Raw genomic sequence first — 71491 nt, 5'->3', positions numbered from 1 at the left:
TCGGTCAGCTCCAGGGGTCCAGACATTTGTCTGTGGCAGAGGCATCCATTTTGTGGATCTTAAGGCCTTTGGAGAAATCAACCGCATTAAAGTGAAGTAACATGTCTTACCCCTCTAGAGGGGTGGAATGCCATCCCCGTCGCCAGAACTGGCGAGGGGATGGTATTCCAAAGCGTATGACACCTTACACGACATGTTTTGATAAAGCCAAACCAGAGTTGCTAAATAACCGCGAGGATTATAAGGCACTTAATAGTATATGGTATGGCATTATCCTGAAACAGCTTAGGGATTTGTTCCCGACGGCTGCAGACAGGCTCAGCTCATGCTAGAGCTCCATCTCACATAAAAACCATGCACCCAGCCTCCAGGATTGGTGAGGCCTGTCTATAGGAGTGGCTCACAGGTTTACATGTGTCCAGATATAGGTTTAGACATAGGTATACTATATCTAAGCAAGGGGTGGGTACACCACCTTACCCCAGCTGAGTGATCAGCCAGTTGTGTCAATTTAAGAACCAGCCAGGGGTGGCAAAAGATATGCTGCAGCCCCTGGTAGGCCTTAGTGGCTCCTGTGCCCTGTGCACCTATAGTGCATTCTACAGGGGCTGACAAGGAGTCCATTTCCAATTGGTATGTACCTAGGGTACATGGAATCCATTTTACAGAGAGAGCAGATGGCCTGGGGCCCTGATTAGCAGGGAACCAGGTCAACTAAGTCAAAAAACCAGCTAAACACAGGCAAAAAATCTGGGGTAACCATAGTCAGGTAGCCACCTTCCTACATAACCCCCCCCCAAACGAAAGGAGATAAGGCTATCCTTGGCCAGGTAAGCCTATATTGCCTGAGTGGCCATATAAGGAAGTACCTGCACTAGCATGGGTACCCCCTGTCTCATGGTCCACTAAGCAGTCCCTCACCCTTTGGGTATTAGAGGGTCTCCACCATAGGGAATCACTACCTTGGGTGTGTTTATGCAAAGTTAAAGGCTGGTTTGGATATGGAGTATTGAAGTGAGGCTCTACTAATTTAGGGCTTAGCTTCCTCCAATTATCTTCCACCATGTGTGCCTTTCTCTCTTTAACTGAGTTGCACTGTGCTCTCAGGGTCAACCTCTGGCTACCTAAAGCTGGAGGCTGGGTCCCTCTGTTTGGCTTGCTGGAGGGACAGTTCAGGTTTGGGCCCCTTGGGTCCCAGGTTTGGCTGTGCCCAACAGAATCCATCTGTGGGAGGTCCCTAACTGTTTTTAAGGGGGCTCCCTCAGGAGTTTTTAAAGTTTTCACCTTACTAGGGCTACTAGTTTTGGTGCACCTAATCTTTTGATGGGGGTGTTTTATTTGACAGGGGGCCCTCTGGGTCTCACTGTCCTTCTTGTCCTCTGCAGCCCTGGGCTGGCTAAGGCAAGGTAGAGAGGGGCAGGTTACCTGCTCCAGACTGGGTTCCGCCTGAGAAGGGTCCCCCGCCATCAGAGGCTCTGTCAGGCCAGGCCTAACAACCTCTGGGGCAGTTCCTTCATCAGGGGTAAGATCAGTTCCCTGAGGAGGCTGATCCTGTCCTAAAGTCTGGTGAGGGGGAGATTTCTCTTCCTCCTCCATGCTCTCAGTTTGTGTGGAGTTATCCATCATTTCAGGTTTCACAACACACATGTCAGTTTGAGTTTGGACTGTGGCCATCACAGCCCCACCAACCTTTTCAGGAGGAGACTCAGTTTGGGTTTCTGCTGTTATCATAACAGCTTTGCTATTCTGTTCAGGAAGAGCTTTTGCTAAAGATGGGGCAGGGAGTATCTCCGCCCTACCAACCTTTTCAGGAAGGACATCTTGAATTGGGGCTGTAGCCATTACAGCCCCACTAACCTTTCCATTGGAATTTACCATCCTAGAATGGATTTCCTGTTCAACCCCAGCCCAGGCTGAGATTTCTAAATCATTACCCAGTAGACAGTCTACAGGCAAGTTTGGGGACACTGCCACTCTCTTTGGGCCAGTGACACCTCCCCAGCTGAGACTTACTACTGCCATGGGATGATTTGTTTGAATGCCATCAATGTTTATTACCTGGTATGTGGCACCAGGTAAAAGTTGCTTAGAGGGGACTATGCCATCAGCCACCATGGTGATGCTAGCCCCTGTGTCTCTAAAAGCTTCAACTCTTAAACCATTGATGATGGGTTCTTGTCTATACTTGCTCAAAGTATTTGGGCAAGCAGAGAAGTTGGCAAACCCCATGCCAGCCTCATAAACAAGATCATTGGGTGATGGGGACCTGGATAGGCCAGGGTCCACCTGATTTCCAAAAGTAAACCCACCCAGATTCCTGGGTGTGCTCCCACTTCCTGGGGGATTACTGCTGACAGTAACAGGAGGTGTTGAAGCTGGCTTTGGAGGTATATTTTCTTTATTGTTATTCTTGGGACAACAGCTGTCTGTTTTGTAATGCCCCACCTGTTTACAGGGATAACAATAGGGTTTTTTCTCAGTTGAAGAAGTGTCTTGGGACCCACCCCCATCCTTGGAGTTTTGGGGCCCTGGGGAAGTCTTTTCTTTACTTTTATCCCCACCCTTATCTTGAGGCTTGGTAGACTCCTTCTTCTGGTTACTGTCCTGATTCTTAGGCCTAATCCTGGTTCTGACCCATTTGTCTGCCTTCTTTCCCAATTCTTGGGGAGAGGTCAGATCAGAGTCTACCAGGTGCTGGTGTAAGAGCTGGTTCTGACAATTACTTAGGATCTGCTCCCTCATAATCAAATTATACAATCCTGTAAAGTCATGTACTTTGCTGCCATGTAGCCAACCCTCCAGAGCCTTAGTTGCACAATCAACAAAATCAGTCCAGTCCTGAGTCTGTGTCTTCTGGGTATCTCTGAACTTCAACCTGTACTGTTCAGTGGTTAAGCCAAACCCATCTATCAGAACACTCTTCAGGACTTTGTATTTGTTTGCATCCTCATGTCTGACAGTGAGGAGCTTGTCCCTCCCTTTCTCTGAAAAGGAGTACCATAAGATTGCTGCCCACTGTTCCTCAGGAACCTGCTGTACCATGCAGGCTCTCTCAAGAGCAGTCATCCATTTGTGGATGTCATCCCCTTCTTTGAAGGGGGGCACAATCTTTGTCAGGTTTCTACTATCATAGGACCTGGGTTTCTCTTTAGGAATATTGCTGCCACCAGTGGCATCTAAGCCACACAATTTTTGCTCTCTTGCCAAGGCAAGTTTAGCTTGAGCTAAGGTGAGTCTAGCTTGACTCAGGGCTACCTCCTCTCTCTCTATCTGGAGTTTGACAGCCCTCATTCTAGCCCTATGCTCAGCTTTCTGAGAAGCACTCATGCCTCTCTCTGATTCTCTGGAGGCACTAGAAAGATGAGAGTCCCCTGAGGGAGATCTCACTCTTCTGTTGCCTGGGAGAATCCCATGTTGGGTTCTGGGGAGGTGCTGGCCCTCTCCATTCCCCAGTAGGTCCAAGTTGGCCTGGCTAAGCCTACCAACTGGAACCTGGCTACCCTGATCCTGTACTTCTAAGTCCCCAGCATCTGAGTCCTCATCCAAGTCATCATCATCCTCCTCTTCAGGGGGATCAACTGCAGGGGGGTTCCCTCCAGTTCCTGTATCTAGGGAAGCTGCTTTTGCCTTCTCTAAGTCATCCTGTTCTAGGAGTTCTACCAGGATTAGGCAGGTGGGGCTTCTGCCCCTTTTTAACCCTCTTGCTTTGCACAAGACAATCAAGTCTCTGCGGGTTAGTTTGTCATATCCAGAAGTTGCCTGGGTAGGGTCAACTGTCACAGGACTAGACCCTGAGGCCTTTCCTGTGTCGGACATGGTTACTAGTGAGGTGTAAGTGGTGCACTTACCTACACTAAGTGTTTTCCTACTGGACCTTGCTAGTGAGTTGTAGTCAGGGGTGTGCTACTCCCTTCAACCTACAACTACTAAGTTCAGTAGAACTTAATATGCTAAGCTTTTGATTTTATATGTACCTAGAGGTACTTGATGTGATCTTTCAATTTGATATAAAGATTGCAATGGTAAAACAACAGCAAGCTCAAATCCGCACCGCTGCTCACCAATGTGAGAAGTTGGCCTGGTAGGGGATGTTTCCAATTCTGGAACCACCTACTACCTGACCAAACAATCCCCTTATGGTGTCTGGTTGTAAGTCAACCTTATTAGACAAGCTATCCTAGGGGTAGCATGGACTAAGCAGCCTAAAGGCTTAACTTAAGAGGTCGTGTTAAGCGAGCTGTTTTACCACATACAATCCTGTAATACCAAATGAAAGGACACCACACAAGTATATATTATAAAAATATATGTGTTTATTACTAAAACAATCCCCAGTATTCTTTATGAATAAAGGGGCACAAGCGTTAAATCAAAAGCACTGTTTAAACATACAAAGTTGCACAATTATGGATGAGGGCAGGGGGCCACTCAAACCATATACTAAACAAGTGGTATAAGAGAGGCCACTCGAACAGTGGTTAGGCCTAGGGCCTAGGGAATCGCTGGGAGCAGTCAGGACAAGCAATGCTGAAGTCGGGAATGGCCCTCGGGATTCGGGAGATGTGCGGAAAGCGCACGCATGCACCAATGTTAACCAATGGTGCGTAAAAGTCAAATAGTTAAAGTTTAAGGACACTTCCGCTGAACCTAGAGGAACAAAACTTAACACACAGACCCTAGAGGTGTGCACCAGTGTGGGAACACCGGCGGAGCAAAGTTACCTCACCCACAGGAAGTGGGTGCACAGGGTCGAAGTGGCGTCGGGTTTTGACACGCAGGCTCTTGGTGCTTGAAGCTGAAAGGGCTGCAGGCAGGGTGAAGACGAAGTGTCCGGTGGAGTCCAAGGGTGGACTCAAGTTGTAGAGTACCTGAAAGCAGAGGGGACAGAGTCTGGGTCACTCAGCAGTGACCAGGGTGGAACCAGGACGGAACCAGGCAATGTCGGGCGCAATCAGGTGGTCGTCGAGGCGCTTCTCTTCGCTGTCACGTGGGCTCTGGGGCATCTGCGACGTCCAGGAGCAGGTCACGATCTGTCCCACGCAGGCTCTCACCGTCGGTGCAGTCGGCTTCCGGTTTGGAGCAAACAAGCCTTGGTAAGAGCAATCCACGCGGGATTGGAAGATGGCGTCTTACTCGGACCAGGAAGGTCAGAGTCGGGGCTCCTTTTCAGGGGAGCTGGTGTGGATCTGGAGCAACCAGATTCACGAGTCTTCTTTGGTAGTTCGTCGGCACAGGGACCACAAGCCAGCTGGCAAGTGACCGGGCCAACGCGTTGAGCCAAATCGTGCCAAAGGGCCCCACGCAGCACTCGTCGAGTGTGGAGGGCTGAACTTCGGCTCAGGAGTAGCTCAGGGTGGGGGCTTCTCAAACCCCGGTGTACAGCTTCGAGGGTCACTCGTGGGCTGCACGGTCAGCGTCTCGTGGTCACTTCAAGATGGCGTGCCCCACGCTTCCGGTCGCCTCCACGGGTCTCAGCTTTGCAGGGACTGTGGATCGGGCTGTTAGAAGCTGGGCAGGCTTGATCTCGTCGGTCTCAGTCGCTCGAGTTCCGGCGGGAACTGCAACCAAGTAGACGTCGAGGGCTGGATGGTGCCTGCTGCTGCAGGGTGGTCACTCCTTGACCACAAGGGAGATTCTTCGGGCTTCCACGTTGAGATGGAGGGCGAAGGGTCCAGAATATCGTTTCAAATGTTTCTTCCAGGAAATCTGATGTGCATTGGCACTGCTCCCACTCTTATTCGAATCTGGTGGGCGTGATTACCTGCTAGGTCCCCTCCTATGGGTGGGACCCAGGAAGTGGGTGGATACACCCCCTTCCTTTGATCCAGGCCGCCCTGGCACGAGGGCTGGAGTGCCCCAGAACCGGTTTGGCCGGATTATGCAAGGGGCAGCCTTGTGCGCCCCAGGCAGTGTCTGGTTTCTTTCAAACCTCCCTGCTACAATACACTATCTCCTGTCCGGAGGGCGGTGACACCCTCCTGTGACAGGAAACCCTTTGTCCAGGACCCCCTTGACTGGGTTTCGGTCAGCTCCAGGGGTCCAGACATTTGTCTGTGGCAGAGGCATCCATTTTGTGGATCTTAAGGCCTTTGGAGAAATCAACCGCATTAAAGTGAAGTAACATGTCTTACCCCTCTAGAGGGGTGGAATGCCATCCCCGTCGCCAGAACTGGCGAGGGGATGGTATTCCAAAGCGTATGACACCTTACACGACATGTTTTGATAAAGCCAAACCAGAGTTGCTAAATAACCGCGAGGATTATAAGGCACTTAATAGTATATGGTATGGCATTATCCTGAAACAGCTTAGGGATTTGTTCCCGACGGCTGCAGACAGGCTCAGCTCATGCTAGAGCTCCATCTCACATAAAAACCATGCACCCAGCCTCCAGGATTGGTGAGGCCTGTCTATAGGAGTGGCTCACAGGTTTACATGTGTCCAGATATAGGTTTAGACATAGGTATACTATATCTAAGCAAGGGGTGGGTACACCACCTTACCCCAGCTGAGTGATCAGCCAGTTGTGTCAATTTAAGAACCAGCCAGGGGTGGCAAAAGATATGCTGCAGCCCCTGGTAGGCCTTAGTGGCTCCTGTGCCCTGTGCACCTATAGTGCATTCTACAGGGGCTGACAAGGAGTCCATTTCCAATTGGTATGTACCTAGGGTACATGGAATCCATTTTACAGAGAGAGCAGATGGCCTGGGGCCCTGATTAGCAGGGAACCAGGTCAACTAAGTCAAAAAACCAGCTAAACACAGGCAAAAAATCTGGGGTAACCATAGTCAGGTAGCCACCTTCCTACAGTGCATTATACAGGGGCTGACAAGGAGTCCATTTCCAATTGTGGTATGTACCTAGGGTACATGGAATCCATTTTACAGAGAGAGCAGATGGCCTGGGGCCCTGATTAGCAGGGAACCAGGTCAACTAAGTCAAAAAACCAGCTAAACACAGGCAAAAAATCTGGGGTAACCATAGTCAGGTAGCCACCTTCCTACAGTCCCCCAGGCTGTGCTTGGTCCCCCAGGCTGTGCTTGGTCCCCCTGGTTGCTCTTGGTCCCCCAGGCTGTGCTTGGTCCCCCAGGCTGTGCTTGGTCCCCCTGGTTGCTCTTGGTCCCCCTGGCTGTGCTTGGTACCCCTGGCTGTGCTTGGTCCCCCAGGCTGCTTGGTCCCCCAGGCTGTGCTTGGTCCCCCTGGTTGCTCTTGGTCCCCAAGCTGTGCTTGGTCCCCCAGGCTGTGCTTGCTCCCCCTGGTTGCTCTTGGTCCCCCAGGCTGTGTTTGGTCCCCCAGGCTGTGCTTGGTCCCCCAGGCTGTGCTTGGTCCCCCTGGTTGCTCTTGGTCCCCCAGGCTGTGCTTGGTCCCCCAGGCTGTGCTTGGTCCACCTGGTTGCTCTTGGTCCCCCAGGCTGTGCTTGGTACCCCTGGCTGTGCTTGGTCCCCCTGGTTGCTCTTGGTCCCCCAGGCTGTGCTTGGTCCCCCAGGCTGTGCTTGGTCCCCCTGGATGCTCTTGGTCCCCCTGGCTATGCTTGGTCTCCCTGGTTCCTCTTGGTCCCCCTGGCTGTGCTTGGTCCCCCAGGCTGTGCTTGGTCTCCCTGGTTGCTCTTGGTCCCCCTGGCTGTGCTTGGTACACCTGGCTGTGCTTGGTCCCCAGGCTGTGCTTGGTCCCCCAGGCTGTGCTTGGTCCCCCTGGTTGCTCTTGGTCCCCCAGGCTGTGCTTGGTCCCCCTGGTGCTCTTGGTCCCCCTGGCTGTGCTTGGTCCCCCTGGTTGCTCTTGGTCCCCCTGGCTGTGCTTGGTCCCCCTGGTTGCTCTTGGTCCCCCAGGCTGTGCTTGGTCCCCCAGGCTGTGCTTGGTCCCCCTGGTTGCTCTTGGTCCCCCAGGCTGTGCTTGGTCCCCCAGGCTGTGCTTGGTCCCCCTGGTTGCTCTTGGTCCCCCAGGCTGTGCTTGGTCCCCCAGGCTGTGCTTGGACCCCCTGGTTGCTCTTGGTCCTCCAGGCTGTGCTTGGTCCCCCAGACTGTGCTTGGTCCCCCAGGCTGTGCTTGGTCCCCCTGGTTGCTCTTGGTCCCCCTGGCTGTGCTTGGTACCCCTGGCTGTGCTTGGTCCCCCTGGTTGCTCTTGGTCCCCCAGGCTGTGCTTGGTCCCTCTGGTTGCTCTTGGTCCCCCAGGCTGTGCTTGGTCCCCCAGGCTGTGCTTGTTCCCCCTGGTTGCTCTTGGTCCCCCAGGCTGTGCTTGGTCCCCCAGGCTGTGCTTGGCCCCCCTGGTTGCTCTTGGTCCCCCAGGCTGTGCTTGGTCCCCCAGGCTGTGCTTGGTCCCCCAGGCTGTGCTTGGTCCCCCTGGTTGCTCTTGGTCCCCCTGGCTGTGCTTGGTACCCCTGGCTGTGCTTGGTCCCCCTGGTTGCTCTTGGTCCCCCAGGCTGTGCTTGGTCCCTCTGGTTGCTCTTGGTCCCCCAGGCTGTGCTTGGTCCCCCAGGCTGTGCTTGGACCCCCTGGTTGCTCTTGGTCCCCCCAGGCTGTGCTTGGTCCCCCAGGCTGTGCTTGGTCCCACAGGCTGTGCTTGGTCCCCCTGGTTGCTCCTGGTCCCCCTGGCTGTGCTTGGTCCCCCTGGCTGTGCTTGGTCCCCCTGGTTGCTCTTGGTCCCCCAGGCTGTGCTTGGTCCCCCAGGCTGTGCTTGGTCCCCCTGGTTGCTCTTGGTCCCCCAGGCTGTGCTTGGTCCCCCAGGCTGTGCTTGGTCCCCCTGGTTGCTCTTGGTCCCCCAGGCTGTGCTTGGTCCCCCAGGCTGTGCTTGGTCCCCCAGGCTGTGCTTGGTCCCCCTGGTTGCTCTTGGTCCCCCAGGCCGTGCTTGGTCCCCCAGGCTGTGCTTGGTCCCCCTGGTTGCTCTTGGTCCCCAAGGCTGTGCTTGGTCCCCCAGGCTGTGCTTGGTCCCCAGGCTGTGCTTGGTCCCCCTGGTTGCTCTTGGTCCCCCTGGCTGTGCTTGGTACCCCTGGCTGTGCTTGGCCCCCCTGGTTGCTCTTGGTCCCCAAGGCTGTGCTTGGTCCCCCAGGCTGTGCTTGGTCCCCCTAGTTGCTCTTAGTCCCCCAGGCTGTGCTTGGTACCCCAGGCTGTGCTTGGTCCCCCAGGCTCTGCTTGGTCCCCCTGGTTGCTCTTGGTCCCCCAGACTGTGCTTGGTCCCCCAGACTGTACTTGGTCCCCCAGGCTGTGCTTGGTCCCCCTGGTTGCTCTTGGTCCCCCAGGCTGTGCTTGGTCCCCCAGGCTGTGCTTGGTCCCCCTGGTTGCTCTTGGTCCCCCTGGCTGTGCGTGATACCCCTGGCTGTGCTTGGTCCCCCTGGTTGCTCTTGGTCCCCCAGGCTGTGCTTGGCCCCCCAGGCTGTGCTTGGTCCCCCTGGTTGCTCTTGGTCCCCCAGGCTGTGCTTGGTCCCCCAGGCTGTGCTTGGTCCCCCTGGTTGCTCTTGGTCCCCCTGGCTGTGCTTGGTCCCCCTGGTTGCTCTTGGTCCCCCAGGCTGTGCTTGGTCCCCCAGGCTGTGCTTGGTCCCCCAGGCTGTGCTTGGTCCCCCAGGCTCTGCTTGGTCCCCCAGGCTCTGCTTGGTCCCCCTGGTTGCTCTTGGTCCTTCAGGCTGTGCTTGGTCCCCCAGGCTCTGCTTGGTCCCCCTGGTTGCTCTTGGTCCCCCAGGCTGTGCTTTGTCCCCCAGGCTGTGCTTGGTCCCTGTTAGAAAGTAGTCTGCAGGCTGAAGTAGTGAGAAGTTGTATTTATTATAACAGCCCCACACGGTGGTGGTGCGTGGGTAACGGCACATCAATAATGACAGTTGGGGTAAACGTTATCAGCTGGGGAAGGAATGGAATGTGGGGGAACCAATGGGAAGGGGAGAAGCTGGAAAGGTTCACGCGCAGGGGAAAGGAAGGTACCATGCGCAGGGGTGCAGGGGGGGGGTGGCATGGGTAAGATACAACACATCTTCCTCTCTATAGAGTTTTGGCAACGGCGCCACGGAATGCGGTGGCAAAATTACAGGAGGGTGCATGAACAGTAGGGTAGTTAGTCACACTCATAATCATCTAAACGTTTAGGTCTTCGGATGGTCCTACCAAACCTTCCGGAGGCCGCTGGTAAGTGTGGTGCACATTCGGTGTCCGAATGAGAGTCAAAGTCAGATCTGCCGAACCTACTACTGAGTCTGTGACCTTCAAACACCGCTTCAGAATCCGAATGAGGGTCATCCTGACAACTCCGATTACAAGTCGAAGTGCTGGGATGGACACCTGCAGACCGATCTGTCGATTGACCATCATCAGAGTCAGAGTCAGGTTGGAGGTTGCGTGTGCTGTTGTTTCTGGAACTATTATTCTCATCAACACAAGATCTATCGACATCTACCCACACATCATTGTTAACGGTAACATGCTGCTGATGACCCTGGGCCTTGTCACTGGGATGATAGTTCGCCAGTCTGCTCATGTGCCAGACCTTCCCATCACTGAGTCTTGCCGCATTGTTAAACAGTTCGTCAATGTGAAGTGGGGCGGTAAATCTGCTTTCTCCTTTCTTTACTTTTTTCTCCAAACGAACTTTCACAAGGTCGCCAACCTTGAATGAATGATCTTTCGCGCTGTGTTTAGAATCATACCATTCTTTGTAGTACTTCTGTGCCTTGATGATGTTTTTTCTTATGTTTTCAGGTGACCATTCAATTTGTTTTGATTCAGACATCCATCCTAGATCAACGCTCATGGGCTGTCTGCTTCTCATGAGAATGAATGGTGCTGTGCGAGTGCTTGCACAAGGAGCAATCCTGAATGCCCAGATGAGTTTGTATATTTCCTCTTCCCAGTTTAAGTTTGCATTTCTGGATAGTTGAATGTGTCCTTTCAAGACACGGTTGAAGCGTTCAGTGAGGCCGTTTCCTTCTGGGTGATAAATTGAAGTGGTGTGGTGGGTGATGCAGTTTCTGGCAAGAAATGACTTGAATGCTTCAGAACAGAATTGCCGGCCATTATCGGTGAGGATGGATTTTGGTAAACCTTCACTGAGAAATAGCTTGCCCAAGAAGTCTATACATTTGGAGCTGTCAATTTCCTCTACGATCTTAATTTCTGGCCACTTGGAGAAGTGATCTATTGCCACCAAGATGTACTTGATTGCTCCATCGTGTCCTTCTACGGGCCCCACTATGTCCAAACCTAATTTCTCCCATGCCATTTGCGGGGGTTGAATCGGGGAGAGACTGACCTTTGACGTTTTGAGAGTTTTGTCTGAGTCACAGCATTCCATACAGTTCCTGACCTGGACCTCGATTTGCTTGTCGATACCCGGCCACCAATAACTTGCTGTGAGAAGTTGGCCTGGTAGGGGATGTTTCCAATTCTGGAACCACCTACTACCTGACCAAACAATCCCCTTATGGTGTCTGGTTGTAAGTCAACCTTATTAGACAAGCTATCCTAGTGGTAGCATGGACTAAGCAGCCTAAAGGCTTAACTTAAGAGGTCGTGTTAAGCGAGCTGTTTTACCACATACAATCCTGTAATACCAAATGAAAGGACACCACACAAGTATATATTATAAAAATATATGTGTTTATTACTAAAAACAATCCCCAGTATTCTTTATGAATAAAGGGGCACAAGCGTTAAATCAAAAGCACTGTTTAAACATACAAAGTTGCACAATTATGGATGAGGGCAGGGGGCCACTCAAACCATATACTAAACAAGTGGTATAAGAGAGGCCACTCGAACAGTGGTTAGGCCTAGGGCCTAGGGAATCGCTGGGAGCAGTCAGGACAAGCAATGCTGAAGTCGGGAATGGCCCTCGGGATTCGGGAGATGTGCGGAAAGCGCACGCATGCACCAATGTTAACCAATGGTGCGTAAAAGTCAAATAGTTAAAGTTTAAGGACACTTCCGCTGAACCTAGAGGAACAAAACTTAACACACAGACCCTAGAGGTGTGCACCAGTGTGGGAACACCGGCGGAGCAAAGTTACCTCACCCACAGGAAGCGGGTGCACAGGGTCGAAGTGGCGTCGGGTTTTGACACGCAGGCTCTTGGTGCTTGAAGCTGAAAGGGCTGCAGGCAGGGTGAAGACGAAGTGTCCGGTGGAGTCCAAGGGTGGACTCAAGTTGTAGAGTACCTGAAAGCAGAGGGGACAGAGTCTGGGTCACTCAGCAGTGACCAGGGTGGAACCAGGACGGAACCAGGCAATGTCGGGCGCAATCAGGTGGTCGTCGAGGCGCTTCTCTTCGCTGTCACGTGGGCTCTGGGGCATCTGCGACGTCCAGGAGCAGGTCACGATCTGTCCCACGCAGGCTCTCACCGTCGGTGCAGTCGGCTTCCGGTTTGGAGCAAACAAGCCTTGGTAAGAGCAATCCACGCGGGATTGGAAGATGGCGTCTTACTCGGACCAGGAAGGTCAGAGTCGGGGCTCCCTTTCAGGGGAGCTGGTGTGGATCTGGAGCAACCAGAATCACGAGTCTTCTTTTGTAGTTCGTCGGCACAGGGACCACAAGCCAGCTGGCAAGTGACCGGGCCAACGCGTTGAGCCAAATCGTGCCAAAGGGCCCCACGCAGCACTCGTCGAGTGTGGAGGGCTGAACTTCGGCTCAGGAGTAGCTCAGGGTGGGGGCTTCTCAAACCCCGGTGTACAGCTTCGAGGGTCACTCGTGGGCTGCACGGTCAGCGTCTCGTGGTCACTTCAAGATGGCGTGCCCCACGCTTCCGGTCGCCTCCACAGGTCTCAGCTTTGCAGGGACTGTGGATCGGGCTGTTAGAAGCTGGGCAGGCTTGATCTCGTCGATCTCAGTCGCTCGAGTTCTGGCGGGAACTGCAACCAAGTAGACGTCGAGGGCTGGATGGTGCCTGCTGCTGCAGGGTGGTCACTCCTTGACCACAAGGGAGATTCTTCGGGCTTCCACGTTGAGATGGAGGGCGAAGGGTCCAGAATATCGTTTCAAATGTTTCTTCCAGGAAATCTGATGTGCATTGGCACTGCTCCCACTCTTATTCGAATCTGGTGGGCGTGATTACCTGCTAGGTCCCCTCCTATGGGTGGGACCCAGGAAGTGGGTGGATACACCCCCTTCCTTTGATCCAGGCCGCCCTGGCACGAGGGCTGGAGTGCCCCAGAACCGGTTTGGCCGGATTATGCAAGGGGCAGCCTTGTGCGCCCCAGGCAGTGTCTGGTTTCTTTCAAACCTCCCTGCTACAATACACTATCTCCTGTCTGGAGGGCGGTGACACCCTCCTGTGACAGGAAACCCTTTGTCCAGGACCCCCTTGACTGGGTTTCGGTCAGCTCCAGGGGTCCAGACATTTGTCTGTGGCAGAGGCATCCATTTTGTGGATCTTAAGGCCTTTGGAGAAATCAACCGCATTAAAGTGAAGTAACATGTCTTACCCCTCTAGAGGGGTGGAATGCCATCCCCGTCGCCAGAACTGGCGAGGGGATGGTATTCCAAAGCGTATGACACCTTACACGACATGTTTTGATAAAGCCAAACCAGAGTTGCTAAATAACCGCGAGGATTATAAGGCACTTAATAGTATATGGTATGGCATTATCCTGAAACAGCTTAGGGATTTGTTCCCGACGGCTGCAGACAGGCTCAGCTCATGCTAGAGCTCCATCTCACATACAAACCAAGCACCCAGCCTCCAGGATTGGTGAGGCCTGTCTATAGGAGTGGCTCACAGGTTTACATGTGTCCAGATATAGGTTTAGACATAGGTATACTATATCTAAGCAAGGGGTGTGTACACCACCTTACCCCAGCTGAGTGATCAGCCAGTTGTGTCAATTTAAGAACCAGCCAGGGGTGGCAAAAGATATGCTGCAGCCCCTGGTAGGCCTTAGTGGCTCCTGGGCCCTGTGCACCTATAGTGCATTCTACAGGGGCTGACAAGGAGTCCATTTCCAATTGGTATGTGCCTATAGCACATGTGTCATTAATTTAGTGAGAGAACAGCAGGCTGGGGGTCTGATCAGCAGGCCCACAGCCTCAGTAGTCGAAAACCAGTGAAGCAAAAAGCAAAAATTTGGGGTGACCATAGGATAGCAGACCCTACTCTCCTACACAACCCCCCCCCAAACGCAGGGACATTAAACTAACCTTGACCAGATAAGTCTTCATGTTCTAAGTGGAAGTACCTGGAGAGACCATCTGCATTACCATGGTCAGTCCCTGGGCGGTGCTCCACTGTAAAGTCCATCCCCTGTAGGGAAATGGACCACCTGAGCAGTTTGGGATTTTCACCCTTCATCTGATTAAGCCATAAGAGGGGCTTATGGTCTGTTTGCACCAGGAAGTGAGTTCCAAACAAGTAGGACCTCAACTTCTTTAATGCCCAAACCACAGCAAAGGCCTCCCTCTCAATGGCTGACCAACGTTTTTCTCTTGGGGTTAGCCTCCTGCTAATGAAAGCAATTGGCTGGTCTTGACCATCTTGATTAAGTTGTGAGAGTACAGCTCCCACCCCCAACTCAGAAGCATCTGTCTGAACAATGAACTGTTTGGAGTAGTCAGGACTCTTTAGGATAGGTGCAGAGCACATGGCCTTCTTCAGGTCTTCAAATGCCTTCTGACAGCTAACTGTCCACTGAACCTTTTTTGGCATCTTCTTGGATGTCAAGTCATTTAATGGTGTCACTATAGATCCATAGTTTTTCACAAACTTTCTGTAATACCCAGTCAGGCCCAAGAAGGCTCTGACTTGTGTCTGGGTAACTGGAGGAGCCCAGTCCTGTATGGCCTGGATTTTGCTTTCCAGTGGCTGAACCTGGCCTCCACCTACTAGGTGGCCCAGGTATACAACCTTACTCTGCCCTATCTGGCACTTTGTGGCCTTGATAGTTAGGCCTGCCTTTTGCAGGGCCTCCAAAACTTTCTTCAGGTGGATCAGGTGATCCTCCCAGGTGGAGCTAAAGACAGCAATATCATCCAGATAAGCTGCACAAAAGTCATCCAACCCAGTAAGGACTTGGTTCACCAACCTTTGAAAAGTGGCAGGTGCATTCTTCAAACCAAAGGGCATTACCACAAACTGATAATGCCCACTAGGGGTAGAGAATGCTGTCTTGGCCTTTGACTCCTCAGCTAGTCTGATTTGCCAGTAGCCAGCTGTCAGATCAAATGTGCTCAGAAACTTGGCAGAAGCCAATCTGTCAATGAGCTCATCTGCTCTTGGAATGGGGTGAGCATCTGTCCTAGTGACAGCATTGAGACCCCTGTAATCCACGCAAAACCTCATTTCTCTCTTACCATCTTGGGTATGAGGTTTTGGCACCAGGACTACTGGGCTGGCCCATGGGCTCTCTGATGGCTCAATCACTCCAAGCTCCAACATCTTTTGCACCTCAGCCTTGATGCAATCCCTGACATGATCAGGTTGCCTGTAGATCTTATTCTTGACAGGCAGACTGTCACCAGTGTCCACAACATGGGTACACCAGTCAGTTTGGCTGGGTGTGAGTGAAAACATTTGCCTGTGAGCCTGCAAAACTTGTCTGCAGTCCCTCTGTTGCTGGTCAGTGAGGCTGCCTGCCAAGGCTACTCCATCAACTGAACCATCATCAGGGTTCTGGGAAAGCAGGTCTGGGAGAGGGTCACTCTCTTCCTCCTGTTCCCCATCTGTGGCCATGAGCAAGCTCATGTCCTCCCTGTCTACAAATGCTTTCAAGCGATTCACATGGATTACCCTGTGAGGGCTCCTGGGTGTTCCAAAGTCTACCAAGTAGGTGACTTCCCCTTTCTTCTCAATAATAGGATAGGGTCCACTCCATTTGTCTTGGAGTGCTGCTGGAGCCACTGGCTCCAGTACCCATACCTTCTGTCCTGGTTGGAACTCTACCAGTACAGCCTTTTGGTCATGCCAAGCTTTCTGCAATTCTTGGCTGGCCTCCAGGTTTTTGGATGCTCTTTCCATGTACTCAGCCATCCTGGAGCGGAGACCAAGTACATAGTCCACTATGTCTAGTTTGGGCTTTTTGAGAGGTAACTCCCATCCTTCCTTCACCAAACACAATGGACCTCTCACAGGGTGGCCAAACAAAAGTTCAAAAGGGCTGTAGCCAACCCCCTTCTGTGGGACCTCTCTGTAAGCAAAGAGCAGGCAGGGTAAAAGAATGTCCCATTTCCGCCTGAGCTTCTCTGGTAATCCTTTTATCATGCCTTTAAGGGTCTTGTTAAATCTCTCCACAAGCCCATTGCATTGTGGATGATATGGGGTGGTAAACTTGTAGTTTACTCCACATTCCTTCCACATTGCTTTTAGATAGCTGGACATAAAATTTGTCCCTCTATCTGATAGTACCTCCTTAGGAAAGCCCACTCTTGAGAAAACTGCAATGAGGGCTTTTGCCACCACAGGTGCTGTGGTGGTCCTTAGGGGAATAGCCTCTGGGTACCTGGTGGCATGATCCACTACCACCAGTATGAATCTGTTCCCAGATGCTGTTTGGGGGTCCATTGGACCCACAATATCAATTCCAACTCTCTCAAAGGGGACCCCCACCACAGGTAGTGGTATTAGGGGGGCCTTTGTTGTGCCACCTGACTTACCACTGGCTTGGCAAGTGACACAGGAGCGACAAAACTCCTTGACATCCTCTGACATGTGAGGCCAGTGAAAGTGTGGAACAAGCCTGTCCCACGTCTTGTTCTGGCCTAAGTGTCCTGCAAGGGGAATATCATGGGCCAAGGTAAGGAGGAATCCCCTAAACTGCAGAGGTATCACCAACCTCCTGGTCATGCCAGGCTTGGGGGTTCTAGCCTCTGAGTAAAGGAGTCCCTCATCCCAATACACAGTATGGGTACCTTGGGCATCCCCAGCAGCCTCAGCAGCAGCCTGCTGTCTGAGGGGTTCAAGGGAAGGGCAATCTAATTGAGCCTGCCTCAGGTCTGCCCTTGAGGGTCCCCCTGTCCCCAGAAACTCAACCTGGTCAGGTTCAAGCTCCTCAGAGACAGTCTCCTCTTGGACTGCAGAATCAGTTTCCTCTGAAACCTGATCCTCAACCTGGGGCAAGGTGGAAGGCGAGGCCTTTCCTCTCTTGCTCCTTCTCTTGGGTTGTGGCTGGTCTATTGTCTCAAGATCCACCACTGGTTCAGGAAGGCACTTCTTAGCCTGAGCCCTTGTCATGGCAAGGACATGCTCTGAAATCCCTAGCATTTCTGCATGAGTCCTGTACTCCACTTCTGACCATGCTGAGCTTTCAAGGTCATTGCCTAACAGACAGTCTACTGGTAGGTCTGCACTCACCACAACCTTCTTTAGGCCATCAACCCCTCCCCAGGAGAAGTTCACAACTGCCACACTATGGGAGGTAGTGGAGTTGCTTGCATTGGTTACTAGGTAGCTCTCTCCTAGTACAATCTGTCCAGGGTCCACAAAGCCAGGGGTCACCATGGTGACACTAGCACATGTGTCCCTGTAAGCTTGAGCCAGTTTCTCATTTATTAAGGGAGTCTGCCTGTATTTGCCCAGGTTAGTGGGGCTTACTGCAGTGGGCAACTCAATGTCCACATCATACAGGAGAACTGCCTGTGTAGGGACTCTGACTAGGCCAGATCCTACTTCAATACCCAGGGTCAACCCAGCTACACCCTTGGACTGTGTTCCACCACTGCTTACTGTACTTGGGGTTGCAGTTGCTTTAGGAGCTGTAGTGGTGGGAACTGGATTTGCCTTGGTGCACTCACTGCCCCAGTGTGAAACTGATTTGCAGGTATTACACCAAGGTGTCTTTGGACCTTTGTTCTTCTTCTTCTTGTTACCATTTTGGGAACCACCCTCCTTACTATTAGTTTGGGGGCCTGAAGACTTCTGGTCTTTTTCTTTATCTTTCTGATTCTGATTACCACCCTTCTGGTCTGTTTTCTTCTGGTCACCACCTTGGTTCTGGGGTTTCTGCTTAATCCTTGTTCTGACCCATTTGTCTGCCTTCTTTCCCAATTCTTGGGGAGAGGTCAGATCAGAGTCAATAAGGTATTGATGCAACAGCTGGTTTGTACAGTTATTAAGGATCTGTTCTCTCATCATAAGATTGTACAATCCTGTATAGTCTGAAACTTTACTTCCCTGTAACCAACCCTCCAAAGCCTTAGTGGCACACTCCACAAAATCAGTCCAGTCTTGAGTCTGTGCTTTCTGGGTGTCTCTGAACAACAACCTGTATTGCTCAGTGGTTAGGCCATACCCTTCAATGAGAGCACTCTTCAAAACAGAGTAGTTTTTGGCATCCTCAGGTCTAACTGTGAGGAGCCTGTCTCTCCCTTTCTCAGAAAAGGAGTACCACAAAATTGCAGCCCACTGGTTCTCAGGAACCTGCTGTACCATGCAGGCTCTCTCAAGAGCAGTCATCCATTTGTGGATGTCATCCCCTTCTTTAAAGGGGGGCACAATTTTGGTCAGGTTTCTATTATCATAGGCCCTGTCTTTTTCTCTTGGAAAATTGCTGCCACCAGTGACATCTAAGCCACTTAATTTCTGCTCTCTTGCCAAGGCAAGTTTAGCTTGAGCTAAGGTAAGCTTAGCTTGACTCAGGGCTACCTCCTCTCTCTCTATCTGGAGTCTGACAGCCCTCATTCTAGCCCTATGCTCAGCTTTTTGAGAAGCACTCATGCCTCTCTCTGATTCTCTGGAGGCACTAGAAAGATGAGAGTCCCCTGAGGGAGATCTCACTCTTCTGTTGCCTGGGAGAATCACATGTTGGGTTCTGGGGAGGTGCTGGCCCTCTCCATTCCCCAGTAGGTCCAAGTTGGCCTGGCTAAGCCTACCAACTGGAACCTGGCTACCCTGATCCTGTACTTCTAAGTCCTCAACCTCTGAGTCCTCATCCAAGTCATCATCATCCTCCTCTTCAGGGGGATCAACTGCAGGGGGGTTCCCTCCAGTTCCTGTATCTAGGGAAGCTGCTTTTGCCTTCTCTAAGTCATCCTGTTCCAGGAGTTCTACCAGGATTAGGCAGGTGGGGCTTCTGCCCCTTTTTAACCCTCTTGCTTTGCACAAGACAATCAAGTCTCTGCGGGTTAGTTTGTCATATCCAGAAGTTGCCTGGGTAGGGTCAACTATCACAGGACTAGACCCTGAGGCCTTTCCTGTGTCAGACATGGTTACTAGTGAGGTGTAAGTGGTGCACTTACCTACACTAAGTGTTTTCCTACTGGACCTTGCTAGTGAGTTGTAGTCAGGGGTGTGCTACTCCCTTCAACCTACAACTACTAAGTTCAGTAGAACTTAATATGCTAAGCTTTTGATTTTATATGTACCTAGAGGTACTTGATGTGATCTTTCAATTTGATATAAAGATTGCAATGGTAAAACAACAGCAAGCTCAAATCCGCACCGCTGCTCACCAATGTGAGAAGTTGGCCTGGTAGGGGATGTTTCCAATTCTGGAACCACCTACTACCTGACCAAACAATCCCCTTATGGTGTCTGGTTGTAAGTCAACCTTATTAGACAAGCTATCCTAGTGGTAGCATGGACTAAGCAGCCTAAAGGCTTAACTTAAGAGGTCGTGTTAAGCGAGCTGTTTTACCACATACAATCCTGTAATACCAAATGAAAGGACACCACACAAGTATATATTATAAAAATATATGTGTTTATTACTAAAAACAATCCCCAGTATTCTTTATGAATAAAGGGGCACAAGCGTTAAATCAAAAGCACTGTTTAAACATACAAAGTTGCACAATTATGGATGAGGGCAGGGGGCCACTCAAACCATATACTAAACAAGTGGTATAAGAGAGGCCACTCGAACAGTGGTTAGGCCTAGGGCCTAGGGAATCGCTGGGAGCAGTCAGGACAAGCAATGCTGAAGTCGGGAATGGCCCTCGGGATTCGGGAGATGTGCGGAAAGCGCACGCATGCACCAATGTTAACCAATGGTGCGTAAAAGTCAAATAGTTAAAGTTTAAGGACACTTCCGCTGAACCTAGAGGAACAAAACTTAACACACAGACCCTAGAGGTGTGCACCAGTGTGGGAACACCGGCGGAGCAAAGTTACCTCACCCACAGGAAGCGGGTGCACAGGGTCGAAGTGGCGTCGGGTTTTGACACGCAGGCTCTTGGTGCTTGAAGCTGAAAGGGCTGCAGGCAGGGTGAAGACGAAGTGTCCGGTGGAGTCCAAGGGTGGACTCAAGTTGTAGAGTACCTGAAAGCAGAGGGGACAGAGTCTGGGTCACTCAGCAGTGACCAGGGTGGAACCAGGACGGAACCAGGCAATGTCGGGCGCAATCAGGTGGTCGTCGAGGCGCTTCTCTTCGCTGTCACGTGGGCTCTGGGGCATCTGCGACGTCCAGGAGCAGGTCACGATCTGTCCCACGCAGGCTCTCACCGTCGGTGCAGTCGGCTTCCGGTTTGGAGCAAACAAGCCTTGGTAAGAGCAATCCACGCGGGATTGGAAGATGGCGTCTTACTCGGACCAGGAAGGTCAGAGTCGGGGCTCCCTTTCAGGGGAGCTGGTGTGGATCTGGAGCAACCAGAATCACGAGTCTTCTTTTGTAGTTCGTCGGCACAGGGACCACAAGCCAGCTGGCAAGTGACCGGGCCAACGCGTTGAGCCAAATCGTGCCAAAGGGCCCCACGCAGCACTCGTCGAGTGTGGAGGGCTGAACTTCGGCTCAGGAGTAGCTCAGGGTGGGGGCTTCTCAAACCCCGGTGTACAGCTTCGAGGGTCACTCGTGGGCTGCACGGTCAGCGTCTCGTGGTCACTTCAAGATGGCGTGCCCCACGCTTCCGGTCGCCTCCACGGGTCTCAGCTTTGCAGGGACTGTGGATCGGGCTGTTAGAAGCTGGGCAGGCTTGATCTCGTCGATCTCAGTCGCTCGAGTTCCGGCGGGAACTGCAACCAAGTAGACGTCGAGGGCTGGATGGTGCCTGCTGCTGCAGGGTGGTCACTCCTTGACCACAAGGGAGATTCTTCGGGCTTCCACGTTGAGATGGAGGGCGAAGGGTCCAGAATATCGTTTCAAATGTTTCTTCCAGGAAATCTGATGTGCATTGGCACTGCTCCCACTCTTATTCGAATCTGGTGGGCGTGATTACCTGCTAGGTCCCCTCCTATGGGTGGGACCCAGGAAGTGGGTGGATACACCCCCTTCCTTTGATCCAGGCCGCCCTGGCACGAGGGCTGGAGTGCCCCAGAACCGGTTTGGCCGGATTATGCAAGGGGCAGCCTTGTGCGCCCCAGGCAGTGTCTGGTTTCTTTCAAACCTCCCTGCTACAATACACTATCTCCTGTCTGGAGGGCGGTGACACCCTCCTGTGACAGGAAACCCTTTGTCCAGGACCCCCTTGACTGGGTTTCGGTCAGCTCCAGGGGTCCAGACATTTGTCTGTGGCAGAGGCATCCATTTTGTGGATCTTAAGGCCTTTGGAGAAATCAACCGCATTAAAGTGAAGTAACATGTCTTACCCCTCTAGAGGGGTGGAATGCCATCCCCGTCGCCAGAACTGGCGAGGGGATGGTATTCCAAAGCGTATGACACCTTACACGACATGTTTTGATAAAGCCAAACCAGAGTTGCTAAATAACCGCGAGGATTATAAGGCACTTAATAGTATATGGTATGGCATTATCCTGAAACAGCTTAGGGATTTGTTCCCGACGGCTGCAGACAGGCTCAGCTCATGCTAGAGCTCCATCTCACATACAAACCAAGCACCCAGCCTCCAGGATTGGTGAGGCCTGTCTATAGGAGTGGCTCACAGGTTTACATGTGTCCAGATATAGGTTTAGACATAGGTATACTATATCTAAGCAAGGGGTGTGTACACCACCTTACCCCAGCTGAGTGATCAGCCAGTTGTGTCAATTTAAGAACCAGCCAGGGGTGGCAAAAGATATGCTGCAGCCCCTGGTAGGCCTTAGTGGCTCCTGGGCCCTGTGCACCTATAGTGCATTCTACAGGGGCTGACAAGGAGTCCATTTCCAATTGGTATGTGCCTATAGCACATGTGTGTGAGAAGTTGGCCTGGTAGGGGATGTTTCCAATTCTGGAACCACCTACTACCTGACCAAACAATCCCCTTATGGTGTCTGGTTGTAAGTCAACCTTATTAGACAAGCTATCCTAGTGGTAGCATGGACTAAGCAGCCTAAAGGCTTAACTTAAGAGGTCGTGTTAAGCGAGCTGTTTTACCACATACAATCCTGTAATACCAAATGAAAGGACACCACACAAGTATATATTATAAAAATATATGTGTTTATTACTAAAAACAATCCCCAGTATTCTTTATGAATAAAGGGGCACAAGCGTTAAATCAAAAGCACTGTTTAAACATACAAGTTGCACAATTATGGATGAGGGCAGGGGGCCACTCGAACCATATACTAAACAAGTGGTATAAGAGAGGCCACTCGAACAGTGGTTAGGCCTAGGGCCTAGGGAATCGCTGGGAGCAGTCAGGACAAGCAATGCTGAAGTCGGGAATGGCCCTCGGGATTCGGGAGATGTGCGGAAAGCGCACGCATGCACCAATGTTAACCAATGGTGCGTAAAAGTCAAATAGTTAAAGTTTAAGGACACTTCCGCTGAACCTAGAGGAACAAAACTTAACACACAGACCCTAGAGGTGTGCACCAGTGTGGGAACACCGGCGGAGCAAAGTTACCTCACCCACAGGAAGTGGGTGCACAGGGTCGAAGTGGCGTCGGGTTTTGACACGCAGGCTCTTGGTGCTTGAAGCTGAAAGGGCTGCAGGCAGGGTGAAGACGAAGTGTCCGGTGGAGTCCAAGGGTGGACTCAAGTTGTAGAGTACCTGAAAGCAGAGGGGACAGAGTCTGGGTCACTCAGCAGTGACCAGGGTGGAACCAGGACGGAACCAGGCAATGTCGGGCGCAATCAGGTGGTCGTCGAGGCGCTTCTCTTCGCTGTCACGTGGGCTCTGGGGCATCTGCGACGTCCAGGAGCAGGTCACGATCTGTCCCACGCAGGCTCTCACCGTCGGTGCAGTCGGCTTCCGGTTTGGAGCAAACAAGCCTTGGTAAGAGCAATCCACGCGGGATTGGAAGATGGCGTCTTACTCGGACCAGGAAGGTCAGAGTCGGGGCTCCCTTTCAGGGGAGCTGGTGTGGATCTGGAGCAACCAGAATCACGAGTCTTCTTTTGTAGTTCGTCGGCACAGGGACCACAAGCCAGCTGGCAAGTGACCGGGCCAACGCGTTGAGCCAAATCGTGCCAAAGGGCCCCACGCAGCACTCGTCGAGTGTGGAGGGCTGAACTTCGGCTCAGGAGTAGCTCAGGGTGGGGGCTTCTCAAACCCCGGTGTACAGCTTCGAGGGTCACTCGTGGGCTGCACGGTCAGCGTCTCGTGGTCACTTCAAGATGGCGTGCCCCACGCTTCCGGTCGCCTCCACGGGTCTCAGCTTTGCAGGGACTGTGGATCGGGCTGTTAGAAGCTGGGCAGGCTTGATCTCGTCGATCTCAGTCGCTCGAGTTCCGGCGGGAACTGCAACTAAGTAGACGTCGAGGGCTGGATGGTGCCTGCTGCTGCAGGGTGGTCACTCCTTGACCACAAGGGAGATTCTTCGGGCTTCCACGTTGAGATGGAGGGCGAAGGGTCCAGAATATCGTTTCAAATGTTTCTTCCAGGAAATCTGATGTGCATTGGCACTGCTCCCACTCTTATTCGAATCTGGTGGGCGTGATTACCTGCTAGGTCCCCTCCTATGGGTGGGACCCAGGAAGTGGGTGGATACACCCCCTTCCTTTGATCCAGGCCGCCCTGGCACGAGGGCTGGAGTGCCCCAGAACCGGTTTGGCCGGATTATGCAAGGGGCAGCCTTGTGCGCCCCAGGCAGTGTCTGGTTTCTTTCAAACCTCCCTGCTACAATACACTATCTCCTGTCTGGAGGGCGGTGACACCCTCCTGTGACAGGAAACCCTTTGTCCAGGACCCCCTTGACTGGGTTTCGGTCAGCTCCAGGGGTCCAGACATTTGTCTGTGGCAGAGGCATCCATTTTGTGGATCTTAAGGCCTTTGGAGAAATCAACCGCATTAAAGTGAAGTAACATGTCTTACCCCTCTAGAGGGGTGGAATGCCATCCCCGTCGCCAGAACTGGCGAGGGGATGGTATTCCAAAGCGTATGACACCTTACACGACATGTTTTGATAAAGCCAAACCAGAGTTGCTAAATAACCGCGAGGATTATAAGGCACTTAATAGTATATGGTATGGCATTATCCTGAAACAGCTTAGGGATTTGTTCCCGACGGCTGCAGACAGGCTCAGCTCATGCTAGAGCTCCATCTCACATAAAAACCATGCACCCAGCCTCCAGGATTGGTGAGGCCTGTCTATAGGAGTGGCTCATAGGTTTACATGTGTCCAGATATAGGTTTAGACATAGGTATACTATATCTAAGCAAGGGGTGTGTACACCACCTTACCCCAGCTGAGTGATCAGCCAGTTGTGTCAATTTAAGAACCAGCCAGGGGTGGCAAAAGATATGCTGCAGCCCCTGGTAGGCCTTAGTGGCTCCTGTGCCCTGTGCACCTATAGTGCATTCTACAGGGGCTGACAAGGAGTCCATTTCCAATTGGTATGTGCCTATAGCACATGTGTCATTAATTTAGTGAGAGAACAGCAGGCTGGGGGTCTGATCAGCAGGCCCACAGCCTCAGTAGTCGAAAACCAGTGAAGCAAAAAGCAAAAATTTGGGGTGACCATAGGATAGCAGACCCTACTCTCCTACACAACCCCCCCCCAAACGCAGGGACATTAAACTAACCTTGACCAGATAAGTCTTCATGTTCTAAGTGGAAGTACCTGGAGAGACCATCTGCATTACCATGGTCAGTCCCTGGGCGGTGCTCCACTGTAAAGTCCATCCCCTGTAGGGAAATGGACCACCTGAGCAGTTTGGGATTTTCACCCTTCATCTGATTAAGCCATAAGAGGGGCTTATGGTCTGTTTGCACCAGGAAGTGAGTTCCAAACAAGTAGGACCTCAACTTCTTTAATGCCCAAACCACAGCAAAGGCCTCCCTCTCAATGGCTGACCAACGTTTTTCTCTTGGGGTTAGCCTCCTGCTAATGAAAGCAATTGGCTGGTCTTGACCATCTTGATTAAGTTGTGAGAGTACAGCTCCCACCCCCAACTCAGAAGCATCTGTCTGAACAATGAACTGTTTGGAGTAGTCAGGACTCTTTAGGATAGGTGCAGAGCACATGGCCTTCTTCAGGTCTTCAAATGCCTTCTGACAGCTAACTGTCCACTGAACCTTTTTTGGCATCTTCTTGGATGTCAAGTCATTTAATGGTGTCACTATAGACCCATAGTTTTTCACAAACTTTCTGTAATACCCAGTCAGGCCCAAGAAGGCTCTGACTTGTGTCTGGGTAACTGGAGGAGCCCAGTCCTGTATGGCCTGGATTTTGCTTTCCAGTGGCTGAACCTGGCCTCCACCTACTAGGTGGCCCAGGTATACAACCTTACTCTGCCCTATCTGGCACTTTGTGGCCTTGATAGTTAGGCCTGCCTTTTGCAGGGCCTCCAAAACTTTCTTCAGGTGGATCAGGTGATCCTCCCAGGTGGAGCTAAAGACAGCAATATCATCCAGATAAGCTGCACAAAAGTCATCCAACCCAGTAAGGACTTGGTTCACCAACCTTTGAAAAGTGGCAGGTGCATTCTTCAAACCAAAGGGCATTACCACAAACTGATAATGTCCACTAGGGGTAGAGAATGCTGTTTTGGCTTTTGACTCCTCAGCTAGTCTGATTTGCCAGTAGCCAGCTGTCAGATCAAATGTGCTCAGAAACTTGGCAGAAGCCAATCTGTCAATGAGCTCATCTGCTCTTGGAATGGGGTGAGCATCTGTCCTAGTGACAGCATTGAGACCCCTGTAATCCACGCAAAACCTCATTTCTCTCTTACCATCTTGGGTATGAGGTTTTGGCACCAGGACTACTGGGCTGGCCCATGGGCTCTCTGATGGCTCAATCACTCCAAGCTCCAACATCTTTTGCACCTCAGCCTTGATGCAATCCCTGACATGATCAGGTTGCCTGTAGATCTTATTCTTGACAGGCAGACTGTCACCAGTGTCCACAACATGGGTACACCAGTCAGTTTGGCTGGGTGTGAGTGAAAACATTTGCCTGTGAGCCTGCAAAACTTGTCTGCAGTCCCTCTGTTGCTGGTCAGTGAGGCTGCCTGCCAAGGCTACTCCATCAACTGAACCATCATCAGGGTTCTGGGAAAGCAGGTCTGGGAGAGGGTCACTCTCTTCCTCCTGTTCCCCATCTGTGGCCATGAGCAAGCTCATGTCCTCTGTGAGAAGTTGGCCTGGTAGGGGATGTTTCCAATTCTGGAACCACCTACTACCTGACCAAACAATCCCCTTATGGTGTCTGGTTGTAAGTCAACCTTATTAGACAAGCTATCCTAGTGGTAGCATGGACTAAGCAGCCTAAAGGCTTAACTTAAGAGGTCGTGTTAAGCGAGCTGTTTTACCACATACAATCCTGTAATACCAAATGAAAGGACACCACACAAGTATATATTATAAAAATATATGTGTTTATTACTAAAAACAATCCCCAGTATTCTTTATGAATAAAGGGGCACAAGCGTTAAATCAAAAGCACTGTTTAAACATACAAGTTGCACAATTATGGATGAGGGCGGGGGGCCACTCAAACCATATACTAAACAAGTGGTATAAGAGAGGCCACTCGAACAGTGGTTAGGCCTAGGGCCTAGGGAATCGCTGGGAGCAGTCAGGACAAGCAATGCTGAAGTCGGGAATGGCCCTCGGGATTCGGGAGATGTGCGGAAAGCGCACGCATGCACCAATGTTAACCAATGGTGCGTAAAAGTCAAATAGTTAAAGTTTAAGGACACTTCCGCTGAACCTAGAGGAACAAAACTTAACACACAGACCCTAGAGGTGTGCACCAGTGTGGGGACACCGGCGGAGCAAAGTTACCTCACCCACAGGAAGTGGGTGCACAGGGTCGAAGTGGCGTCGGGTTTTGACACGCAGGCTCTTGGTGCTTGAAGCTGAAAGGGCTGCAGGCAGGGTGAAGACGAAGTGTCCGGTGGAGTCCAAGGGTGGACTCAAGTTGTAGAGTACCTGAAAGCAGAGGGGACAGAGTCTGGGTCACTCAGCAGTGACCAGGGTGGAACCAGGACGGAACCAGGCAATGTCGGGCGCAATCAGGTGGTCGTCGAGGCGCTTCTCTTCGCTGTCACGTGGGCTCTGGGGCATCTGCGACGTCCAGGAGCAGGTCACGATCTGTCCCACGCAGGCTCTCACCGTCGGTGCAGTCGGCTTCCGGTTTGGAGCAAACAAGCCTTGGTAAGAGCAATCCACGCGGGATTGGAAGATGGCGTCTTACTCGGACCAGGAAGGTCAGAGTCGGGGCTCCTTTTCAGGGGAGCTGGTGTGGATCTGGAGCAACCAGATTCACGAGTCTTCTTTTGTAGTTCGTCGGCACAGGGACCACAAGCCAGCTGGCAAGTGACCGGGCCAACGCGTTGAGCCAAATCGTGCCAAAGGGCCCCACGCAGCACTCGTCGAGTGTGGAGGGCTGAACTTCGGCTCAGGAGTAGCTCAGGGTGGGGGCTTCTCAAACCCCGGTGTACAGCTTCGAGGGTCACTCGTGGGCTGCACGGTCAGCGTCTCGTGGTCACTTCAAGATGGCGTGCCCCACGCTTCCGGTCGCCTCCACGGGTCTCAGCTTTGCAGGGACTGTGGATCGGGCTGTTAGAAGCTGGGCAGGCTTGATCTCGTCGATCTCAGTCGCTCGAGTTCCGGCGGGAACTGCAACCAAGTAGACGTCGAGGGCTGGATGGTGCCTGCTGCTGCAGGGTGGTCACTCCTTGACCACAAGGGAGATTCTTCGGGCTTCCACGTTGAGATGGAGGGCGAAGGGTCCAGAATATCGTTTCAAATGTTTCTTCCAGGAAATCTGATGTGCATTGGCACTGCTCCCACTCTTATTCGAATCTGGTGGGCGTGATTACCTGCTAGGTCCCCTCCTATGGGTGGGACCCAGGAAGTGGGTGGATACACCCCCTTCCTTTGATCCAGGCCGCCCTGGCACGAGGGCTGGAGTGCCCCAGAACCGGTTTGGCCGGATTATGCAAGGGGCAGCCTTGTGCGCCCCAGGCAGTGTCTGGTTTCTTTCAAACCTCCCTGCTACAATACACTATCTCCTGTCTGGAGGGCGGTGACACCCTCCTGTGACAGGAAACCCTTTGTCCAGGACCCCCTTGACTGGGTTTCGGTCAGCTCCAGGGGTCCAGACATTTGTCTGTGGCAGAGGCATCCATTTTGTGGATCTTAAGGCCTTTGGAGAAATCAACCGCATTAAAGTGAAGTAACATGTCTTACCCCTCTAGAGGGGTGGAATGCCATCCCCGTCGCCAGAACTGGCGAGGGGATGGTATTCCAAAGCGTATGACACCTTACACGACATGTTTTGATAAAGCCAAACCAGAGTTGCTAAATAACCGCGAGGATTATAAGGCACTTAATAGTATATGGTATGGCATTATCCTGAAACAGCTTAGGGATTTGTTCCCGACGGCTGCAGACAGGCTCAGCTCATGCTAGAGCTCCATCTCACATAAAAACCATGCACCCAGCCTCCAGGATTGGTGAGGCCTGTCTATAGGAGTGGCTCACAGGTTTACATGTGTCCAGATATAGGTTTAGACATAGGTATACTATATCTAAGCAAGGGGTGTGTACACCACCTTACCCCAGCTGAGTGATCAGCCAGTTGTGTCAATTTAAGAACCAGCCAGGGGTGGCAAAAGATATGCTGCAGCCCCTGGTAGGCCTTAGTGGCTCCTGTGCCCTGTGCACCTATAGTGCATTCTACAGGGGCTGACAAGGAGTCCATTTCCAATTGGCATGTGCCTATAGCACATGTGTCATTAATTTAGTGAGAGAACAGCAGGCTGGGGGTCTGATCAGCAGGCCCACAGCCTCAGTAGTCGAAAACCAGTGAAGCAAAAAGCAAAAATTTGGGGTGACCATAGGATAGCAGACCCTACTCTCCTACACAACCCCCCCCCAAACGCAGGGACATTAAACTAACCTTGACCAGATAAGTCTTCATGTTCTAAGTGGAAGTACCTGGAGAGACCATCTGCATTACCATGGTCAGTCCCTGGGCGGTGCTCCACTGTAAAGTCCATCCCCTGTAGGGAAATGGACCACCTGAGCAGTTTGGGATTTTCACCCTTCATCTGATTAAGCCATAAGAGGGGCTTATGGTCTGTTTGCACCAGGAAGTGAGTTCCAAACAAGTAGGACCTCAACTTCTTTAATGCCCAAACCACAGCAAAGGCCTCCCTCTCAATGGCTGACCAACGTTTTTCTCTTGGGGTTAGCCTCCTGCTAATGAAAGCAATTGGCTGGTCTTGACCATCTTGATTAAGTTGTGAGAGTACAGCTCCCACCCCCAACTCAGAAGCATCTGTCTGAACAATGAACTGTTTGGAGTAGTCAGGACTCTTTAGGATAGGTGCAGAGCACATGGCCTTCTTCAGGTCTTCAAATGCCTTCTGACAGCTAACTGTCCACTGAACCTTTTTTGGCATCTTCTTGGATGTCAAGTCATTTAATGGTGTCACTATAGACCCATAGTTTTTCACAAACTTTCTGTAATACCCAGTCAGGCCCAAGAAGGCTCTGACTTGTGTCTGGGTAACTGGAGGAGCCCAGTCCTGTATGGCCTGGATTTTGCTTTCCAGTGGCTGAACCTGGCCTCCACCTACTAGGTGGCCCAGGTATACAACCTTACTCTGCCCTATCTGGCACTTTGTGGCCTTGATAGTTAGGCCTGCCTTTTGCAGGGCCTCCAAAACTTTCTTCAGGTGGATCAGGTGATCCTCCCAGGTGGAGCTAAAGACAGCAATATCATCCAGATAAGCTGCACAAAAGTCATCCAACCCAGTAAGGACTTGGTTCACCAACCTTTGAAAAGTGGCAGGTGCATTCTTCAAACCAAAGGGCATTACCACAAACTGATAATGTCCACTAGGGGTAGAGAATGCTGTTTTGGCTTTTGACTCCTCAGCTAGTCTGATTTGCCAGTAGCCAGCTGTCAGATCAAATGTGCTTAGAAACTTGGCAGAAGCCAATCTGTCAATGAGCTCATCTGCTCTTGGAATGGGGTGAGCATCTGTCCTAGTGACAGCATTGAGACCCCTGTAATCCACGCAAAACCTCATTTCTCTCTTACCATCTTGGGTATGAGGTTTTGGCACCAGGACTACTGGGCTGGCCCATGGGCTCTCTGATGGCTCAATCACTCCAAGCTCCAACATCTTTTGCACCTCAGCCTTGATGCAATCCCTGACATGATCAGGTTGCCTGTAGATCTTATTCTTGACAGGCAGACTGTCACCAGTGTCCACAACATGGGTACACCAGTCAGTTTGGCTGGGTGTGAGTGAAAACATTTGCCTGTGAGCCTGCAAAACTTGTCTGCAGTCCCTCTGTTGCTGGTCAGTGAGGCTGCCTGCCAAGGCTACTCCATCAACTGAACCATCATCAGGGTTCTGGGAAAGCAGGTCTGGGAGAGGGTCACTCTCTTCCTCCTGTTCCCCATCTGTGGCCATGAGCAAGCTCATGTCCTCCCTGTCTACAAATGCTTTCAAGCGATTCACATGGATTACCCTGTGAGGGCTCCTGGGTGTTCCAAAGTCTACCAAGTAGGTGACTTCCCCTTTCTTCTCAATAATAGGATAGGGTCCACTCCATTTGTCTTGGAGTGCTGCTGGAGCCACTGGCTCCAGTACCCATACCTTCTGTCCTGGTTGGAACTCTACCAGTACAGCCTTTTGGTCATGCCAAGCTTTCTGCAATTCTTGGCTGGCCTCCAGGTTTTTGGATGCTCTTTCCATGTACTCAGCCATCCTGGAGCGGAGACCAAGTACATAGTCCACTATGTCTAGTTTGGGCTTTTTGAGAGGTAACTCCCATCCTTCCTTTACCAAACACAATGGACCTCTCACAGGGTGGCCAAACAAAAGTTCAAAAGGGCTGTAGCCAACCCCCTTCTGTGGGACCTCTCTGTAAGCAAAGAGCAGGCAGGGTAAAAGAATGTCCCATTTCCGCCTGAGCTTCTCTGGTAATCCTTTTATCATGCCTTTAAGGGTCTTGTTAAATCTCTCCACAAGCCCATTGCATTGTGGATGATATGGGGTGGTAAACTTGTAGTTTACTCCACATTCCTTCCACATTGCTTTTAGATAGCTGGACATAAAATTTGTCCCTCTATCTGATAGTACCTCCTTAGGAAAGCCCACTCTTGAGAAAACTGCAATGAGGGCTTTTGCCACCACAGGTGCTGTGGTGGTCCTTAGGGGAATAGCCTCTGGGTACCTGGTGGCATGATCCACTACCACCAGTATGAATCTGTTCCCAGATGCTGTTTGGGGGTCCATTGGACCCACAATATCAATTCCAACTCTCTCAAAGGGGACCCCCACCACAGGTAGTGGTATTAGGGGGGCCTTTGTTGTGCCACCTGACTTACCACTGGCTTGGCAAGTGACACAGGAGCGACAAAACTCCTTGACATCCTCTGACATGTGAGGCCAGTGAAAGTGTGGAACAAGCCTGTCCCACGTCTTGTTCTGGCCTAAGTGTCCTGCAAGGGGAATATCATGGGCCAAGGTAAGGAGGAATCCCCTAAACTGCAGAGGTATCACCAACCTCCTGGTCATGCCAGGCTTGGGGGCTCTAGCCTCTGAGTAAAGGAGTCCCTCATCCCAATACACAGTATGGGTACCTTGGGCATCCCCAGCAGCCTCAGCAGCAGCCTGCTGTCTGAGGGGTTCAAGGGAAGGGCAATCTAATTGAGCCTGCCTCAGGTCTGCCCTTGAGGGTCCCCCTGTCCCCAGAAACTCAACCTGGTCAGGTTCAAGCTCCTCAGAGACAGTCTCCTCTTGGACTGCAGAATCAGTTTCCTCTGAAACCTGATCCTCAACCTGGGGCAAGGTGGAAGGCGAGGCCTTTCCTCTCTTGCTCCTTCTCTTGGGTTGTGGCTGGTCTATTGTCTCAAGATCCACCACTGGTTCAGGAAGGCACTTCTTAGCCTGAGCCCTTGTCATGGCAAGGACATGCTCTGAAATCCCTAGCATTTCTGCATGAGTCCTGTACTCCACTTCTGACCATGCTGAGCTTTCAAGGTCATTGCCTAACAGACAGTCTACTGGTAGGTCTGCACTCACCACAACTTTCTTTAGGCCATCAACCCCTCCCCAGGAGACGTTCACAACTGCCACACTATGGGAGGTAGTGGAGTTGCTTGCATTGGTTACTAGGTAGCTCTCTCCTAGTACAATCTGTCCAGGGTCCACAAAGCCAGGGGTCACCATGGTGACACTAGCACATGTGTCCCTGTAAGCTTGAGCCAGTTTCTCATTTATTAAGGGAGTCTGCCTGTATTTGCCCAGGTTAGTGGGGCTTACTGCAGTGGGCAACTCAATGTCCACATCATACAGGAGAACTGCCTGTGTAGGGACTCTGACTAGGCCAGATCCTACTTCAATACCCAGGGTCAACCCAGCTACACCCTTGGACTGTGTTCCACCACTGCTTACTGTACTTGGGGTTGCAGTTGCTTTAGGAGCTGTAGTGGTGGGAACTGGATTTGCCTTGGTGCACTCACTGCCCCAGTGTGAAACTGATTTGCAGGTATTACACCAAGGTGTCTTTGGACCTTTGTTCTTCTTCTTCTTGTTACCATTTTGGGAACCACCCTCCTTACTATTAGTTTGGGGGCCTGAAGACTTCTGGTCTTTTCTTTATCTTTCTGATTCTGATTACCACCCTTCTGGTCTGTTTTCTTCTGGTCACCACCTTGGTTCTGGGGTTTCTGCTTAATCCTTGTTCTGACCCATTTGTCTGCCTTCTTTCCCAATTCTTGGGGAGAGGTCAGATCAGAGTCAATAAGGTATTGATGCAACAGCTGGTTTGTACAGTTATTAAGGATCTGTTCTCTCATCATAAGATTGTACAATCCTGTATAGTCTGAAACTTTACTTCCCTGTAACCAACCCTCCAAAGCCTTAGTGGCACACTCCACAAAATCAGTCCAGTCTTGAGTCTGTGCTTTCTGGGTGTCTCTGAACAACAACCTGTATTGCTCAGTGGTTAGGCCATACCCTTCAATGAGAGCACTCTTCAAAACAGAGTAGTTTTTGGCATCCTCAGGTCTAACTGTGAGGAGCCTGTCTCTCCCTTTCTCAGAAAAGGAGTACCACAAAATTGCAGCCCACTGGTTCTCAGGAACCTGCTGTACCATGCAGGCTCTCTCAAGAGCAGTCATCCATTTGTGGATGTCATCCCCTTCTTTAAAGGGGGGCACAATTTTGGTCAGGTTTCTATTATCATAGGCCCTGTCTTTTTCTCTTGGAAAATTGCTGCCACCAGTGACATCTAAGCCACTTAATTTCTGCTCTCTTGCCAAGGCAAGTTTAGCTTGAGCTAAGGTAAGCTTAGCTTGACTCAGGGCTACCTCCTCTCTCTCTATCTGGAGTCTGACAGCCCTCATTCTAGCCCTATGCTCAGCTTTCTGAGAAGCACTCATGCCTCTCTCTGATTCTCTGGAGGCACTAGAAAGATGAGAGTCCCCTGAGGGAGATCTCACTCTTCTGTTGCCTGGGAGAATCATTTGTTGGGATCTGGGGAGGTGCTGGCCCTCTCCATTTCCCAGTAGGTCCAAGTTGGCCTGGCTAAGCCTACCAACTGGAACCTGGCTACCCTGATCCTGTACTTCTAAGTCCCCAGCATCTGAGTCCTCATCCAAGTCATCATCATCCTCCTCTTCAGGGGGATCAACTGCAGGGGGGTTCCCTCCAGTTCCTGTATCTAGGGAAGCTGCTTTTGCCTTCTCTAAGTCATCCTGTTCTAGGAGTTCTACCAGAATTAGGCAGGTGGGGCTTCTGCCCCTTTTTAACCCTCTTGCTTTGCACAAGACAATCAAGTCTCTGCGGGTTAGTTTGTCATATCCAGAAGTTGCCTGGGTAGGGTCAACTGTCACAGGACTAGACCCTGAGGCCTTTCCTGTGTCGGACATGGTTACTAGTGAGGTGTAAGTGGTGCACTTACCTACACTAAGTGTTTTCCTACTGGACCTTGCTAGTGAGTTGTAGTCAGGGGTGTGCTACTCCCTTCAACCTACAACTACTAAGTTCAGTAGAACTTAATATGCTAAGCTTTTGATTTTATATGTACCTAGAGGTACTTGATGTGATCTTTCAATTTGATATAAAGATTGCAATGGTAAAACAACAGCAAGCTCAAATCCGCACCGCTGCTCACCAATGTGAGAAGTTGGCCTGGTAGGGGATGTTTCCAATTCTGGAACCACCTACTACCTGACCAAACAATCCCCTTATGGTGTCTGGTTGTAAGTCAACCTTATTAGACAAGCTATCCTAGTGGTAGCATGGACTAAGCAGCCTAAAGGCTTAACTTAAGAGGTCGTGTTAAGCGAGCTGTTTTACCACATACAATCCTGTAATACCAAATGAAAGGACACCACACAAGTATATATTATAAAAATATATGTGTTTATTACTAAAAACAATCCCCAGTATTCTTTATGAATAAAGGGGCACAAGCGTTAAATCAAAAGCACTGTTTAAACATACAAGTTGCACAATTATGGATGAGGGCGGGGGGCCACTCAAACCATATACTAAACAAGTGGTATAAGAGAGGCCACTCGAACAGTGGTTAGGCCTAGGGCCTAGGGAATCGCTGGGAGCAGTCAGGACAAGCAATGCTGAAGTCGGGAATGGCCCTCGGGATTCGGGAGATGTGCGGAAAGCGCACGCATGCACCAATGTTAACCAATGGTGCGTAAAAGTCAAATAGTTAAAGTTTAAGGACACTTCCGCTGAACCTAGAGGAACAAAACTTAACACACAGACCCTAGAGGTGTGCACCAGTGTGGGGACATCGGCGGAGCAAAGTTACCTCACCCACAGGAAGTGGGTGCACAGGGTCGAAGTGGCGTCGGGTTTTGACACGCAGGCTCTTGGTGCTTGAAGCTGAAAGGGCTGCAGGCAGGGTGAAGACGAAGTGTCCGGTGGAGTCCAAGGGTGGACTCAAGTTGTAGAGTACCTGAAAGCAGAGGGGACAGAGTCTGGGTCACTCAGCAGTGACCAGGGTGGAACCAGGACGGAACCAGGCAATGTCGGGCGCAATCAGGTGGTCGTCGAGGCGCTTCTCTTCGCTGTCACGTGGGCTCTGGGGCATCTGCGACGTCCAGGAGCAGGTCACGATCTGTCCCACGCAGGCTCTCACCGTCGGTGCAGTCGGCTTCCGGTTTGGAGCAAACAAGCCTTGGTAAGAGCAATCCACGCGGGATTGGAAGATGGCGTCTTACTCGGACCAGGAAGGTCAGAGTCGGGGCTCCTTTTCAGAGGAGCTGGTGTGGATCTGGAGCAACCAGATTCACGAGTCTTCTTTTGTAGTTCGTCGGCACAGGGACCACAAGCCAGCTGGCAAGTGACCGGGCCAACGCGTTGAGCCAAATCGTGCCAAAGGGCCCCACGCAGCACTCGTCGAGTGTGGAGGGCTGAACTTCGGCTCAGGAGTAGCTCAGGGTGGGGGCTTCTCAAACCCCGGTGTACAGCTTCGAGGGTCACTCGTGGGCTGCACGGTCAGCGTCTCGTGGTCACTTCAAGATGGCGTGCCCCACGCTTCCGGTCGCCTCCACGGGTCTCAGCTTTGCAGGGACTGTGGATCGGGCTGTTAGAAGCTGGGCAGGCTTGATCTCGTCGATCTCAGTCGCTCGAGTTCCGGCGGGAACTGCAACCAAGTAGACGTCGAGGGCTGGATGGTGCCTGCTGCTGCAGGGTGGTCACTCCTTGACCACAAGGGAGATTCTTCGGGCTTCCACGTTGAGATGGAGGGCGAAGGGTCCAGAATATCGTTTCAAATGTTTCTTCCAGGAAATCTGATGTGCATTGGCACTGCTCCCACTCTTATTCGAATCTGGTGGGCGTGATTACCTGCTAGGTCCCCTCCTATGGGTGGGACCCAGGAAGTGGGTGGATACACCCCCTTCCTTTGATCCAGGCCGCCCTGGCACGAGGGCTGGAGTGCCCCAGAACCGGTTTGGCCGGATTATGCAAGGGGCAGCCTTGTGCGCCCCAGGCAGTGTCTGGTTTCTTTCAAACCTCCCTGCTACAATACACTATCTCCTGTCTGGAGGGCGGTGACACCCTCCTGTGACAGGAAACCCTTTGTCCAGGACCCCCTTGACTGGGTTTTGGTCAGCTCCAGGGGTCCAGACATTTGTCTGTGGCAGAGGCATCCATTTTGTGGATCTTAAGGCCTTTGGAGAAATCAACCGCATTAAAGTGAAGTAACATGTCTTACCCCTCTAGAGGGGTGGAATGCCATCCCCGTCGCCAGAACTGGCGAGGGGATGGTATTCCAAAGCGTATGACACCTTACACGACATGTTTTGATAAAGCCAAACCAGAGTTGCTAAATAACCGCGAGGATTATAAGGCACTTAATAGTATATGGTATGGCATTATCCTGAAACAGCTTAGGGATTTGTTCCCGACGGCTGCAGACAGGCTCAGCTCATGCTAGAGCTCCATCTCACATAAAAACCATGCACCCAGCCTCCAGGATTGGTGAGGCCTGTCTATAGGAGTGGCTCACAGGTTTACATGTGTCCAGATATAGGTTTAGACATAGGTATACTATATCTAAGCAAGGGGTGTGTACACCACCTTACCCCAGCTGAGTGATCAGCCAGTTGTGTCAATTTAAGAACCAGCCAGGGGTGGCAAAAGATATGCTGCAGCCCCTGGTAGGCCTTAGTGGCTCCTGTGCCCTGTGCACCTATAGTGCATTCTACAGGGGCTGACAAGGAGTCCATTTCCAATTGGCATGTGCCTATAGCACATGTGTCATTAATTTAGTGAGAGAACAGCAGGCTGGGGGTCTGATCAGCAGGCCCACAGCCTCAGTAGTCGAAAACCAGTGAAGCAAAAAGCAAAAATTTGGGGTGACCATAGGATAGCAGACCCTACTCTCCTACATCCTCCCTGTCTACAAATGCTTTCAAGCGATTCACATGGATTACCCTGTGAGGGCTCCTGGGTGTTCCAAAGTCTACCAAGTAGGTGACTTCCCCTTTCTTCTCAATAATAGGATAGGGTCCACTCCATTTGTCTTGGAGTGCTGCTGGAGCCACTGGCTCCAGTACCCATACCTTCTGTCCTGGTTGGAACTCTACCAGTACAGCCTTTTGGTCATGCCAAGCTTTCTGCAATTCTTGGCTGGCCTCCAGGTTTTTGGATGCTCTTTCCATGTACTCAGCCATCCTGGAGCGGAGACCAAGTACATAGTCCACTATGTCTAGTTTGGGCTTTTTGAGAGGTAACTCCCATCCTTCCTTCACCAAACACAATGGACCTCTCACAGGGTGGCCAAACAAAAGTTCAAAAGGGCTGTAGCCAACCCCCTTCTGTGGGACCTCTCTGTAAGCAAAGAGCAGGCAGGGTAAAAGAATGTCCCATTTCCGCCTGAGCTTCTCTGGTAATCCTTTTATCATGCCTTTAAGGGTCTTGTTAAATCTCTCCACAAGCCCATTGCATTGTGGATGATATGGGGTGGTAAACTTATAGTTTACTCCACATTCCTTCCACATTGCTTTTAGATAGCTGGACATAAAATTTGTCCCTCTATCTGATAGTACCTCCTTAGGAAAGCCCACTCTTGAGAAAACTGCAATGAGGGCTTTTGCCACCACAGGTGCTGTGGTGGTCCTTAGGGGAATAGCCTCTGGGTACCTGGTGGCATGATCCACTACCACCAGTATGAATCTGTTCCCAGATGCTGTTTGGGGGTCCATTGGACCCACAATATCAATTCCAACTCTCTCAAAGGGGACCCCCACCACAGGTAGTGGTATTAGGGGGGCCTTTGTTGTGCCACCTGACTTACCACTGGCTTGGCAAGTGACACAGGAGCGACAAAACTCCTTGACATCCTCTGACATGTGAGGCCAGTGAAAGTGTGGAACAAGCCTGTCCCACGTCTTGTTCTGGCCTAAGTGTCCTGCAAGGGGAATATCATGGGCCAAGGTAAGGAGGAATCCCCTAAACTGCAGAGGTATCACCAACCTCCTGGTCATGCCAGGCTTGGGGGTTCTAGCCTCTGAGTAAAGGAGTCCCTCATCCCAATACACAGTATGGGTACCTTGGGCATCCCCAGCAGCCTCAGCAGCAGCCTGCTGTCTGAGGGGTTCAAGGGAAGGGCAATCTAATTGAGCCTGCCTCAGGTCTGCCCTTGAGGGTCCCCCTGTCCCCAGAAACTCAACCTGGTCAGGTTCAAGCTCCTCAGAGACAGTCTCCTCTTGGACTGCAGAATCAGTTTCCTCTGAAACCTGATCCTCAACCTGGGGCAAGGTGGAAGGCGAGGCCTTTCCTCTCTTGCTCCTTCTCTTGGGTTGTGGCTGGTCTATTGTCTCAAGATCCACCACTGGTTCAGGAAGGCACTTCTTAGCCTGAGCCCTTGTCATGGCAAGGACATGCTCTGAAATCCCTAGCATTTCTGCATGAGTCCTGTACTCCACTTCTGACCATGCTGAGCTTTCAAGGTCATTGCCTAACAGACAGTCTACTGGTAGGTCTGCACTCACCACAACCTTCTTTAGGCCATCAACCCCTCCCCAGGAGAAGTTCACAACTGCCACACTATGGGAGGTAGTGGAGTTGCTTGCATTGGTTACTAGGTAGCTCTCTCCTAGTACAATCTGTCCAGGGTCCACAAAGCCAGGGGTCACCATGGTGACACTAGCACATGTGTCCCTGTAAGCTTGAGCCAGTTTCTCATTTATTAAGGGAGTCTGCCTGTATTTGCCCAGGTTAGTGGGGCTTACTGCAGTGGGCAACTCAATGTCCACATCATACAGGAGAACTGCCTGTGTAGGGACTCTGACTAGGCCAGATCCTACTTCAATACCCAGGGTCAACCCAGCTACACCCTTGGACTGTGTTCCACCACTGCTTACTGTACTTGGGGTTGCAGTTGCTTTAGGAGCTGTAGTGGTGGGAACTGGATTTGCCTTGGTGCACTCACTGCCCCAGTGTGAAACTGATTTGCAGGTATTACACCAAGGTGTCTTTGGACCTTTGTTCTTCTTCTTCTTGTTACCATTTTGGGAACCACCCTCCTTACTATTAGTTTGGGGGCCTGAAGACTTCTGGTCTTTTTCTTTATCTTTCTGATTCTGATTACCACCCTTCTGGTCTGTTTTCTTCTGGTCACCACCTTGGTTCTGGGGTTTCTGCTTAATCCTTGTTCTGACCCATTTGTCTGCCTTCTTTCCCAATTCTTGGGGAGAGGTCAGATCAGAGTCAATAAGGTATTGATGCAACAGCTGGTTTGTACAGTTATTAAGGATCTGTTCTCTCATCATAAGATTGTACAATCCTGTATAGTCTGAAACTTTACTGCCCTGTAACCAACCCTCCAAAGCCTTAGTGGCACACTCCACAAAATCAGTCCAGTCTTGAGTCTGTGCTTTCTGGGTGTCTCTGAACAACAACCTGTATTGCTCAGTGGTTAGGCCATACCCTTCAATGAGAGCACTCTTCAAAACAGCGTAGTTTTTGGCATCCTCAGGTCTAACTGTGAGGAGCCTGTCTCTCCCTTTCTCAGAAAAGGAGTACCACAAAATTGCAGCCCACTGGTTCTCAGGAACCTGCTGTACCATGCAGGCTCTCTCAAGAGCAGTCATCCATTTGTGGATGTCATCCCCTTCTTTAAAGGGGGGCACAATCTTGGTCAGGTTTCTATTGTCATAGGCCCTGTCTTTTTCTCTTGGAAAATTGCTGCCACCAGTGACATCTAAGCCACTTAATTTCTGCTCTCTTGCCAAGGCAAGTTTAGCTTGAGCTAAGGTAAGCTTAGCTTGACTCAGGGCTACCTCCTCTCTCTCTATCTGGAGTCTGACAGCCCTCATTCTAGCCCTATGCTCAGCTTTTTGAGAAGCACTCATGCCTCTCTCTGATTCTCTGGAGGCACTAGAAAGATGAGAGTCCCCTGAGGGAGATCTCACTCTTCTGTTGCCTGGGAGAATCATTTGTTGGGTTCTGGGGAGGTGCTGGCCCTCTCCATTTCCCAGTAGGTCCAAGTTGGCCTGGCTAAGCCTACCAATTGGAACCTGGCTACCCTGATCCTGTACTTCTAAGTCCCTAGCATCTGAGTCCTCATCCAAGTCATCATCATCCTCCTCTTCAGGGGGATCAACTGCAGGGGGGTTCCCTCCAGTTCCTGTATCTAGGGAAGCTGCTTTTGCCTTCTCTAAGTCATCCTGTTCTAGGAGTTCTACCAGGATTAGGCAGGTGGGGCTTCTGCCCCTTTTTAACCCTCTTGCTTTGCACAAGACAATCAAGTCTCTGCGGGTTAGTTTGTCATATCCAGAAGTTGCCTGGGTAGGGTCAACTGTCACAGGACTAGACCCTGAGGCCTTTCCTGTGTCGGACATGGTTACTAGTGAGGTGTAAGTGGTGCACTTACCTACACTAAGTGTTTTCCTACTGGACCTTGCTAGTGAGTTGTAGTCAGGGGTGTGCTACTCCCTTCAACCTACAACTACTAAGTTCAGTAGAACTTAATATGCTAAGCTTTTGATTTTATATGTACCTAGAGGTACTTGATGTGATCTTTCAATTTGATATAAAGATTGCAATGGTAAAACAACAGCAAGCTCAAATCCGCACCGCTGCTCACCAATGTGAGAAGTTGGCCTGGTAGGGGATGTTTCCAATTCTGGAACCACCTACTACCTGACCAAACAATCCCCTTATGGTGTCTGGTTGTAAGTCAACCTTATTAGACAAGCTATCCTAGTGGTAGCATGGACTAAGCAGCCTAAAGGCTTAACTTAAGAGGTCGTGTTAAGCGAGCTGTTTTACCACATACAATCCTGTAATACCAAATGAAAGGACACCACACAAGTATATATTATAAAAATATATGTGTTTATTACTAAAAACAATCCCCAGTATTCTTTATGAATAAAGGGGCACAAGCGTTAAATCAAAAGCACTGTTTAAACATACAAGTTGCACAATTATGGATGAGGGCAGGGGGCCACTCGAACCATATACTAAACAAGTGGTATAAGAGAGGCCACTCGAACAGTGGTTAGGCCTAGGGCCTAGGGAATCGCTGGGAGCAGTCAGGACAAGCAATGCTGAAGTCGGGAATGGCCCTCGGGATTCGGGAGATGTGCGGAAAGCGCACGCATGCACCAATGTTAACCAATGGTGCGTAAAAGTCAAATAGTTAAAGTTTAAGGACACTTCCGCTGAACCTAGAGGAACAAAACTTAACACACAGACCCTAGAGGTGTGCACCAGTGTGGGAACACCGGCGGAGCAAAGTTACCTCACCCACAGGAAGTGGGTGCACAGGGTCGAAGTGGCGTCGGGTTTTGACACGCAGGCTCTTGGTGCTTGAAGCTGAAAGGGCTGCAGGCAGGGTGAAGACGAAGTGTCCGGTGGAGTCCAAGGGTGGACTCAAGTTGTAGAGTACCTGAAAGCAGAGGGGACAGAGTCTGGGTCACTCAGCAGTGACCAGGGTGGAACCAGGACGGAACCAGGCAATGTCGGGCGCAATCAGGTGGTCGTCGAGGCGCTTCTCTTCGCTGTCACGTGGGCTCTGGGGCATCTGCGACGTCCAGGAGCAGGTCACGATCTGTCCCACGCAGGCTCTCACCGTCGGTGCAGTCGGCTTCCGGTTTGGAGCAAACAAGCCTTGGTAAGAGCAATCCACGCGGGATTGGAAGATGGCGTCTTACTCGGACCAGGAAGGTCAGAGTCGGGGCTCCCTTTCAGGGGAGCTGGTGTGGATCTGGAGCAACCAGAATCACGAGTCTTCTTTTGTAGTTCGTCGGCACAGGGACCACAAGCCAGCTGGCAAGTGACCGGGCCAACGCGTTGAGCCAAATCGTGCCAAAGGGCCCCACGCAGCACTCGTCGAGTGTGGAGGGCTGAACTTCGGCTCAGGAGTAGCTCAGGGTGGGGGCTTCTCAAACCCCGGTGTACAGCTTCGAGGGTCACTCGTGGGCTGCACGGTCAGCGTCTCGTGGTCACTTCAAGATGGCGTGCCCCACGCTTCCGGTCGCCTCCACGGGTCTCAGCTTTGCAGGGACTGTGGATCGGGCTGTTAGAAGCTGGGCAGGCTTGATCTCGTCGATCTCAGTCGCTCGAGTTCCGGCGGGAACTGCAACTAAGTAGACGTCGAGGGCTGGATGGTGCCTGCTGCTGCAGGGTGGTCACTCCTTGACCACAAGGGAGATTCTTCGGGCTTCCACGTTGAGATGGAGGGCGAAGGGTCCAGAATATCGTTTCAAATGTTTCTTCCAGGAAATCTGATGTGCATTGGCACTGCTCCCACTCTTATTCGAATCTGGTGGGCGTGATTACCTGCTAGGTCCCCTCCTATGGGTGGGACCCAGGAAGTGGGTGGATACACCCCCTTCCTTTGATCCAGGCCGCCCTGGCACGAGGGCTGGAGTGCCCCAGAACCGGTTTGGCCGGATTATGCAAGGGGCAGCCTTGTGCGCCCCAGGCAGTGTCTGGTTTCTTTCAAACCTCCCTGCTACAATACACTATCTCCTGTCTGGAGGGCGGTGACACCCTCCTGTGACAGGAAACCCTTTGTCCAGGACCCCCTTGACTGGGTTTCGGTCAGCTCCAGGGGTCCAGACATTTGTCTGTGGCAGAGGCATCCATTTTGTGGATCTTAAGGCCTTTGGAGAAATCAACCGCATTAAAGTGAAGTAACATGTCTTACCCCTCTAGAGGGGTGGAATGCCATCCCCGTCGCCAGAACTGGCGAGGGGATGGTATTCCAAAGCGTATGACACCTTACACGACATGTTTTGATAAAGCCAAACCAGAGTTGCTAAATAACCGCGAGGATTATAAGGCACTTAATAGTATATGGTATGGCATTATCCTGAAACAGCTTAGGGATTTGTTCCCGACGGCTGCAGACAGGCTCAGCTCATGCTAGAGCTCCATCTCACATAAAAACCATGCACCCAGCCTCCAGGATTGGTGAGGCCTGTCTATAGGAGTGGCTCATAGGTTTACATGTGTCCAGATATAGGTTTAGACATAGGTATACTATATCTAAGCAAGGGGTGTGTACACCACCTTACCCCAGCTGAGTGATCAGCCAGTTGTGTCAATTTAAGAACCAGCCAGGGGTGGCAAAAGATATGCTGCAGCCCCTGGTAGGCCTTAGTGGCTCCTGTGCCCTGTGCACCTATAGTGCATTCTACAGGGGCTGACAAGGAGTCCATTTCCAATTGGTATGTGCCTATAGCACATGTGTCATTAATTTAGTGAGAGAACAGCAGGCTGGGGGTCTGATCAGCAGGCCCACAGCCTCAGTAGTCGAAAACCAGTGAAGCAAAAAGCAAAAATTTGGGGTGACCATAGGATAGCAGACCCTACTCTCCTACAATGTGTCATTAATTTAGTGAGAGAACAGCAGGCTGGGGGTCTGATCAGCAGGCCCACAGCCTCAGTAGTCGAAAACCAGTGAAGCAAAAAGCAAAAATTTGGGGTGACCATAGGATAGCAGACCCTACTCTCCTACACTTGCCCTGACACGCTGCTTGGTTTTGGTGATGCCAAGGTGGCCAACGTGACACAAACTTAGGATTTTGTCTCTGAGCGTGGCAGGGGCTATGGCTTTACCCATTCTGTACAACACACCGTTTTCCAAACTGAGTTCATTCCTAGTTTCCCAATACACCTTGACATTGTCCTGTAGGTTGCGCTTATCTGGCCATGCAGAGTTGATGAACTGACATACCATTTGCAGAGTGGAGTCGCGCGACATGTGTTGACCCCATTCTTCCGCTGATATTCCATCCAGGTCCGTGTTGAAGAGCAGAGCAACCTTCTCCTCGTCTTCTTGAGCGATCATGCTTTCCATGTGAGGCAGTGGTAGTCTACTCAGGAAATCCGCAATCTTGTTTTTCACTCCTGGCCAATATTCCGCCGAGTAGTTGTAATCCAGCAACTTGATTGACATTTTGCTGAGTCTTGGTGAAGCGTTTTGTAGACCTGAGGCTGTCAGTATCTTAATTAACGGTTTGTGGTCTGTGCGGAGATGGATATTGTAACCCCACACATAAGCTCTGAAGTAATTGAGCGCCCACGAACAAGCCAGCATTTCACGCTCTATGACGGAGTACTTTTCCTCCGCAGAGGTGAGCGACCTGGAGGCAAAGGCTACAACCCATTCTTGGTTAGATGAGTCCTTCTGTGCTAGCACAGCTCCAATACCTTTGTTGCTTGCATCTGTGGTGAGGTAGATATCTGCTTTGGGGTCAAAACCTTTGAGGAAAGGAGCCTAGCTGATTTCTTTTTTGATGGTAACGAAGGTGTCTTGACAGTCCGATGACCAGACAAATTTGGTTTTGTTTTTCAATAATTGTCTTATGCTGTAGGTTTTTTCAGAGAAATTCCTTATGAATTTGGAGTAATACTCCGTCAAGCCGAGAAAGGCTCTTACATCCTCTTTGCTTGAAGGACATGGGGCATTGAGGATGGCATCCACCAAACCTTGTTTGGGTTTGATCCCATCACGGCTGATAGTGTGCCCAAGGTAAACCACTTTGTCCTGTGAAATTTTACATTTGTCTAATTCTACTGTTAAACCATGCATTTTCAGTTTGCAAAACACTTGTCTAAGGCGTGTGTCATGTTCCGATTGGTTGCTGCCCATGACCAGGATATCATCCTGGAAAAACCTGATACCATCAACACCTTCCAGAATGGATGTCATGACCCTTTGGAAAAGTGCAGCGGCAGAGGCTAAGCCAAATGGTACCCTGGTAAACCGATAGCAACCAAAGGGTGAGATAAAGGTAGTGAATTTTTTACTGTCTGCATGCAGGGGAATTTGGTGATATGCAGATTTTAAGTCAATTATTGAAAATACACACATATCATTGGTGGCACTAAACATTTCAGAAATACGTGGTAGGGGATATTGATCAACAATAATGTTCTTATTGAGGTCCCTGAGATCGATGCAGAGTCTGATTTTCCCGTTGGGACGTTTGACAACAACCAAAGGGGAAACCCACTCTGCCGATTCCACTGCTTCTATGATGCCATCCTTGACAAGTCTGTTTAGTTCTGTTTGGACATCGCTTCTCACTGATACTGGTAGATGTCTAACCTTGTGGATGCAAGGAACAGCTGAGTCCTTGAGTTCAATTTTGTGTTCGAAACTGTTGAGCAGACCCACTTTACCTGAGAACACTTCGGGGAAGTCTTTTTGCATAGACAGTTTGCAGGAATCGTTTATGGACAAGACAGGATCATCACTATTGGGGTCGAGCATGATGCCAAGATCAGCTTGGTCACTCCAGCCAAGGACAGAGGGGCCTTTTTTTGCAACATACAGTCGGCAAAATGCTCTTCGATTTTTAAATTCAAATTCCAGATCACGTGTTCCTAGGAATTCAATGTTGTTTCCCGTGAAGCTTCTAGCAATAACTTTGGGTTTTTCTAGATTTGAGCCAATTTTATCCGTGAATTGCTTCCATATGTTTTCGTTGATAATCGTGAAGGGAGACCCGGAGTCTGCCATCAGATTGACTGTCACCCCTCCCAAACTGACATCACACATGGGTTTTTTCGTCTTTGTGGGCGTGACTTCTAACACGTCATATTCAATTGAGAAAACATAACTGACATTGTCGGAGTCGGAATACTCCGAGTCCTCTTCGGTCGAATCACTCTCTTCTTGAATCTGTCGTAACTGTCTGCTTTGTCTGTACAATTTTTTTGTTGCAAACCTTAGCAATGTGTCCAGTCATACCGCAAGACAAGCATTTTTGATGCAGAGCTGGGCACTTTTTAGAATCAGCAAGATGGGTTGGGGACCCACAGCGATAGCATTTAAGATCAGGAACATCATTGTCTCTAGTATTAATGCGTCTGTCACTGCTATGTTTCGATCTGATAGATTCACTTCTTTTGTAATGATCATGACTCATTTCTTTTTTGTTTCCTTTCTGTTTGTATTTACTTGCATTGGAGGATCTAATAGCTTTTATTTCCGCTGGTTCATCAATTACTGCTTTGGCACATCTGCCAGTAAGTTCAGCCTTCTTGACAAGGGCAACAACCTCCTTCAAGGAAGCCTCGCCATTGACCCAGAGTTTATCTTGGATGTTGGGATTGCTCGCATGCATTATTATTTGATCACGCACAAACTCTTCCTGCAGTGCTCCGAATCTGCAGGTTAAGGCCAAGTTATTCAGAGCAGCCACATAATCCTCCACGCTTTCATCTTTTCCTTGCTTCCTTCTCGAGAACTTGTATCTATCAACAGCAACACATACAATAGGCGAGAAGTGATCGTCCAGATCATCTAGAGCATGTTGATAAACATCATCACCTGTTCTTACCTTCTTCTCAATGTTATTGTAGGTCTTAAGACCACCAGGACCCAAACAGTACAAAAGTACCTTTTTCTTCTTTACAGCAGTGAAGTCATCATCCTCAACTGTCTCAATATAATTGACAAAATACTCTTTCCACTCTTTCCACGGCATGCATGGTGCACCTTTAAGAGGTAGAAATGCCTGAGGTTGCGAAAGATTCAAGGAACTGAGAGCACACATGACAGTTGATTAATTATAGGCTCAAAATTCACACTGCGAGGATTCCAATGTCACTTTGTACACTATCCTTGTGATGAGTGAACTTCCAGTCAAAGAGATCAGGCTAAACAACGTGCTTGCTCAGTTGTGTGTGACACTTATTTTTTTTTTCATACACACGCGCTTGCTCCGTTGTTTGTGACACTTTCATTTACTTATTTTAGCACGTCTCACCAAGTCACACGAGTGCGGAGCTTAGGCTAGGCTCGAACACCAACACAAACGAGCGTTTGTTTTCTTTTTTTTTTTAAAATGGCACCCAGCGCTGCGTTCCAGTGACGTCACGCGTCACCAGGCATGCGCAGATGCGAGGAATTACAGGCGCGAAAGCAGCTGACAGGAATTTCCGTTTCTAAAGCGCCGTGAAAGAATAGTGCGCCACTGACAGGAATCCAGGGCACCTCAGCCAGGGAAGTGCGTCGAGCGCGTACAGAAGGCACACACGAAGGGGAGTCCCCCCAAGTACAGTAGCGGTCCTACCTCCGTGTGGCGCAGCAGCCGGTCGTTGAGATGCTCAAATCTCAGAAGAAGAAACACGGCCGCTTCACCCTCGACAGCTGTGTAGTACACGTCTTCGTCCGCACGAAGAGAAGACACAGGGATTACCCAGGTGAGAAGATGTGCTTCAATGGAACGGAGGTTCGCCGATTACAGCCAAGTAAAAGTCCATCAGCTGTACCACGGTGTGAGGCTGTAGTTCCGCTGCTCCACTCGTCGCCACTGTTAGAAAGTAGTCTGCAGGCTGAAGTAGTGAGAAGTTGTATTTATTATAACAGCCCCACACGGTGGTGGTGCGTGGGTAACGGCACATCAATAATGACAGTTGGGGTAAACGTTATCAGCTGGGGAAGGAATGGAATGTGGGGGAACCAATGGGAAGGGGAGAAGCTGGAAAGGTTCACGCGCAGGGGAAAGGAAGGTACCATGCGCAGGGGTGCAGGGGGGGGTGGCATGGGTAAGATACAACAGTCCCCCTGGTTGCTCTTGGTCCCCCAGGCTGTGCTTGGTCCCCCAGGCTGTGCTTGGTCCCCCAGGCTGTGCTTGGTCCCCCTGGTTGCTCTTGGTCCCCCAGGCTGTGCTTGGTCCCCCATGCTGTGCTTGGTCCCCCAGGCTGTGCTTGGTCCCCCAGGCTGTGCTTGGTCCCCCTGGTTGCTCTTGGTCCCCCAGGCTGTGCTTGGTCCCCCAGGCTGTGCTTGGTACCCCAGGCTGTGCTTGGTCCTCCTGGTTGCTCTTGGTCCCCCAGGCTGTGCTTGGTCCCCCAGGCTGTTCTTGGTCCCCCAGGCTGTGCTTGGTCCCCCAGGCTGTGCTTGGTCCCCCAGGCTGTGCTTGGTCCCTCCGGTTGCTCTTGGTCCCCCAGGCTGTGCTTGGTCCCCCAGGCTGTGCTTGGTCCCCCTGGTTGCTCTTGGTCCCCCAGGCTGTGCTTGGTACCCCAGGCTCTGCTTGGTCCCCCAGGCTCTGCTTGGTCCCCCAGGCTCTGCTTGGTCCCCCTGGTTGCTCTTGGTCCCTCAGGCTGTGCTTGGTCCCCCAGGCTGTGCTTGGTCCCCCGGGCTGTGCTTGGTCCCTGTGAGAAGTTGGCCTGGTAGGGGATGTTTCCAATTCTGGAACCACCTACTACCTGACCAAACAATCCCTTATGGTGTCTGGTTGTAAGTCAACCTTATTAGACAAGCTATCCTAGGGGTAGCATGGACTAAGCAGCCTAAAGGCTTAACTTAAGAGGTCGTGTTAAGCGAGCTGTTTTACCACATACAATCCTGTAATACCAAATGAAAGGACACCACACAAGTATATATTATAAAAATATATGTGTTTATTACTAAAAACAATCCCCAGTATTCTTTATGAATAAAGGGGCACAAGCGTTAAATCAAAAAGCACTGTTTAAACATACAAAGTTGCACAATTATGGATGAGGGCAGGGGGCCACTCAAACCATATACTAAACAAGTGGTATAAGAGATGCCACTCGAGCAGTGGTTAGGCCTAGGGCCTAGGGAATCGCTGGGAGCAGTCAGGACAAGCAATGCTGAAGTCGGGAATGGCCCTCGGGATTCGGGAGATGTGCGGAAAGCGCACGCATGCACCAATGTTAACCAATGGTGCGTAAAAGTTGTAAAGTTAAAGTTAAAGGACACTTCCGCTGAACCTAGAGGAACAAAACTTAACACACAGACCCTAGAGGAGTGCACCAGTGTGGGAACACCGGCGGAGCAAAGTTACCTCACCCACAGGAAGTGGGTGCACAGGGTCGAAGTGGCGTCGGGTTTTGACACGCAGGCTCTTGGTGCTTGAAGCTGAAAGGGCTGCAGGCGGGTTAAAGATGAAGTGTCCGGTGGAGTCCAAGGGTGGACTCAAGTTGTAGAGTACCTGAAAGCAGAGGGGACAGAGTCTGGGTCACTCAGCAGTGACCAGGGTGGAACCAGGACGGAACCAGGCAATGTCGGGCGCAATCAGGTGGTCGTCGAGGAGCTTCTCTCCGCTGTCACGTGGGCTCTGGGGCATCTGCGACGTCCAGGAGCAGGTCACGATCTGTCCCACGCAGGCTCTCACCGTCGGTGCAGTCGGCTTCAAGTTTGGAGCAAACAAGCCTTGGCAAGAGCAATCCACGCGGGATCGGAAGATTGCTTCTCACTCGGACCAGGAAGGTCAGAGTCGGGGCTCCTTTTCAGGGGAGCTGGTGTGGATCTGGAGCAACCAGATTCACGAGTCTTCTTAGGTAGTTCGTCGGCACAGGGACCACAAGCCAGCTGGCAAGTGACCGGGCCAACGCGTTGAGCCAAATCGTGCCAAAGGGCCCCACGCAGCACTCGTCGAGTGTGGAGGGCTGAACTTCGGCTCAGGAGTAGCTCAGGGTGGGGGCTTCTCAAACCCCGGTGCACAGCTTCGAGGATCACTCGTGGGCTGCACGGTCAGCGTCTCGTGGTCAATTCAAGATGGCGTGCCCCACGCTTCCGGTCGCCTCCACGGGTCTCAGCTTTGCAGGGACTGTGGATCGGGCTGTTAGAAGCTGGGCAGGCTTGATCTCGTCGATCTCAGTCGCTCGAGTTCCGGCGGGAACTGCAACTAAGTAGATGTCGAGGGCTGGATGGTGCCTGCTGCTGCAGGGTGGTCACTCCTTGACCACAAGGGAGATTCTTCGGGCTTCCACGTTGAAATGGAGGGCGAAGGGTCCAGAATATCGTTTCAAATGTTTCTTCCAGGAAATCTGATGTGCATTGGCACTGCTCCCACTCTTATTCGAATCTGGTGGGCGTGATTACCTGCTAGGTCCCCTCCTATGGGTGGGACCCAGGAAGTGGGTGGATACACCCCCTTCCTTTGATCCAGGCCGCCCTGGCATGAGGGCTGGAGTGCCCCAGAACCGGTTTGGCCGGATTATGCAAGGGGCAGCCTTGTGCGCCCCAAGCAGTGTCTGGTTTCTTTCAAACCTCCCTGCTACAATACACTGTCTCCTGTCTGGAGGGCGGTGACACCCTCCTGTGACAGGAAACCCTTTGTCCAGGACCCCCTTGACTGAGTTTCGGTCAGCTCCAGGGGTCCAGACATTTGTCTGTGGCAGAGGCATCCATTTTGTGGATCTTAAGGTCTTTGGAGAAATCAACCGCATTAAAGTAAAGTAACATGTCTTACCCCTCTAGAGGGGTGGAATGCCATCCCTGTCGCCAGAACTGGCGAGGGGATGGTATTCCAAAGCGTATGACACCTTACACGACTTGTTTTGATAAAGCCAAACCAAAGTTGCTAAATAACCGCGAGGATTATAAGGCACTTAATAGTATATGGTATGGCATTATCCTGAAACAGCTTAGGGATTTGTTCCCGACGGCTGCAGACAGGCTCAGCTCATGCTAGAGCTCCATCTCACATAAAACCACGCACTCAGCCTCCAGGATTGATGAGGCCTTTCTATAGGAGTGGCTCACAGGTTTACATGTGTCCAGATATAGGGTTAGACATAGGTATACTATATCTAAGCAAGGGGTGTGTACACCACCTTACCCCAGCTGAGTGATCAGCCAGTTGTGTCAATTTAAGAACCAGCCAGGGGTGGCAAAAGATATGCTGCAGCCCCTGGTAGGCCTTAGTGGCTCCTATGCCCTGTGCACCTATAGTGCATTCTACAGGGGCTGACAAGGAGTCCATTTCTGTGAGAAGTTGGCCTGGTAGGGGATGTTTCCAATTCTGGAACCACCTACTACCTGACCAAACAATCCCCTTATGGTGTCTGGTTGTAAGTCAACCTTATTAGACAAGCTATCCTAGGGGTAGCATGGACTAAGCAGCCTAAAGGCTTAACTTAAGAGGTCGTGTTAAGCGAGCTGTTTTACCACATACAATCCTGTAATACCAAATGAAAGGACACCACACAAGTATATATTATAAAAATATATGTGTTTATTACTAAAAACAATCCCCAGTATTCTTTATGAATAAAGGGGCACAAGCGTTAAATCAAAAAGCACTGTTTAAACATACAAGTTGCACAATTATGGATGAGGGCGGGTGGCCACTCAAACCATATACTAAACAAGTGGTATAAGAGATGCCACTCGAGCAGTGGTTAGGCCTAGGGCCTAGGGAATCGCTGGGAGCAGTCAGGACAAGCAATGCTGAAGTCGGGAATGGCCCTCGGGATTCGGGAGATGTGCGGAAAGCGCACGCATGCACCAATGTTAACCAATGGTGCGTAAAAGTCAAAGAGTTAAAGTTTAAGGACACTTCCGCTGAACCTAGAGGAACAAAACTTAACACACAGACCCTAGAGGTGTGCACCAGTGTGGGAACACCGGCGGAGCAAAGTTACCTCACCCACAGGAAGTGGGTGCACAGGGTCGAAGTGGCGTCGGGTTTTGACACGCAGGCTCTTGGTGCTTGGAGCTGAAAGGGCTGCAGGCGGGTTAAAGATGAAGTGTCCGGTGGAGTCCAAGGGTGGACTCAAGTTGTAGAGTACCTGAAAGCAGAGGGGACAGAGTCTGGGTCACTCAGCAGTGACCAGGGTGGAACCAGGACGGAACCAGGCAATGTCGGGCGCAATCAGGTGGTCGTCGAGGAGCTTCTCTCCGCTGTCACGTGGGCTCTGGGGCATCTGCGACGTCCAGGAGCAGGTCACGATCTGTCCCACGCAGGCTCTCACCGTCGGTGCAGTCGGCTTCAGGTTTGGAGCAAACAAGCCTTGGTAAGAGCAATCCACGCAGGATCGGAAGATTGCTTCTCACTCGGACCAGGGAGGTCAGAGTCGGGGCTCCTTTTCAGGGGAGCTGGTGTGGATCTGGAGCAACCAGAATCACAAGTCTTTTTAGGTAGTTCGTCGGCACAGGGACCACAAGCCAGCTGGCAAGTGACCGGGCCAACGCGTTGAGCCAAATCGTGCCAAAGGGCCCCACGCAGCACTCGTCGAGTGTGGAGGGCTGAACTTCGGCTCAGGAGTAGTTCAGGGTGAGGGCTTCTCAAACCCCGGTGCACAGCTTCGAGGGTCACTCGTGGGCTGCACGGTCAGCGTCTCGTGGTCACTTCAAGATGGCGTGCCCCACGCTTCCGGTCGCCTCCACGGGTCTCAGCTTTGCAGGGACTGTGGATCGGGCTGTTAGAAGCTGGGCAGGCTTGATCTCGTCGATCTCAGTCGCTCGAGTTCCGGCGGGAACTGCAACTAAGTAGACGTCGAGGGCTGGATGGTGCCTGCTGCTGCAGGGTGGTCACTCCTTGACCACAAGGGAGATTCTTCGGGCTTCCACGTTGAGATGGAGGGCAAAGGGTCCAGAATATCGTTTCAAATGTTTCTTCCAGGAAATCTGATGTGCATTGGCACTGCTCCCACTCTTATTCGAATCTGGTGGGCGTGATTACCTGCTAGGTCCCCTCCTATGGGTGGGACCCAGGAAGTGGGTGGATACACCCCCTTCCTTTGATCCAGGCCGCCCTGGCACGAGGGCTGGAGTGCCCCAGAACCGGTTTGGCCGGATTATGCAAGGGGCAGCCTTGTGCGCCCCAGGCAGTGTCTGGTTTCTTTCAAACCTCCCTGCTACAATACACTATCTCCTGTCTGGAGGGCGGTGACACCCTCCTGTGACAGGAAACCCTTTGTCCAGGACCCCCTTGACTGAGTTTCGGTCAGCTCCAGGGGTCCAGACATTTGTCTGTGGCAGAGGCATCCATTTTGTGGATCTTAAGGCCTTTGGAGAAATCAACCGCATTAAAGTGAAGTAACATGTCTTACCCCTCTAGAGGGGTGGAATGCCATCCCCGTCGCCAGAACTGGCGAGGGGATGGTATTCCAAAGCGTATGACACCTTACACGACATGTTTTGATAAAGCCAAACCAAAGTTGCTAAATAACCGCGAGGATTATAAGGCACTTAATAGTATATGGTATGGCATTATCCTGAAACAGCTTAGGGATTTGTTCCCGACGGCTGCAGACAGGCTCAGCTCATGCTAGAGCTCCATCTCACATAAAAACCATGCACCCAGCCTCCAGGATTGGGGAGGCCTGCCTATAGGAGTGGCTCACAGGTCTACATGTGTCCAGATATAGGTTTAGACATAGGTATACTATATCTAAGCAAGGGGTGTGTACACCACCTTACCCCAGCTGAGTGATCAGCCAGTTGTGTCAATTTAAGAACCAGCCAGGGGTGGCAAAAGATATGCTGCAGCCCCTGGTAGGCCTTAGTGGCTCCTGTGCCCTGTGCACCTATAGTGCATTCTACAGGGGCTGACAAGGAGTCCATTTCCAATTGGTATGTGCCTATAGCACATGTGTCATTAATTTAGTGAGAGAACAGCAGGCTGGGGGTCTGATCAGCAGGCCCACAGCCTCAGTAGTCGAAAACCAGTGAAGCAAAAAGCAAAAATTTGGGGTGACCATAGGATAGCAGACCCTACTCTCCTACACAACCCCCCCCCAAACGCAGGGACATTAAACTAACCTTGACCAGATAAGTCTTCATGTTCTAAGTGGAAGTACCTGGAGAGACCATCTGCATTACCATGGTCAGTCCCTGGGCGGTGCTCCACTGTAAAGTCCATCCCCTGTAGGGAAATGGACCACCTGAGCAGTTTGGGATTTTCACCCTTCATCTGATTAAGCCATAAGAGGGGCTTATGGTCTGTTTGCACCAGGAAGTGAGTTCCAAACAAGTAGGACCTCAACTTCTTTAATGCCCAAACCACAGCAAAGGCCTCCCTCTCAATGGCTGACCAACGTTTTTCTCTTGGGGTTAGCCTCCTGCTAATGAAAGCAATTGGCTGGTCTTGACCATCTTGATTAAGTTGTGAGAGTACAGCTCCCACCCCCAACTCAGAAGCATCTGTCTGAACAATGAACTGTTTGGAGTAGTCAGGACTCTTTAGGATAGGTGCAGAGCACATGGCCTTCTTCAGGTCTTCAAATGCCTTCTGACAGCTAACTGTCCACTGAACCTTTTTTGGCATCTTCTTGGATGTCAAGTCATTTAATGGTGTCACTATAGACCTATAGTTTTTCACAAACTTTCTGTAATACCCAGTCAGGCCCAAGAAGGCTCTGACTTGTGTCTGGGTAACTGGAGGAGCCCAGTCCTGTATGGCCTGGATTTTGCTTTCCAGTGGCTGAACCTGGCCTCCACCTACTAGGTGGCCTAGGTATACAACCTTACTCTGCCCTATCTGGCACTTTGTGGCCTTGATAGTTAGGCCTGCCTTTTGCAGGGCCTCCAAAACTTTCTTCAGGTGGATCAGGTGATCCTCCCAGGTGGAGCTAAAGACAGCAATATCATCCAGATAAGCTGCACAAAAGTCATCCAACCCAGTAAGGACTTGGTTCACCAACCTTTGGAAAGTGGCAGGTGCATTCTTTAAACCAAAGGGCATTACCACAAACTGATAATGTCCACTAGGGGTAGAGAATGCTGTCTTGGCCTTTGACTCCTCAGCTAGTCTGATTTGCCAGTAGCCAGCTGTCAGATCAAATGTGCTCAGAAACTTGGCAGAAGCCAATCTGTCAATGAGCTCATCTGCTCTTGGAATGGGGTGAGCATCTGTCCTAGTGACAGCATTGAGACCCCTGTAATCCACGCAAAACCTCATTTCTCTCTTACCATCTTGGGTATGAGGTTTTGGCACCAGGACTACTGGGCTGGCCCATGGGCTCTCTGATGGCTCAATCACTCCAAGCTCCAACATCTTTTGCACCTCAGCCCTGATGCAATCCCTGACATGATCAGGTTGCCTGTAGATCTTATTCTTGACAGGCAGACTGTCACCAGTGTCCACAACATGGGTACACCAGTCAGTTTGGCTGGGTGTGAGTGAAAACATTTGCCTGTGAGCCTGCAAAACTTGTCTGCAGTCCCTCTGTTGCTGGTCAGTGAGGCTGCCTGCCAAGGCTACTCCATCAACTGAACCATCATCAGGGTTCTGAGAAAGCAGGTCTGGGAGAGGGTCACTCTCTTCCTCCTGTTCCCCATCTGTGGCCATGAGCAAGCTCATGTCCTCCCTGTCTACAAATGCTTTCAAGCGATTCACATGTATTACCCTGTGAGGGCTCCTGGGTGTTCCAAAGTCTACCAAGTAGGTGACTTCCCCTTTCTTCTCAATAATAGGATAGGGTCCACTCCATTTGTCTTGGAGTGCTGCTGGAGCCACTGGCTCCAGTACCCATACCTTCTGTCCTGGTTGGAACTCTACCAGCACAGCCTTTTGGTCATGCCAAGCTTTCTGCAATTCTTGGCTGGCCTCCAGGTTTTTGGATGCTCTTTCCATGTACTCAGCCATCCTGGAGCGGAGACCAAGTACATAGTCCACTATGTCTAGTTTGGGCTTTTTGAGAGGTAACTCCCATCCTTCCTTCACCAAACACAATGGACCTCTCACAGGGTGGCCAAACAAAAGTTCAAAAGGGCTGTAGCCAACCCCCTTCTGTGGGACCTCTCTGTAAGCAAAGAGCAGGCAGGGTAAAAGAATGTCCCATTTCCGCCTGAGCTTCTCTGGTAATCCTTTTATCATGCCTTTAAGGGTCTTGTTAAATCTCTCCACAAGCCCATTGCATTGTGGATGATATGGGGTGGTAAACTTATAGTTTACTCCACATTCCTTCCACATTGCTTTTAGATAGCTGGACATAAAATTTGTCCCTCTATCTGATAGTACCTCCTTAGGAAAGCCCACTCTTGAGAAAACTGCAATGAGGGCTTTTGCCACCACAGGTGCTGTGGTGGTCCTTAGGGGAATAGCCTCTGGGTACCTGGTGGCATGATCCACTACCACCAGTATGAATCTGTTCCCAGATGCTGTTTGGGGGTCCATTGGACCCACAATATCAATTCCAACTCTCTCAAAGGGGACCCCCACCACAGGTAGTGGTATTAGGGGGGCCTTTGTTGTGCCACCTGACTTACCACTGGCTTGGCAAGTGACACAGGAGCGACAAAACTCCTTGACATCCTCTGACATGTGAGGCCAGTGAAAGTGTGGAACAAGCCTGTCCCACGTCTTGTTCTGGCCTAAGTGTCCTGCAAGGGGAATATCATGGGCCAAGGTAAGGAGGAATCCCCTAAACTGCAGAGGTATCACCAACCTCCTGGTCATGCCAGGCTTGGGGGCTCTAGCCTCTGAGTAAAGGAGTCCCTCATCCCAATACACAGTATGGGTACCTTGGGCATCCCCAGCAGCCTCAGCAGCAGCCTGCTGTCTGAGGGGTTCAAGGGAAGGGCAATCTAATTGAGCCTGCCTCAGGTCTGCCCTTGAGGGTCCCCCTGTCCCCAGAAACTCAACCTGGTCAGGTTCAAGCTCCTCAGAGACAGTCTCCTCTTGGACTGCAGAATCAGTTTCCTCTGAAACCTGATCCTCAACCTGGGGCAAGGTGGAAGGCGAGGCCTTTCCTCTCTTGCTCCTTCTCTTGGGTTGTGGCTGGTCTATTGTCTCAAGATCCACCACTGGTTCAGGAAGGCACTTCTTAGCCTGAGCCCTTGTCATGGCAAGGACATGCTCTGAAATCCCTAGCATTTCTGCATGAGTCCTGTACTCCACTTCTGACCATGCTGAGCTTTCAAGGTCATTGCCTAACAGACAGTCTACTGGTAGGTCTGCACTCACCACAACTTTCTTTAGGCCATCAACCCCTCCCCAGGAGAAGTTCACAACTGCCACACTATGGGAGGTAGTGGAGTTGCTTGCATTGGTTACTAGGTAGCTCTCTCCTAGTACAATCTGCCCAGGGTCCACAAAGCCAGGGGTCACCATGGTGACACTAGCACATGTGTCCCTGTAAGCTTGAGCCAGTTTCTCATTTATTAAGGGAGTCTGCCTGTATTTGCCCAGGTTAGTGGGGCTTACTGCAGTGGGCAACTCAATGTCCACATCATACAGGAGAACTGCCTGTGTAGGGACTCTGACTAGGCCAGATCCTACTTCAATACCCAGGGTCAACCCAGCTACACCCTTGGACTGTGTTCCACCACTGCTTACTGTACTTGGGGTTGCAGTTGCTTTAGGAGCTGTAGTGGTGGGAACTGGATTTGCCTTGGTGCACTCACTGCCCCAGTGTGAAACTGATTTGCAGGTATTGCACCAAGGTGTCTTTGGACCTTTGTTCTTCTTCTTCTTGTTACCGGTTTGGGAACCACCCTCCTTACTATTAGTTTGGGGGCCTGAAGACTTCTGGTCTTTTTCTTTATCTTTCTGATTCTGATTACCACCCTTCTGGTCTGTTTTCTTCTGGTCACCACCTTGGTTCTGGGGTTTCTGCTTAATCCTTGTTCTGACCCATTTGTCTGCCTTCTTTCCCAATTCTTGGGGAGAGGTCAGATCAGAGTCAATAAGGTATTGATGCAACAGCTGGTTTGTACAGTTATTAAGGATCTGTTCTCTCATCATAAGATTGTACAATCCTGTATAGTCTGAAACTTTACTTCCCTGCAACCAACCCTCCAAAGCCTTAGTGGCACACTCCACAAAATCAGTCCAGTCTTGAGTCTGTGCTTTCTGGGTGTCTCTGAACAACAACCTGTATTGCTCAGTGGTTAGGCCATACCCTTCAATGAGAGCACTCTTCAAAACAGAGTAGTTTTTGGCATCCTCAGGTCTAACTGTGAGGAGCCTGTCCCTCCCTTTCTCAGAAAAGGAGTACCACAAAATTGCAGCCCACTGATTCTCAGGAACCTGCTGTACCATGCAGGCTCTCTCAAGAGCAGTCATCCATTTGTGGATGTCATCCCCTTCTTTAAAGGGGGGCACAATTTTGGTCAGGTTTCTATTGTCATAGGCCCTGTCTTTTTCTCTTGGAAAATTGCTGCCACCAGTGACATCTAAGCCACTTAATTTCTGCTCTCTTGCCAAGGCAAGTCTAGCTTGAGCCAAGGCTACCTCCTCCCTCTCTATCTGGAGTTTGACAGCCCTCATTCTGGCCCTATGCTCTAACTTTTGAGAAGCATTCATGCCTCTCTGTGATTCTCTGGAGGCACTAGAAAGATGAGAGTCCCCTGAGGGAGATCTCACTCTTCTGTTGCCTGGGAGAATCATATGTTGGGTTCTGGGGAGGTGCTGGCCCTCTCCATTCCCCAGTAGGTCCAAGTTGGCCTGGCTAAGCCTACCAACTGGAACCTGGCTACCCTGATCCTGTACTCCTAAGTCCTCAACATCTGAGTCCTCATCCAAGTCATCATCATCCTCCTCTTCAAGGGGATCAACTGCAGGGGGGTTCCCTCCAGTTCCTGTATCTAGGGAAGCTGCTTTTGCCTTCTCTAAGTCATCCTGTTCTAGGATTTCTACCAGGATTAGGCAGGTGGGGCTTCTGCCCCTTTTTAACCCTCTTGCTTTGCACAAGGCAATCAAGTCTCTGCGGGTTAGTTTGTCATATCCAAAAGTTGCCTGGGTAGGGTCAACTGTCACAGGACTAGACCCTGAGGCCTTTCCTGTGTCAGACATGGTTACTAGTGAGGTGTAAGTGGTGCACTTACCTACACTAAGTGTTTTCCTACTGGACCTTGCTAGTGAGTTGTAGTCAGGGGTGTGCTACTCCCTTCAACCTACAACTACTAAGTTCAGTAGAACTTAATATGCTAAGCTTTTGATTTTATATGTACCTAGAGGTACTTGATGTGATCTTTCAATTTGATATAAAGATTGCAATGGTAAAACAACAGCAAGCTCAAATCCGCACCGCTGCTCACCAATGTGAGAAGTTGGCCTGGTAGGGGATGTTTCCAATTCTGGAACCACCTACTACCTGACCAAACAATCCCCTTATGGTGTCTGGTTGTAAGTCAACCTTATTAGACAAGCTATCCTAGGGGTAGCATGGACTAAGCAGCCTAAAGGCTTAACTTAAGAGGTCGTGTTAAGCGAGCTGTTTTACCACATACAATCCTGTAATACCAAATGAAAGGACACCACACAAGTATATATTATAAAAATATATATGTTTAAACAGTGCTTTTTGATTTAACGCTTGTGCCCCTTTATTCATAAAGAATACTGGGGATTGTTTTTAGTAATAAACACATATATTTTTATAATATATACTTGTGTGGTGTCCTTTCATTTGGTATTACAGGATTGTATGTGGTAAAACAGCTCGCTTAACACGACCTCTTAAGTTAAGCCTTTAGGCTGCTTAGTCCATGCTACCCCTAGGATAGCTTGTCTAATAAGGTTGACTTACAACCAGACACCATAAGGGGATTGTTTGGTCAGGTAGTAGGTGGTTCCAGAATTGGAAACATCCCCTACCAGGCCAACTTCTCACAATTTCCAATTGGTATGTGCCTATAGCACATGTGTCATTAATTTAGTGAGAGAACAGCAGGCTGGGGGTCTGATCAGCAGGCCCACAGCCTCAGTAGTCGAAAACCAGTGAAGCAAAAAGCAAAAATTTGGGGTGACCATAGGATAGCAGACCCTACTCTCCTACACAACCCCCCCCCAAACGCAGGGACATTAAACTAACCTTGACCAGATAAGTCTTCATGTTCTAAGTGGAAGTACCTGGAGAGACCATCTGCATTACCATGGTCAGTCCCTGGGCGGTGCTCCACTGTAAAGTCCATCCCCTGTAGGGAAATGGACCACCTGAGCAGTTTGGGATTTTCACCCTTCATCTGATTAAGCCACAAGAGGGGCTTATGGTCTGTTTGCACCAGGAAGTGAGTTCCAAACAAGTAGGACCTCAACTTCTTTAATGCCCAAACCACAGCAAAGGCCTCCCTCTCAATGGCTGACCAACGTTTTTCTCTTGGGGTTAGCCTCCTGCTAATGAAAGCAATTGGCTGGTCTTGACCATCTTGATTAAGTTGTGAGAGTACAGCTCCCACCCCCAACTCAGAAGCATCTGTCTGAACAATGAACTGTTTGGAGTAGTCAGGACTCTTTAGGATAGGTGCAGAGCACATGGCCTTCTTCAGGTCTTCAAATGCCTTCTGACAGCTAACTGTCCACTGAACCTTTTTTGGCATCTTCTTGGATGTCAAGTCATTTAATGGTGTCACTATAGACCCATAGTTCTTCACAAACTTCCTGTAATACCCAGTCAGGCCCAAGAAGGCTCTGACTTGTGTCTGGGTAACTGGAGGAGCCCAGTCCTGTATGGCCTGGATTTTGCTCTCCAGTGGCTGAACCTGGCCTCCACCAACTAGGTGGCCCAGGTATACAACCTTACTCTGCCCTATCTGGCACTTAGTGGCCTTGATAGTTAGGCCTGCCTTTTGCAGGGCCTCCAAAACTCTCTTCAGGTGGATCAGGTGATCCTCCCAGGTGGAGCTAAAGACAGCAATATCATCCAGATAAGCTGCACAAAAGTCATCCAACCCAGTAAGGACTTGGTTCACCAACCTTTGGAAAGTGGCAGGTGCATTCTTCAAACCAAAGGGCATTACCACAAACTGATAATGCCCACTAGGGGTAGAGAATGTTGTCTTGGCCTTTGACTCCTCAGCTAGTCTGATTTGCCAGTAGCCAGCTGTCAGATCGAATGTGCTCAGAAACTTGGCAGAAGCCAATCTGTCAATGAGCTCATCTGCTCTTGGAATGGGGTGAGCATCTGTCCTAGTGACAGCATTGAGACCCCTGTAATCCACGCAAAACCTCATTTCTCTCTTACCATCTTGGGTATGAGGTTTTGGCACCAGGACTACTGGGCTGGCCCATGGGCTCTCTGATGGCTCAATCACTCCAAGCTCTAACATCTTTTGCACCTCAGCCTTGATGCAGTCTCTGACATGGTCAGGTTGCCTGTAGATCTTATTCTTGACAGGCAGACTGTCACCAGTGTCCACAACATGGGTACACCAGTCAGTCTGGCTGGGTGTGAGTGAAAACAAATGCCTGTGGGCCTGCAAAACTTGTCTGCAGTCCATCTGTTGCTGGTCAGTGAGGCTGCCTGCCAAGGCTACTCCATCAACTGAACCATCATCAGTGTTCTGGGAAAGCAGGTCTGGGAGAGGGTCACTCTCTTCCTCCTGTTCCCCATCTGTGGCCATGAGCAAGCTCATGTCCTCCCTGTCCACAAATGCTTTCAAGCGATTCACATGGATTACCCTGTGAGGGCTCCTGGGTGTTCCAAAGTCTACCAAGTAGGTGACTTCCCCCTTCTTCTCAATAATAGGATAGGGTCCACTCCATTTGTCTTGGAGTGCTGCTGGAGCCACTGGCTCCAGTACCCACACCTTCTGTCCTGGTTGGAACTCTACCAGCACAGCCTTTTGGTCATGCCAAGCTTTCTGCAATTCTTGGCTGGCCTCCAGGTTTTTGGATGCTCTTTCCATGTACTCAGCCATCCTGGAGCGGAGACCAAGTACATAGTCCACTATGTCTAGTTTGGGCTTTTTGAGAGGTAACTCCCATCCTTCCTTCACCAAACACAATGGACCCCTCACAGGGTGGCCAAACAAAAGTTCAAAAGGGCTGTAGCCAACCCCCTTTTGTGGGACCTCTCTGTAAGCAAAGAGCAGGCAGGGTAAAAGAATGTCCCATTTCCGCCTGAGCTTCTCTGGTAATCCTTTTATCATGCCTTTGAGGGTCTTGTTAAATCTCTCCACAAGCCCATTGCACTGTGGATGATATGGGGTGGTAAACTTATAGTTTACTCCACATTCCTTCCACATTGCTTTCAGATAGCTAGACATAAAGTTTGTCCCTCTATCTGATAGTACCTCCTTAGGAAAGCCCACTCTTGAGAAAACTGCAATGAGGGCCTTTGCCACCTCAGGTGCTGTGGTGGTCCTTAGGGGAATAGCCTCTGGATACCTGGTGGCATGATCCACTACCACCAGTATGAATCTGTTCCCAGATGCTGTTTGGGGGTCCATTGGACCCACAATATCAATTCCAACTCTCTCAAAGGGGACCCCCACCACAGGTAGTGGTATTAGGGGGGCCTTTGTTGTGCCACCTGACTTACCACTGGCTTGGCAAGTGACACAGGAGCGACAAAACTCCTTGACATCCTCTGACATGTGAGGCCAGTGAAAGTGTGGAACAAGCCTGTCCCACGTCTTGTTCTGGCCTAAGTGTCCTGCAAGGGGAATATCATGGGCCAAGGTAAGGAGGAATCCCCTAAACTGCAGAGGTATCACCAACCTCCTGGTCATGCCAGGCTTGGGGGCTCTAGCCTCTGAGTAAAGGAGTCCCTCATCCCAATACACAGTATGGGTACCTTGGGCATCCCCAGCAGCCTCAGCAGCAGCCTGCTGTCTGAGGGGTTCAAGGGAAGGGCAATCTAATTGAGCCTGCCTCAGGTCTGCCCTTGAGGGTCCCCCTGTCCCCAGAAACTCAACCTGGTCAGGTTCAAGCTCCTCAGAGACAGTATCCTCTTGGACTGCAGAATCAGTTTCCTCTGAAACCTGATCCTCAACCTGGGGCAAGGTGGAAGGCGAGGCCTTTCCTCTCTTGCTCCTTCTCTTGGGCTGTGGCTGGTCTATTGTCTCAAGATCCACCACTGGTTCAGGAAGGCACTTCTTAGCCTGAGCCCTTGTCATGGCAAGGACATGCTCTGAAATCCCTAGCATTTCTGCATGAGTCCTGTACTCCACTTCTGACCATGCTGAGCTTTCAAGGTCATTGCCTAACAGACAGTCTACTGGTAGGTCTGCACTCACCACAACTTTCTTTAGGCCATCAACCCCTCCCCAGGAGAAGTTCACAACTGCCACACTATGGGAGGTAGTGGAGTTGCTTGCATTGGTTACTAGGTAGCTCTCTCCTAGTACAATCTGTCCAGGGTCCACAAAGCCAGGGGTCACCATGGTGACACTAGCACATGTGTCCCTGTAAGCTTGAGCCAGTTTCTCATTTATTAAGGGAGTCTGCCTGTATTTGCCCAGGTTAGTGGGGCTTACTGCAGTGGGCAACTCAATGTCCACATCATACAGGAGAACTGCCTGTGTAGGGACTCTGACTAGGCCAGATCCTACTTCAATACCCAGGGTCAACCCAGCTACACCCTTGGACTGTGTTCCACCACTGCTTACTGTACTTGGGGTTGCAGTTGCTTTAGGAGCTGTAGTGGTGGGAACTGGATTTGCCTTGGTGCACTCACTGCCCCAGTGTGAAACTGATTTGCAGGTATTACACCAAGGTGTCTTTGGACCTTTGTTCTTCTTCTTCTTGTTACCATTTTGGGAACCACCCTCCTTACTATTAGTTTGGGGGCCTGAAGACTTCTGGTCTTTTTCTTTATCTTTCTGATTCTGATTACCACCCTTCTGGTCTGTTTTCTTCTGGTCACCACCTTGGTTTTGGGGTTTCTGCTTAATCCTTGTTCTGACCCATTTGTCTGCCTTCTTTCCCAATTCTTGGGGAGAGGTCAGATCAGAGTCAATAAGGTATTGATGCAACAGCTGGTTTGTACAGTTATTAAGGATCTGTTCTCTCATCATAAGATTGTACAATCCTGTATAGTCTGAAACTTTACTTCCCTGCAACCAACCCTCCAAAGCCTTAGTGGCACACTCAACGAAATCAGTCCAGTCTTGAGTCTGTGCTTTCTGGGTGTCTCTGAACAACAACCTGTATTGCTCAGTGGTTAGGCCATACCCTTCAATGAGAGCACTCTTCAAAACAGAGTAGTTTTTGGCATCCTCAGGTCTAACTGTGAGGAGCCTGTCCCTCCCTTTCTCAGAAAAGGAGTACCACAAAATTGCAGCCCACTGTTCCTCAGGAACCTGCTGTACCATGCAGGCTCTCTCAAGAGCAGTCATCCATTTGTGGATGTCATCCCCTTCTTTGAAGGGGGCCACAATTTTAGTCAGGTTTCTATTGTCATAGGCCCTGTCTTTTTCTCTTGGAAAATTGCTGCCACCAGTGACATCTAAGCCACTTAATTTCTGCTCTCTTGCCAAGGCAAGTTTAGCTTGAGCTAAGGTGAGTCTAGCTTGACTCAGGGCTACCTCCTCTCTCTCTATCTGGAGTTTGACAGCCCTCATTCTAGCCCTATGCTCAGCTTTCCGAGAAGCACTCATGCCTCTCTCTGATTCTCTGGAGGCACTAGAAATATGAGAGTCCCCTGAGGGAGATCTCACTCTTCTGTTGCCTGGGTGTGAGAAGTTGGCCTGGTAGGGGATGTTTCCAATTCTGGAACTACCTACTACCTGACCAAACAATCCCTTATGGTGTCTGGTTGTAAGTCAACCTTATTAGACAAGCTATCCTAGGGGTAGCATTGGACCTCCATCTCAACGTGGAAGCCCGAAGAATCTCCCTTGTGGTCAAGGAGTGACCACCCTGCAGCAGCAGGCACCATCCAGCCCTCGACGTCTACTTAGTTGCAGTTCCCGCCGGAACTCGAGCGACTGAGATCGACGAGATCAAGCTTGCCTGCCTTCCAAAAGCCCGATCCACAGTCCCTGCAGAGCTGAGACCCGTGGAGGCGACCGGAAGCGTGTGGCACGCCATCTTGAATTGACCATGAGACGCTGACCGTGCAGCCCACGAGTGACCCTCGAAGCTGTGCACCGGGGTTTGAGAAGCCCTCACCCTGAGCTGCTCCTGAGCCGAAGTTCAGCCCTCCACACTCGACGAGTGCTGCGTGGGGCCCTTTGGCTCTATTTGGCTCAACGCGTTGGCCCGGTCACTTGCCAGCTGGCTAGTGGTCCCTGTGCCGACGAAACTACAAAGAAGACTCGTGAATCTGGTTGCTCCAGATCCACACCAGCTCCCCTGAAAAGGAGCCCCGACTCTGACCTTCCTGGTCCGAGTGAGAAGCAATCTTCCGATCCCGCGTGGATTGCTCTTGCCAAGGCTTGTTTGCTCCAAACTTGAAGCCGACTGCACCGACGGTGAGAGCCTGCGTGGGACAGATCGTGACCTGCTCCTGGACGTCACAGATGCCCCAGAGCCCACGTGACAGCGGAGAGAAGCTCCTCGACGACCACCTGATTGCGCCCGACATTGCCTGGTTCCGTCCTGGTTCCACCCTGGTCACTGCTGAGTGACCCAGACTCTGTCCCCTCCGCTTTCAGGTACTCTACAACTTGAGTCCACCCTTGGACTCCACCGGACACTTCATCTTTAACCCGCCTGCAGCCCTTTCAGCTTCAAGCACCAAGAGCCTGCGTGTCAAAACCCGACGCCACTTCGACCCTGTGCACCCACTTCCTGTGGGTGAGGTAACTTTGCTCCGCCGGTGTTCCCACACTGGTGCACACCTCTAGGGTCTGTGTGTTAAGTTTTGTTCCTCTAGGTTCAGCGGAAGTGTCCTTAAACTTTAACTCTATGACTTTTACGCACCATTGGTTAACATTGGTGCATGCGTGCGCTTTCCGCACATCTCCCGAATCCCGAGGGCCATTCCCGACTTCAGCATTGCTTGTCCTGACTGCTCCCAGCGATTCCCTAGGCCCTAGGCCTAACCACTGTTCGAGTGGCCTCTCTTATACCACTTGTTTAGTATATGGTTTGAGTGGCCACCCGCCCTCATCCATAATTGTGCAACTTGTATGTTTAAACAGTGCTTTTGATTTAACGCTTGTGCCCCTTTATTCATAAAGAATACTGGGGATTGTTTTTAGTAATAAACACATATATTTTTATAATATATACTTGTGTGGTGTCCTTTCATTTGGTATTACAGGATTGTATGTGGTAAAACAGCTCGCTTAACACGACTGTGAGAAGTTGGCCTGGTAGGGGATGTTTCCAATTCTGGAACCACCTACTACCTGACCAAACAATCCCTTATGGTGTCTGGTTGTAAGTCAACCTTATTAGACAAGCTATCCTAGGGGTAGCATGGACTAAGCAGCCTAAAGGCTTAACTTAAGAGGTCGTGTTAAGCGAGCTGTTTTACCACATACAATCCTGTAATACCAAATGAAAGGACACCACACAAGTATATATTATAAAAATATATGTATTTATTACTAAAAACAATCCCCAGTATCCTTTATGAATAAAGGGGCACAAGCGTTAAATCAAAAGCACTGTTTAAACATACAAGTTGCACAATTATGGATGAGGGCGGGTGGCCACTCAAACCATATACTAAACAAGTGGTATAAGAAAGGCCACTCGAACAGTGGTTAGGCCTAGGGCCTAGGGAATCGCTGGGATCAGTCAGGACAAGCAATGCTGAAGTCGGGAATGGCCCTCGGGATTCGGGAGATGTGCGGAAAGCGCACGCATGCACCAATGTTAACCAATGGTGCGTAAAAGTTGCAAAGTTAAAGTTTAAGGACACTTCCGCTGAACCTAGAGGAACAAAACTTAACACACAGACCCTAGAGGTGTGCACCAGTGTGGGAACACCGGCAGAGCAAAGTTACCTCACCCACAGGAAGTGGGTGCACAGGGTCGAAGAGGCGTCGGGTTTTGACACGCAGGTTCTTGGCGCTTGAAGCTGAAGACGCTGCAGGCGATGTGAAGGAGAAGTGTCCGGTGGATCCAAGGGTGGATCTGAAGTGGTGAAGACCTGAAAGCAGAGGGGACAGTGTTCAAAGTCACTGGCCAGTGACCACCGTGGAACCAGATTGGAACCAGGCAAAGCCGGGTGCAAACAGGTGATGAGGGGTTGCTTCTCTCTGCAGCCACGTGGACACGAAGAGGTCAAGGACGTCCAGGAGTCGATCACGAGCTGTCCCTCGAAGCCTCTAGCTGATGGCGGTGTCGGCAACTCGATTGAAGCAAACAAGCCTTGGCTAATGCAAGCCACGGGGAAAGTAAAAAAGGCTTATTACTCGGACCAGCAAGGTCAGAGCGGGTACTCCTTTCTACAGGAGCGAGGGCAGGACTGGATCAACCAGACCCACAGTGTAAATCGTAGGTTTCGTCGCCAAGATGGCCGCTGACCACGTGACAAGCGGCCGGGATGGCGAGTCGAGTGGCACAAAGCAAAAGGGCCCCACGCAGATCGTGGAGATGCTGGAGGGCTGATCTTTGGTGCAAATGCTGCTCGATTGTGGGGCTTCTCAAACCCCAAAGCACAGAGTCGAGGGTGCCTCGGGTGCTGCGCAGTCAGTGTCTCGGGGGTCTTTCAAGATGTCCGCTCCCACGTCTCTCGGTGCCTCCACGGGTCCCTTCTTTGCAGGGACTGTGGATCGGGCTGGGAGAAGTCTGGGAAGCTGGGTCTTGTCAGGCTCTGCACTCGGGCTCCGGCGGGAGGTGGCGGCAAAGCAGACGTCGAGGTGCTGGGTGGTGCCTGTGTTCACAGGGTGGCCCCTCCTAGGCCACAAGGGAGATGCTCTTCAGTCTTCTGTTCATCAGAATGTCGAAGTCCAGTCGTCTTCTTAGTTTAAAGGTGATTTCAGGATGATCTGCTGTGCTAGGGCACTGCTCCCACTCTTATTCCAATCTGAGGGGTGGATCTCCTGCTAGGTCCCTCCCTATGGGTGGGACCAGGAAGGGGGGTGGTTACACCCCCTTTCCTTTGTCCAGGTCTCACTGGAGCTGGGGCTGGGCTGCCCCAGAACCGGTTTGACCGGATTATGCAAGGGGAAGCCTTGTGCTCCCCAGGCACTGTCTGGTTTCTTTCAAACCTCCCTGCTACAATACACTATCTCCTGTCTGGAGGGCGGTGACACCCTCCTGTGACAGGAAACCCTTTGTCCAGGACCCATTTGGTCGAGTTTCAGTCAACTGCAGGGGTCCAGACATTTGTCTGTGGCAGAGGCATCCATTTTGTGGATCTTAAGGTCTTTGGAGAAATCAACCACATTAAAGCAAAGTAACATGTCTTACCCCTCTAGAGGGGTGGAATGCCATCCCCGTCGCCAGAACTGGCGAGGGGATGGTATTCCAAAGCGTATGACACCTTACACGACATGTTTTGATAAAGCCAAACCAAAGTTGCTAAATAACCGCGAGGATTATAAGGCACTTAATAGTATATGGTATGGCATTATCCTGAAACAGCTTAGGGATTTGTTCCCGATGGCTGCAGACAGGCTCAGCTCATGCTAGAGCTCCATCTCACATAAAACCACGCACTCAGCCTCCAGGATTGATGAGGCCTGACTATAGGAGTGGCTCACAGGTTTACATGTGTCCAGATATAGGTTTAGACATAGGTATACTATATCTAAGCAAGGGGTGTGTACACCACCTTACCCCAGCTGAGTGATCAGCCAGTTGTGTCAATTTAAGAACCAGCCAGGGGTGGCAAAAGATATGCTGCAGCCCCTGGTAGGCCTTAGTGGCTCCTATGCCCTGTGCACCTATAGTGCATTCTACAGGGGCTGACAAGGAGTCCATTTCCAATTGTGGTATGTACCTAGGGTACATGGAATCCATTTTACAGAGAGAGCAGATGGCCTGGGGTCCTGATTAGCAGGGAACCAGGTCAACTAAGTCAAAAAACCAGCTAAACACAGGCAAAAAATCCGGGGTAACCATAGTCAGGTAGCCACCTTCCTACATAACCCCCCCCCCAAACGAAAGGAGATAAGGCTATCCTTGGCCAGGTAAGCCTATATTGCCTGAGTGGCCATATAAGGAAGTACCTGCACTAGCATGGGTACCCCCTGTCTCATGGTCCACTAAGCAGTCCCTCACCCTTTGGGTATTAGAGGGTCTCCACCATAGGGAATCACTACCTTGGGTGTGTTTATGCAAAGTTAAAGGCTGGTTTGAATATGGAGTATTGAAGTGAGGCTCTACTAAGTTAGGGCTTGGCTTCCTCCAATTATCTTCCACCATGTGTGCCTTTCTTTCTTTCACTGAGTTGCACTGTGCTCTCAGGGTCAACCTCTGGCTACCTAAAGCTGGAGGCTGGGTCCCTCTGTTTGGCTTGCTGGAGGGACAGTTCAGGTTTGGGCCCTTGGGGTCCCAGGTTTGGCTGTGCCCAACAGAATCCATCTGTGGGAGGTCCCTAACTGTTTTTAAGGGGGCTCCCTCAGGAGTTTTTAAAGTTTTCACCTCACTAGGGCTACTAGTTTTGGTGCACCTAATCTTTTGATGGGGGTGCTTTATTTGACAGGGGGCCCTCTGGGTCTCACTGTCCTTCTTGTCCTCTGCAGCCCTGGGCTGGCTAAGGCAAGGTAGAGAGGGGCAGGGTACCTGCTCCAGACTGGGTCCCACCTGAGAAGGGTCCACTGACATCAGAGGTTCTGTCCGGCTAGGCCCAACCACCTCTGGGGCAGTTCCTTCATCGGGGGTAAGATCAGTTCCCTGAGGAGGCTGATCCTGTCCTAAAGTCTGGTGAGGGGGAGATTTCTCTTCCTCCTCCATGCTCTCAGTTTGTGTGGAGTTATCCATCATTTCAGGCTTCACAACCCACATATCAGTTTGAGTTTGGGCTGTGGCCATCACAGCCCCACCAACCTTTTCAGGAGGAGACTCAGTTTGGGTTTCTGCTGTTATCATGACAGCTTTGCTATTCTGTTCAGGAAGAGCTTTTGCTAAAGATGGGGCAGAGAGTTTCCCAGCCCTACCAACCTTTTCAGGAAGGACATCTTGAATTGGGGCTGTAGCCATTACAGCCCCACTAACCTTTCCATTGGAATTCACCATTCTAGAATGGGTTTCCTGTTCAACCTCAGCCCAGGCTGAGATCTCCAAATCATTACCAAGTAGGCAGTCTACTGGCAAGTTTGGTGACACTGCCACTCTCTTTGGGCCAATGACACCTCCCCAGCTGAGACTTACTACTGCCATGGGATGATTTGTTTGGATTCCATCAATGTTTGTAACCTGGTATGTGGCACCAGGTAAAAGTTGCTTAGAGGGGACTATGCCATCAGCCACCATGGTGATGCTAGCCCCTGTGTCTCTAAAAGCTTCAACTTTCAAACCATTGATGATGGGTTCTTGTCTATACTTGCTCAAAGTATTTGGGCAAGCAGAGAAGTTGGCAAACCCCATGCCAGTCTCATAAACAAGATCATTGGGTGATGGGGACCTGGATAGGCCAGGGTCCACCTGAGCTCCAACAGTAAACCCACCCAGATTCCTGGGTGTGCTTCCACTTCCTGGGGGATTACTGCTGACAGTAACAGGAGGTGTTGAAGCTGGCTTTGGAGGTATATTTTCTTTATTGTTATTCTTGGGACAACAGTTGTCTGTTTTGTAATGCCCCACCTGTTTACAGGCATAACAATAAGGCTTTTTCTCAGTTGAAGAAGTGTCTTGGGACCCACCCCCATTCTTGGAGTTTTGGGGCCCTGGGGAAGTCTTTTCTTTATTTTTATCCCCACCCTTATCTTGAGGCTTGGTAGACTCCTTCTTCTGGTTACTGTCCTGATTCTTAGGCCTAATCCTGGTTCTGACCCACTTGTCTGCCTTCTTTCCCAATTCTTGGGGAGAGGTCAGATCAGAGTCCACCAGGTGCTGGTGTAAGAGCTGGTTCTGACAATTACTTAGGATCTGCTCCCTCATAATCAAATTATACAATCCTGTAAAGTCATGTACTTTGCTGCCATGTAGCCAACCCTCCAGAGCCTTAGTTGCACAATCAACAAAATCAGTCCAGTCCTGAGTCTGTGTCTTCTGGGTGTCTCTGAACTTCAACCTGTACTGTTCAGTGGTTAAGCCAAACCCATCTATCAGAACACTCTTCAGGACTTTGTAATTGTTTGCATCCTCATGTCTAACAGTGAGGAGCTTATCTCTCCCTTTCTCTGAAAAGGAGTACCATAAGATTGCTGCCCACTGTTCCTCAGGAACCTGCTGTACCATGCAGGCTCTCTCAAGAGCAGTTATCCACTTGTGGATGTCATCCCCTTCCTTGTAGGGGGGCACAATCTTTGTCAGGTTTCTACTATCATAGGACCTGGGTTTCTCTTTAGGAATATTGCTGCCACCAGTGGCATCTAAGCCACACAATTTCTGCTCTCTTGCCAAGGCAAGTCTAGCTTGAGCCAAGGCTACCTCCTCCCTCTCTATCTGGAGTTTGACAGCCCTCATTCTGGCCCTATGCTCTAGCTTTTGAGAAGCACTCATGCCTCTCTGTGATTCTCTGGAGGCACTAGAAATATGAGAGTCCCCTGAGGGGGATCTCACTCTTCTGTTGCCTGGGAGAATAACATGTTGGGTTCTGGGGAGGTGCTGGCCCTCTCCATTCCCCAGTAGGTCCAAGTTGGCCTGGCTAAGCCTACCAACTGGAACCTGGCTAACCTGATCCTGTACTTCTAAGTCCTCAACCTCTGAGTCCTCATCCAAGTCATCATCATCCTCCTCTTCAGGGGGATCAACTGCAGGGGGGTTCCCTCCAGTTCCTGTATCTAGGGAAGCTGCTTTTGCCTTCTCTAAGTCATCCTGTTCTAGGATTTCTACCAGGATTAGGCAGGTGGGGCTTCTGCCCCTTTTTAACCCTCTTGCTTTGCACAAGGCAATCAAGTCTCTGCGGGTTAGTTTGTCATATCCAAAAGTT

Source organism: Lissotriton helveticus (genome assembly GCF_964261635.1).
Source record: "Lissotriton helveticus chromosome 1_1 unlocalized genomic scaffold, aLisHel1.1 SUPER_1_unloc_24, whole genome shotgun sequence".
Taxonomy (NCBI): Eukaryota; Metazoa; Chordata; class Amphibia; order Caudata; family Salamandridae; genus Lissotriton; species Lissotriton helveticus.
The sequence above is the reverse complement of the archived record's forward strand: the minus strand, read 5'-3'. Positions refer to the sequence as shown.